This window comes from Tasmannia lanceolata, unplaced genomic scaffold (genome assembly GCF_043159265.1).
Source record: "Tasmannia lanceolata isolate RefF3 unplaced genomic scaffold, GAP_Taslan_0.1 ptg000037l, whole genome shotgun sequence".
In the NCBI taxonomy this organism is placed as follows: Eukaryota; Viridiplantae; Streptophyta; class Magnoliopsida; order Canellales; family Winteraceae; genus Tasmannia; species Tasmannia lanceolata.
The window spans coordinates 23,632,020-23,704,108 of NW_027518714.1; the positions used below are offsets into that span (position 1 = coordinate 23,632,020).

A 72,089-nucleotide genomic window follows, 5' to 3' on the forward strand; every position below is an offset into this window, starting at 1 on the left:
GCCGGTTTCCACAAAACTCTTCATCGAGTTCAAAATGACTTCAAGTGGGAAGGAATGAGAAGTTTTGTCAGAACTTTCATCCGGGAATGTGATGTTTGCCAAAGAAATAAAGCTGAAAATGTGGCTCCTGCAAGACTTCTACAACCACTACCAATACCTTCACGAATCTGGTCAGAAATATCAATGGACTTTATTGAAGGGTTGCCAGCCTCTCAAGGTAAGAACGTGCTCATGGTAGTGGTGGATAGGCTCTCCCAATATGCTCATTTTATCTGTTTAGCTCACCCATACTCAGTTGTCTCTATTGCTCAATTATTTATGGATAATATTTTCAAATTGCATGGGATGCCCACTTCAATTGTAAGTGATCGAGACCCCATCTGTTTGAGCAACTTCTGGACAGAACTTTTTAAGTTACAAGGGGTCCAATTGAACCATACTTCAGCCTACCATCTACAATCTGACGGCCAGACATCAGTTGTTAACCGATGCCTTGAAAATTACCTTCGATGTTTTACAGGGGAAAGACCTCGTGACTGGGCAAAGTGGGTTCCTTTGGCCGAGTGGTGTTACAACACCAATTCACATTCTTCTGCAGGCATGACCCCGTATGAAGCCGTTTATGGCTCCCCGCCACCACGGTTGCTTACTTATGTTAAAGGAACTACTAAGGTGCCAGCTGTGGAGGAAGTCTTGAGGTCTAGAGAACAAATTGCCAAGCTTTTAAGAGAAAACTTGCAAGCTGCCCAAGACAGAATGAAGATGTTGGCAGATAGGCATTGAACCGAGAGAGAGTTTACTATTGGAGACTGGGTTTACCTACGCCTTACACCATATCGTCAACATTCAGCAGCATTGCGAAAGGTTCTCAAACTCTCTCCCAGGTATTATGGGCCCTACAAGGTGCTACAGAGGATTGGAAATGTTGCTTATAAGTTGGAACTCCCGAAAGAGGCCAGAATACATCCTGTCTTCCATGTCTCTTGCCTTTAGAAGAAGTTGGGCCAACATATCCTCCCTCAATTGCAACTTCTGCCAGTCACTCAAGAAGGATGCGTTCAGCCAGAACCTGCAGCAATCATAGACCGACGGGTTGTCAAAAGAGGCAATAGAGCAGTATCAGAAGTGTTAGTGCAGTGGAAAGGAGCTGGTCGTGAAGACACAACTTGGGAAAGTTTTCACAACCTTAAGGAGAAGTTCCATATTGCAACCTTGAGGACAAGGTTGCTTGATGGAGGGAAGAATGATACGGCCGTATCCTTGCAAATTCTTTAGGAATTGGTTATCCCAAGATGTAGTGTTGTTAGCTTTTATTTGTTATTAGCAAGTCTTTAGATAAGAATAAACTCTTTAGATAAGAATAAACTAGAGTGATTTTAGGAGTTTGTTTTGGCATATCACGTTGTTTATTTAAGTTACTGATTTGAGAAGAAATAAAGATATCTTTGAGTCTGCAAATTTATTCTCTCTTAGGAGGTTGACTTCCCTCGAAGAAGTCATGTTTTCTCAATAAACCAGTAGGCACATATATCATCAATGTTAGGTACCTTACTGATACACCAAAAGCTCCAGAGCTGATGGAACGCGTTAGGCAAGGCTCTTTAAACTTATCCTATACCTAGGCGGGCCCCACCCAGTCCCATACCTAGGCGGGCCCCACTTAGGACTGTAACATACCACCACGCTTCCGCACCCGCCGTCCTCGGTGGCCCACTCTGTGACTGCTTTCACTCTGGCCTTTTTTCCAGGTAGCCCTTTTCACAGGTCGCCCCTTACGTGACTCAAACACGGGACGTGGTGTTTGCTCTTATACCAAATGATATGTGCCTACTGGTTTATTGAGAAAACATGACTTCTTCGAGGGAAGTCAACCTCCTAAGAGAGAACAAATTTGCAGACTTAAAGATATCTTTATTTCTCCTCAAAGCAATAACATAAATAACCAATGTGATATGCCAAAACAAACTCCTAAAATCACTCTAGTTTATTCTTATCTAAAAACTTGCTAATAACAAATAAAAGCTAACAGCACTACAACTTGGGATAACCAATTCCTAAAGAATCTGCATGGATACGCCCGTATCAAGTACACCCTACTCAATAAGATGATCCAAACTGTACATTTGTTGGGCCTCCACATAAGTAGGTTGTGCTCCAAAAATGCATTTCCTCAGGATGTTCCTATCCTCCATTAGCTTAGAAATTAAAAAAAAAAGGGAATTCTATGACCATAAATTTAAGGATAAAGCTTATTCTAGAATAAACCTTAATTTTGAGATAGCCAATTTTAGCCCGCCACACTAGTTTTGATACTGGCACGTATATGCATTTATATTTGTTAAAATGGCCTCTTTATTTTAATATGGATCTGCCCCTCAATGTTAGATATTTTTTTATGAGTAAATTAATGATAAGATGCATGTGTACGCATTGAGGGTTATGCATCATACAAGATCTTAAGTATTTAACATATTTGCATATTTTAGCAAATTAATTTTCGTACTACGGAATGCCATATAGCTATGAAAAGGGCGGGGTCATTCTGCGTCCTTAGCGTGGCACCCTAAAACCAAGAATATGGAATACCGTATAGCTATGAAAAGGGCGGGTTCATTCCGTGTCCTTAGGGCGGCACCCTTAAACCAAGAATATGGAATACCATATAGCTATGAAAAGGGCGGGAGCATTCCGCGTCCTTAGGGTGGCACCCTTAAACCAAGGATATGAGGGCCTGCGCAGAGTCCACCTAAGTCGCTTCCGGTAAATCGGTTGGACTAGGCATCCCTTTCGTACACCGGTAAATCGGATGGATTGGGTTATATTATGATGATTATGATACGGTATGACATTCTTGTATTGCATTAGGGAAAACAGAAAAGAAAAGAAAGCAAGTTCTATGGCATGCATGACTCATGGCATTCTAAGTGAAACTAATAAAAGAATATCTATTGCAAGATGTAAGGATTCCAATGTTCTATATTTTAATAAGTGGCAGCATGTGTTAAATGTAATGTTATTTTTTTAAATGCTTCTAAATGACATAAAATTTTCTTTTTCCAGCTGAGTTTCTGTGGTTCAGCGATTCCTTTCTCCGCTAATAACCCCTTCCCAACCAGCCCGCCCGATCGATCTTGGTTGATCGGCTAATTTCTCACACAAAAAAAAAAAAACAGATGTGGATGCAGGTTGCATTCAAGTGGATCATACCGAGGATGGGAATTAGCGAAGGAGCGATGCCTTAGTGATTTATGGTTTAGTTTCCTTAGTATCAATTTCTAGTTTTGTGTTACTTATATCTTAGGAATTGTCTTCTTACATATTTTTCATTAAATGTTGTTAAGACAAATTGTAATGGCGGACGTTTCTTTAATATTGGTTTTATTTTTGCTAGATTTTTTTATGTGAGTTAACAGGTCGGGTTTTGGGACCTCTAAAATCTGGGTTGTTACATTTATTCTCTAGTTCCGATTGGGAAATTTGACTATGTTTTGTCCACTTTCTCCATCAAAATGATAAAAAAAGGCAATGAAATTGCTTCTTATTCTCGTGTTCGATCTCTTCCATCTCTGCCCCGCTTCCATGTGGACAGAGACCCTTGTAGGGAATGAAGAGGGGCCAAGGGCGTGGTGAGATGATTTGATGGTGATGTATTTAGAAGATTTATTATGACTTTTGTATTTGAGATGTTATATTATTTTAATTAAGTAAATTTAGCTTCCGTACTAGTTAGTAAATGCTCTGAAAGATGTACCCTTTTGAAGTGACTCTAATAAGAGTAAATTTGTGAACTGTTAGCGCGTGTTCCTGGGGGTAACTCTACGGACATTGTGGCAGCTGTTACGGGCATAGGCCTAAGAATACGGTACGGAGCGTGACAAGAGGGAATGTATTTTTATAGCTGTTAATTGATGTACACATTATTACTCATGAATGATTTTTGTTATTCACATAGAATGGTGTATCATGGTAAATGTAATACAAGTTGTATGATATAATTCCTAAGTGATCTCTGATTCACAATCAAATTTTCATTATCATTCTACTTTAATCTAACAGATGCTTGCCAATATTGCTTGTAAAAAAACTTTATGTACCGTTTTAAGTACAAATACATCATAGCAGCTTTGTTTTGTAGTTCTTGTCATAAAAGGGATGTTGATAGATCCAATTGGGGTTGGATCCACTTGTGCCTGTCTCAGAATCTGTTATGTTTCTCATCAATCTATCAATTGGACCCTAATAAAAAAAAAAATCCTTGGATTGTATTTTCAGTGCTTTGGTCATGACCTATGTTGAATCTGACCATTCAACTAAGTATCTCTAGACACCCAATTTTGTCACGCTGGTATTAATGATAGTTTCTCACGAGGATGACTCTTATGACGAGCCCATGGCACCTCTGATCTTTTTCTCGATCTCTCTCTGGTTTATAAAACAGAAAAAAATTCCCAAAACCAAATTTGATCCAAAGTTAAAGCCAAAAGCTCGTTTTTAAACGGCACCCACGTTCTACAGCACAACCAAAAAGCCCATTTTTACACGGCATTTAATCGGAATTTAACTTTGAGTAAAAAATGTACAAAAATTACACACACACACACACACACACACACACACACACCAATTCAAAGCATGAAACTAGGTTTCTTGAATTCTACTTGTAGCAAGGAGTCCAACAGATCTGATCGTGCGCGATTTGGAGTCCGAACGAAAGAGTTATGATCCGTCGAAGTTCCAAAAACCCCCAAAAACCAAGCTTCGGACAAAATACCCCTCTCGCGATTTCCCAAAATTGCGATTTGAGATTTTTACTCCAAGTAAAAATGGTAAATCACGATTTGGTTGCCGACGTGACATTTCTGTCAGTGGCAAAACCGTAATTTACAATTTTAAATCACAAATTTGCGATTTCTTTGCCGACATGACATTTTTTCAGTCTCGGATTTCTATAAATAGGGAGGGAGTAGAAGTTAAAAAACAGATTCATAAACCATCCAAAATTAGAAATCAACCAAAAACCTCTTGTTTTTCCTAGCTTTTGCCTTCCCCAAAAACATTTTCCGTTTCTTTTTCAACTAAAGAGAGAAAGTAGAGAAAGAAATACTCTAGAAGCCTGCTATCTCTGGGCATTGGCATTATGTCGAATTTCCGAAGACTCAGAGCAACACAATCTTATAGTCGCCGTTACTCTTTGCCGAATTTCTGGAAACTATACTACCCACCTGTCAGGTATATTTACATAAAATTTCCATTTTTCTATATTTCAATTATAAAATTCGGTAGCAGGTAGCTATAGGGTTTCAGGATCCTTTTGCCTTGAACCATATAGCATAAATCCTTATCTTCTTGTAAATAGAATTTTGTTCCCTCTCCTCATCCCACCACTCTGTCTCTGGTCCTCCCATAGAATAAAGAGAGAGAGGTGAGAGCCCAGTGCTCCGACGGTGTTGGACAAACGAAGGGAACTAAAATCCCCTTTTTATTTTCACTTATCATATTATCCAGATTGAGGTAGTCACTACATGATTCGGGAGTAATCCCTTGAGGACCTAAATCATGCAGTAAACACCCCTATTTCTGGTAATACTAATCAATTACTTCATTTTTTTTCTTTTAAATTCAAAACAGGGATACGTTTAATTATAATAAAGGTTAAAAAGTAAGTTTTTGCTAATTTTTTTCAAAACTGTCAGGTAAAGTCAAGAAACCGGGTTTACCAAGGCATGAGGGGAGCCTAACACCTTCCCCGAATGTAACCATATCCCCTAATATCCCCTAGTCAAATCTTTGTCAAGACCAAGTGTAAAAACAGAGTAAATTACGGGTTTTAGGCCCTAACGTAGATGGCGACTCTGAGATTCTCTTTTCTTTGAAATTCGGATCCCGATCCCAAGTTCACAGAAAACGCATACATCCACAAATACTCCCAACACAACACACGCCAAGCCAATGCGGGACGTGAAGGCCGGGAACGGGCTACACAGTATCCTACGTCATACCCTACGGTGATCAGTGATGTAAGACAGAGACTGGGCAAGGGGAAAATAATCTATGCCTGCCAGATCAAAATTTTGAGATTATAAATTTTCAACACCATAGTCCAACAGAGACTTTTCAACAGAGTTGGGAGAGAAGTTTTCAACAGAAATCACCCCATTATCAAAACATGGTTGTGCCGATACCGATAGCCTTTTTTGTTGCTATCGGTATTAATTAATTTTTTTTAAAAACTTCTTTAGGTAAGTTGCATCATAGTATTAAAAAGAACCTCATACGAGTTGACTCGACTTGCAAGCCAAATGATTGAATATTTAAAAAGGTAAAAATTTAGGGCACCGATAAATCGACTCCCACATATCTTAAATCGACCCCTATGTGTCTTTCTCTCTCCTATGGGTTAGAGAGAGAAAGAGGAGAGAGATAGACACATAGGGGGTCAATTTAAGATATATGGGGGTCGATTTATCACTCTCCAAAATTTATTGTGGTTGATTTAAATTTATTTCTCCTACCGGCTTTCTACAAAAACCTCTGGAATGAGATCCATAATAAGTAAACCCAAACTTCAAGGCCGAGCACTTCCCTTGCTATGGATCTGGAAAGAACCCAGACAAAGACTCCCAACAACCTCATTCCTCTGAAAAATGACTATGAATCCACTCCTTTTGTGTCTTCTTTGTAAATAACTTCATTTTAAGGAAAAGACTAACGAGGGGGGGGGGGCGGGGGCGGTTAGGGAGGAGGGGAGATAACATTTCCCATGGTAATATGAAATGGGATATAGTATTCTACATCAACACTCCCACGCCCTCCTAAAAGCACATCTGATTGAAAAATTGTCCATTTATGTTGAGCTGCTATACGTAAAACAGTTCTTATAGTATTTTGCCAGGCAAGTGGAGCAAAACTTTCCTGAAAATCTATACCTGATGGATGTGAGAAGGCTTTAGCCGCCTTTCTCGTGAACATATAATGGAACTATTGCAACCGACCAACCATCTCCTCTTCACGAGGAGCACAAGGAGATCCAAAGCGTTATTACCATAGACTATCTCAAACGAACTAAAACTAGTACCTGTTAACCGACCACATTATTTTGCCAGGCAAGTAGAGATACTTTGATGCTTTCTTACTGTATATATCATGTCTGGGAAGTGATATATTTGCCCCCTTTTTCTACTGGGGACAGCCCCCTCTAATGTATCTATGACTGTGCAAGTAAAAAAAGAGGAAAATTGTATCATTTCCCATCACATTTTCTCGAGTTTGAAGTTTTCTCCGGCCATTTTGCTATGTTTTGTTTGGAACAAGTGCAATCTAAACGGCTTTCTACAATCAATTATGTCATTGCGGGCTTCTCCTTGCACCATCTTAACCGTACACGTCATATGCATGTAAGATGATCATGACCATTGATTTAGTGGGTTACCATATGGATGAATCACAGTACAAAATTTACACTGTTTGGATGATCCAAGCCTTTCATTGGAGCCCTGGCTAATTAAAAATTAGCAACAACCCAAATTCAAAGACCCAAAATCACATCAATCCAATGGTGAAGATCGTCTGATTGTTCCAATCCTAGGCCTTTCTGCAACCTAATGGGGCCCACCAGATCAATGGTCTCAATCATGCAACACGTGCCACATGGACAGTGAAGACAGCAAGCCAAGGTAGGTAAGACTTTGAAATTTGTTTATCTCCAAAATCATGCCGACAAGCCGAGTAAAGAACGGGCAAAATGAGGCCCAAATGGTCAAAGGGTATTTTCATATCAAATGAACTAAAGTAGTATCTCGGTTGGTTCTCCAACCGCATTCCTTGAACAAACATAGGCTACGGTCAATTCAATGTTTCAAATCTTGGATTATATTCCAGTACTACCCATTCATATAACCCAGATCCCTTCATTCCAACGAAGAGCACGACAAGCTGCCTCTTCATGACTTGGGGTATTTTTATCATTTAGGGCCGTTTAGGCCATTCACACGTGGAAACCCTTGCTCCCCACTCGCCACGACCATGCCGTAATTCAGCCTGCATGGCCATGTGAGAAAAATGAACTTGGTCAACACGAAACCCTAATTTCCTCCAAACACCCTAAAATCTCAATCAAAGATACAAGGGATTTTCTAAGCAATTTCGCATAGAGCTATTTCGCAGCTCAATTTACTATTAGAAAACAGCCACCTTAGATGAACTAAATGAATGAGACAAAATGTGCTACGGGGGGTTTGGTCTACTGAAAAAGTGAGCCGCAAAAATGGTTTTCTGTGAAATTGCCTAGTAAATTCCAAGAAACAGTAAGAGTTCAAATAAGTCAAACAACTCAAGCATTATAAATAGTCATCAAACCCGTCCCAACCAAACCACAAACACTTCAACAACTCTCTCTCTCACAAAGTTACCTAGCAAGACCTATCTTTCCCAAGTGACGAAGATTTTCAAAAATTCCTTAGATAGCAAAAACCAGGTTGCTAAGTTGCTGGAAATCGCGACCCTCCTATTTTTCACGAAATTTAGAAGCTTGGAAAAAAAACTCAACAACGATGATGACTTTCCGTCAAGTGTGTACCCTTTTGGTCATCTTGGTACTTGGTGTCTTCATCCTACAACAGGGCGGTGTGGAGGCAACAAGGGTGTTGACCGGAGATTTCGCTTCAGATAATCACTTGGCGACCTACCCATCGGTGTATGACAACACGAAATCTTTGATGCAATGTTGGATTGGCCGATTAGCATCTGAGCCAAGCCCCAAAGGCCCTGGACACTAGAACATATGTGATGCAAGTGCAACAAGGGTTGTCACAGAATATATTTTTGTTACATAAAAATGTAATACAGAATTGTAATTGAAAATTGAAATTCTCTTTGAATTTGATAATGGGATCAGTGTATGTCTTAACAGGTAAAAAACAAATGGCACCATAAATTCCCCCATCTATTGTACTCAGGTTTCAATTTTACCCCTAGTCCGTTCATTTATTTGAATCATAAAGGTACTAAAGAAACGTGTTTCATATCCCCGTTCCCTGGAGCAAAAAACGTATTAGGTGCTCAAATGAGAAATGTGTTTCATAAAAATACTAAAGAAACAATAATTTGTTTCCTATTTTCAAAACGCTGCTTCACAAACTTATCTCAGCATTCAAAAAAAAAAAAAAAAAGCCAGTACTTTTTGTTTGAAACAATCCTCTTCTATTTAGTATTTAGAGAAGGGCATTTTTGTCCTTGGAGTTTAATTGGCGGTTTGGGCTTCTTAAGAGTGCCTATGAATACCTCTTTTATGGAGAGGATGGCGGTACGAAACATCTCCCTTTCTCGTGTGCGCGTGCGTGCTAGCGTGCATCGAGTTCTTAACTGATTCACTCCTTCTTCCATAGGAGCCATCCTAGTAGCTGAGACGGATGCTGCATGATCTTGTGACCGGTACTGCCATGGGTGGCGGTCTCCCAACTACTACTTCGAATTCACATAAATAGTCACTCCTCTGGCCTGGCTTCCTGGCTTCCTTGTAAACTGAGCTTGATCTTGTCTATTTGTTGGTTCTAAAGTGGGGACACCAATCCGGGCATAGCTAGACCGGCATTGTGATGGAAAAACCCCACCCTAATCGTTTTTACAGCCCTAGAGTAGCCTTTTTGTGTGGGAGAAGGTGGAGAGGCCATCTTGGGGACCAGAAATTGTGATCCAAGGTAAGATCCCATTCCGAAATAGTTTTGATCTTTGAAAACCCTAAGATTTTAGTTCTATCGATGGGAATAATGTAGCTTTGGACACATATTTGTGTTTTGAAAGATCTCAATGTTTGATCTTGGATTCCTTGGGGTTCATCTTGTTCTTGGATGTCCATCAAACCCAAGATCATTCCGTTTTGGCATTGAAATTGGAATCTATGACTTTTTGACCTAGATCTAAGTTCCTCCTCCAATCACTCTTCGGAAATTTTCGACGTGATTCCAGCAGGGTTTTCGGCCTCTTTAGAAGCTCCTCGTTCGAAGCTTTCCAACGAGCCCTACCATGCCCAATTCCGACGTGAAACGAACAAGTTAGAGACATTTTAGTGCCAAAACGGGGGGAAAATCGCGTCTCGAGTGAAAAATCCAGACGGACATTCGGCAACAAAACCCCAGACTTCTACCAAAAACCAAACCCGCAGCGTCTGAATTTCAGCCGAATGTCTAGCAAAATTCCAGACGTCTGGCGAGCCAGTTTTCCTCCTAGCAACTCAAACTTCAAAAAATTATAACTTTGTTTCTCATCCATTTTCAACGCTCTTATACTCTATTGACATGACGAGAACGTGTACTTTATGTTAAAATAGTAATAAAAATATTTGGAGACTTTATAATGATTTTAATTTCAAAATACTTTAAAGGACCATAGTTTGGCTTATCATTCTTCTTTCGTTTGAACCCATTTTGCTCCGGGATTTGGGTATTTGTATTTTGGTTCATTTTCTGTGTTTCTCTCTATTTGTAATAATGGAATGAAATATGCTTTTAGGTGTTCAACTTTGAATCCGAAAGACTTTCAGAGTGAACGTTGAGGTACATAATAGCGCATCGATTTAGTGCTTTGAACCTTTGAACATCTTTGACCTTCAAACCTCGCTCAAGATTACGTGTGACCCCCTCTTAGAACTTTACGATCACTTGATTTCAGTCTATATCGGGTCAAGCATGCTTTATGGTCTCATCTCTTGTAAACCATAAATATGCCTTTGATCTTGAACACTTGTGATTAAGCTACGAACTTATTCCTTGGGAATTATACCTAAATGCTTCTTTTGATTCAGAATACTGGTGACTTTGTATAGCCCTTTTAGATATCATGATTCCCTGTGTCTTGTCTTCATGTACGATGTTTAGAACTTTGAATCTAAATAACTTTTGCTCAATGCTGTTTGATATTGACTTCGATCCTCCATGTTACACATTGTTATTCATATGATTTCTGCAAATTGAGAATATTTCTGTGAGGCTTAGATTTATTATGAATTTAGAATCACTCTCGTCAATGGGGTTACAAGGCTTTGGCCTATATGAACATAAGAACTTAGATCCTGCCAATGAGGGACATACATTCGCCCTGTCAATAGGTATATGAATAAGAACCAGGAAATAGTTCCGATATTGCGGACCTTTGACCTCCTATGTATAAGAACTTTGTACCTTTTAACCCTTTGCTGTAAGAAATTTGTACCTTTGAACCCTTTGTATAAGAACTTTGTCTCCTTGAACCCTTTGTATAAGAACTATGTTCCTTCGATCCTTTGTATGTCTTTCCCTCTAAACATCGACCTATGAAAACCTCGGTGTGGACAATTTTGATTACCCTTCCGTTTAGATATGATTCCTTTGAATTTTGTCCTCTATTAGACTATTTAAAACATGTGCAAAACTTAAGAATTTTGACTTGCTTCTCCTTTTCATTTATGGTATCTTTCTTGAACTCATTTTGGCATGCTTGACCCAAATTTAATTGATTCGTTATTATGTATTGGGCTTTGGTTGACTGTGATTAACATTTTCAGATTTTGATCATCGCGGCATTGATGAGGGAGCAAAGGCTTAGATTCTTCCACAGTCACTTTTAGTAGATTTCTTAATTTATTTGCTAGTGAGTGTTGCTTTTGGACAAATGTAATAAACCATATTTGATTGTTATTATCGATAGATGTGAGAGGGAGAGATTGACTCATTGATTCAGCATGACCTTTGTTATTGCTTTAGAACTTATTTGCCATAGATAGTTCTGATAATCATTTTGCTAGCCTTGTATACCTGTAGAGTTTACTTTGCAAGTGTACGGCGCTGTTACGTCTTGGGCTGTGAGCGGTCTGGGGCATGACATTCTTTGACCATACATCGTTCCATCTTCACCTTCTGTTAGGGGTAAAATTAGTATATCCGGCACCAAACCTCAAACCCCTTCTCCATTACTCAGCTAAATCGACACAGTCCCCGCAACAACACTCGGTAACGAACATTGATTGAACCTCCTTGATACTTCTCCCTTGAGCGGTACCGAGCTACCAAGGGAATCAAACACAATCACGGGGATCTTGCCCCAAACGAGAAATCCGGACGGCCGTTACACGTAAGGCTCGGCTTTTGAATTCAAAACATCCCGCCTAAGTCACCATCCTCGATCGTCGCCCAGAATCATCGGAAATAGTATCTCCACATGTTTATTCGCCAACTACGAAGCTCCTCATGGGTTAAATCTAGGGTATAATTGATATCTCCACGATCTTGTTCTCCCGCCATCACGCTCCACGTGGGGGAAATCAAAGGCACGATTGATATCTCCAAGATCGTGGATCACCACCCCTATAAATAGGGGGCTACGCACTCAAGCAAGGGGATTGGACCCTCCCTCTCTTCTTCTCTGGTTTGGTAACTTGACTTAGCCCTCTCCCATTCCCCGTCCATTGTCTGTGATTGCCCATCTCTAACCTGAGTGTCGAAGTGGCCGTTCGGAGCCATAACTCCGGGCCGCTGACGCTTTTTCTGTGAACGCAGGATTACAGGTTCTGCGAAGCTAGTTCGTGTAGTCAGGTTTTGGGCGTCATCAGATTGGCGCCATCCGTGGGACCGACTATGCCAAAGTCGAAAGCTACCTCCCAACTCAACGGTGGAATGGTTACGAGAAGTCAACGAAGCCAACGAGATCACGAACCACTAGAAGAGATGGAAGAGATGGTTACCTCTGGCGACACTCCGGTGACAATGACTGCCTTCAATCAACTCACACAGCAACTTGGAAGTGTTGCGGTCGCCCTCCAGCAAATGCTCCAAAGGATCTCCCTCCAACCGGCGGCGCCACCTCCGCCCGTGAATACACCAGGAGGAGGACTTCGTCCCGTCGAGATTCCAGAAGAGCAAGGATCCTCAGAAGGGTGTGGACCCCGATCCGGGACGGGCGTGAGGGGACGGGCCCCCGCGCGAGTCTCTCTAGATCGTCCACGTGAAGGAGAGCCCCACCAAGGAACTCTCGAAAGAGTGCCCCTCACAGCATGAGCGGCGATGTAAAGTGAGATACCTCTCGATTCGGGGACCAGCCCGGATTCGAGACGCACCTCGAATAAAGAAAGAGTCGCCATCCAAGGAAGTGGGCCCTAGATCCCATGCTGTGCTCTGTTGCAACGGATAACCAGAGATATAAAATAGGGTTCGTGCCTGATGACGAATGGGGAAGGGATTAGGCGCCCCCAATTCGCCCAAGTGCTAGCACCTGGTCTCTTATGCCATTTATTATTAATTTTGAAGAGTTTTTGGGCGAAAATCATGCGAAATGGGAACGAATATCTCCAAGATAACGTCTAGCTAATCATGCATGTCTCGAAGATGAATAAGAAGCACACACAAAAGAAATGAAAGATATGTCGCCTAAGAATAGCTAGGTTATGAGTGACATGCCTAATTGGTGTCTAAGTTCTGGTGGACAAGCACATGCATGTTACAGCTAAAGGTATAAGATCTGTACATAAAAATAAGAAAACACAGCAAAACACACAACACAACACGACTCGACAAGACAAATCCTAAAATTCTAATGCAGGACTTGACTCGGACCAGGATGGCCATCCATCCTAGCTGCACTACGTATCCCGGCCTCGGGAAGAATCAGAGCCAACGTAGTTCGGTGTCCTATGCTAAACTACAATGCCTAAACCTCTAGGACCGCTATCCTAGACTCGATCAACTAGACTCGACTAGTTTTTAAAGCTTTTTGTGCGATTGGTTAAATTCAAGTGGATTGTGATTTTTACGACTCTCTATATGTCCTAACTAATGCAGGTTGTTTAGCCTTAAGCTAATGCAGGTGGGCCCTACATCCTATGTGTATCTAGGCTGTGCAACATAAAGAAAACCATGGGCTGACTATATGCTTCCTAGTCTAGCCATCGGTTCGACTAAGTGTCTGACCGATCGACTCGAGGCCTCCTAACTCTAGGGACACTCACACGACATGACACACCACATCAATACAAATCAAGACCGACTCCTAACTCTAAAACACCCTAAATATCTATGACAGACTCCTAACTCTAGGGGAAGATCTTTTTGAAAAGGTTTTGAAGTTTTTTGTATTTTTGGGAGGTTTTGAAGTTATGAAAAATGGTGAAAGTTGTGAGAAATATTTACAAAAATGGTGACTGAAAATGGTGAAAGGGTGTAAAAATGGTGTCTAAAAATGGTGACTGAACTCAGGGTGCCAGCAGCACGCCTGAGCTGCCTACGTACCCCTCAGCTAGGGATCAAGCCATCCGTAGTTCGGAACAGAATTCCTAACTACTCTGCACATGACTCAAGATTTTTTGAAATTTTGATTTTTAAAATGTTTTTGGATTTTGAATTGTTTTTGAGATGTTTTTGAATTTTCAAGTGTTTTTTGGAATGTTTTTGTTGTTTTCAAGTGTTTTTGAAATGTTTTTATTGTTTTTTTGACACCAGAGAATAAAATCCTATCATCATAAGGGTAGGGAGACTTCTGGAATCCCGCAAAGGTTGGACATCATCCTATACTTTGCGGGGGAACGAACAGGAAAATAACTCGGCAAGGGTTGGACAGCATCCTATACCTTGCAGGAGCGGGTAAAGATCACAACTTGATGGGAGGATGGACAGAATCCTAACCCCTATGATGATAGGAAAAATTCCTGGACTGACTGAAGGACTGACTCCTGTGCTGAAGACTGTTATAATTACTATTTATAATTACTATACAGGATTACTATTCAAAAATACTATTCATAATTACTATTTATAGGTACTATTCAAAACTACTATTCATAATTACTATTTATAAGTACTATTCAAAACTACTATTCATAATTACTATTTATAAGTACTATTCAAAACTACTATTCATAGTAGGACCCGCTGATGTGGGACCCGCTGTTGTGGGACCCGCTGATGTGGGACCCGCTGATGTGGGACCCGCTGATGTGTGACCTGCTGTGGGACCCGCCGATGTGGGACCCACTGATGTGGGACCCGCTGTGGGACCCGCTGTTGTGGGACCCTCTGTGGGACCTACTGATGTGGGACCCGCTGTGGGACCCGCTTGGGACCCGCTGATGTGGGACCCGCTTGGGACCCGCTGATGTGGGACCCGCTGTGGGACCCGCTTGATGTGGGACCCGCTGTTGTGGGACCCGCTGCGGGACCCGCTGTTGTGGGACCCGCTGATGTGGGACCCACTGCTGTGGGACCCACTGTTGTGGGACCCGTTGTGGGACCCACTGTTGTGGGACCCGCTGGGACCCGCTGTGGGACCCGCTGTGGGACCTACTGATGTGGGACCCGCTGTGGGACCCGTGGATGTGGGACCCGCTGTGGGACCCGCTATGGGACTCGCTGATGTGGGACCCGCTGTGGGACCCGCGGATGTGGGACCCGCTGTGGGACCCGCTGATGTGGGACCCGCTGTGGGACCCACTGATATGGGACCCGCTGTAGGACCTACTGATGTGGGACCCGTGTAGTGCAAAGAATGAATAATTAAAAAAAAAATGAACTTACGCCACAAGAGATCCAGGAAGGTGTTGACAGAGTCGTGCTTGTGTGGGGCCCGCTGATGTGGGGCCCGCTGGAGGTGGGGTGGAGGAGATGTGGATGCCGGTGGAGCTCCGGTGGTTGGTTGGGAGGATGTCGGAGAAGGTGGCCGGAATCCGGTTGGGTTGCCGGAGGAGAAGACTCTCTCTCTCTCTCCCTCTCTCTCTCTACAGATCTCTCCTCTCTCTCTCTCTCTCCCCTCTGCAGATCTCTCTCTCTCTCTCCCTCTCCCTTTCTCTTTTTTCCTCTGGTTTTTCCTTTCTTTTCTTCCTCTGGTTTTTCTTTTTTTTTCTTTTTTTTTTCTCCCTTCCCCTCTGGTTTCTCCTCGCGAGAGAGAAGAAAACCATCATGAGTCATCATGAGGGGGAGAGAAAGTGAGAGTGGTTGTCCCCCTCATGTCCCCCATTTTCTTAATTTTTTTTTTAAAAAAATAAAATAAAAAATCATTACATGCATAGGATACCAAAAGAAAACAAAAAACATAATCATTGCTTACAAATTTTAAAAATCAAAAGAAAATGATGATGTCCCCTTTCTTCTTTCTTTGAATATAATCGGATCCCACATCAACGGGTCCCACACAAACGGGTCCCACACCAGCGGGCCCCACACAAGCGGGCCCCACACAAGCGGGTCCCACACAAGTGGGCCCCACACAAGCGGGTCCCACATTATATATATATATATATATATTTTTTTTTTTATTTTATAAAAACAGGGTGGTGATATTGACACTACCAATATTGATGGGCGCACTATTGGCGGAAAAATTGATGGACGCACCATCCAATCGTGTCTTATTCGAAATCTGCTCTGCACCGTTCCAGGATAATTCACCCCCCTTTTCTGGTTTACACTACGGTCCTTTCTCTGCTCGTTCGCTAGGCAAATGTACTCGGATTTTGACGAAATTTTGCGGGGACCTAGCTGGGACCCAAAGCTAGCCTAGGGTTAAGTTTGGGACCCTAGATCATTGATCTGATGGGGTTTTGCACAAAATTGGAAGGTTTAGGGCACGGTCAAAATGGGGTGTCTACAAAGGGCGAAACCCTCGGAGTCAAAGACCCCATCAACGTCAACAAGGGTCTGCTTCCATCACCAGCCCACCACCCGACCATCGCCATGATGTCCGGCATCGAAGAGGTGACAACTCAATGATGGAACCGGCGAACCTTGTCCACCGAAATGAGAATCAGATACCTCCGCAAATAAGAAGCCCAACGAAAAATATCCAAACAGAAGAAAGCCCCGCCATCATGGCTGAACTCCAGCGTCAGATAAGAGAACTTCAACAACAAATGAAGACACCGTGTGATCCGGACCTCCTGGAGGAATGGGATAGCGAGATTGCTTCCCCGTTCACTCCGAGAATCTCTAATGCCATCGTCACCACAAATTCGGACATGCCTCGGTTGGATCTCTGTGATGGGTCATCAGACCCTCTTGAGTTTCTCCGAATCTACCGCCGTGCGATGGTAATAAAAAATGCTTCCGACGCGACGATGTGCAAAGCCTTTTCCGCCTACCTGAAGAAAGACACTAGCAATTGGTTCAGTCGATTGCGGCCCAACTCCATCGAGTCATTCCATGAACTTGGAAAAAAGTTTGTCGCTTACTTCATTAACAGTTGGCCCCGAAAGAAACCGGCCGACGCTCTCTTGGCCCTGTGGCAAGGAAAGGATGAAACATTACGAAAGTTCAACGGTCGGTTCCAAGTGGAACTCCACCAAATTAACGAACCAAACTTTGATATGGTTCGCGCCGCACTCCGTCATGCCATCAGAGATAGAGACATGAAGGTCGCCTTGAATGTGAATCCCCCTCGTGACCTCCGAGAACTCATGGCTACTGCGGACAGATACATCAACAATGAGGAATCATTCGCCATGGAAAGGGAGTTAGAGAACACCCGAGGAACTGAGAAGCGAAGAGATGGCTCTAGGGCGCTACCGAATCAAAAGCATGCGAGGCATAACGATCGACAGAGTTGTCGCGCCCCAAATCCCCAATTTGACAGGGTCAACTACACTCCACTGAACAACACCATCTCAAACATCATGTACGAAATCCGTGATAGAGAACCCGTACGATGGCCCGAAAAGATGAGAAATGCGGGAAAAGGTAAAAGCTCTAACAAATATTGTCGTTTCCACCAAGATCATGGGCACACCACCGACAATTGCTATCATTTGAAGAACGAAATTGAAAGGCTTGAGGGACTAGGAAGGATTGACCGTTACCTTCAAAATCCCCCAAGGAACCAGCAGCGCCCCCGATCCGAAGTTCACCGACCGGATGAAAATCATCGCTCACCAAACCACCAAGCTAAAAGTAGTCGGCCAAGAGCCTCGGACCAGGAGGAGGCGCCAAAGATCATTAGAAATATTGACACCATCTATGGAGGCCCGGTGTCCGTAGGGCCAACAGACGAAGGGCGCGCTCTTTACGCGGGACAGGTTAACTCCATAGAAAACCCCCCTAAGAAGATAAGAGCTGACCCAAGCACCAGTGTGCCTATCACCTTCACCGAAGCAGACTATGGAAAGATAGATCGACATCATGATGACACTGTGGTAGTCCGACTCAACATCGCCAACTGTAATATGGGGCGAATCTTGATAGACACTGGGAGCTCGGTCAATGTTCTCCATCAAAACGCCTTCACATAGCAGTGATAGGTTGGAGCCCGTTGACTGGTCCATCTTCGGATTCTCCGGAGGAGAAGTCAAAGTGCGAGGGAAAATCAAACTTCCCGTAACATTTGGCACTCACCCAAACCAACGCACCATCATGCAGACTTTTGTAATAGTCTGTGTACCTTCCACTTACAATGGAATCATCGGAAGGGAATCATCGGAATGCCAGCGCTGAATGAACTGGAGGCAGTGGTTTCCACTGCCCACATGAAAATAAAGTTTCCCACCAAACTCGGTGTGGGAGAGGTTATCGGCCACCAAGAGAAGGCCTGGGAGTGCTACGCCGCCTTGTTGAAAAAGAAAAAGACCGCCAAAGAAACCTTGTCCATAGGCGGTACCGACCCTCGAGTTGAGGTAAAGCAGGGGGAACCGGTCGAAGAACTCATGAAAATTCCCCTGTTCCCCAGTGTCGAAGAACAAACCGTCCAAATTGGCTCTCTCCTCTCCGGTAAGCTTAAAATTGACCTTGTCAATTTCTTAAAGATTAACTCGGATGTCTTCGCCTGGTCCGTCTCCGACATGCAGGGAATCCCCTCTGATGTTGCGGTCCATAAACTGAACGTGGATCCAAACTCCAAACCTGGGAAGCAAAAGAAATACAACTTCACCGCCGAAAGACAAAAGCACATCAAGGAAGAAGTAGATAAGCTCCTTGATGCCAAATTCATCAGAGAGATTCGCTACCCGGAGTGGCTCGCCCACGTTGTGATGGTCAAGAAATCCAACGATAAATGGCAAATTTGCATTGATTTCACGGACCTCAACAAAGCATGTCCCAAGGATTGTTATTCGCTACCGAGGATCGATCACCTCATCGACGCCACCGCCGGGCATGAGATGTTAAGCTTCATGAATGCCTTCTCCGGATACAACCAGATTCAGATGTACGGCCCTGACATTCCAAAAACTTCCTTCGTCTCCGATCAAGGATTGTTTTGTTATGAAGTTATGCCATTTGGCCTCAAAAACGCTGGCGCCACGGACCAACGCCTCGTCAATAAGATTTTCGCCAAACAAATTGGAAAGAACACGAAAGTATATGTCGATGACATGATCGTCAAAAGCCTCGAAGCACAGAACCACATCGCCGACCACGAAGAAGCTTTCGCTGTACTCCGGCGAAACCGAATGAAACTGAACCCAGCCAAGTGTGCTTTTGGTGTTACCTCCGGGAAATTCCTAGGCTTCATGGTGAGCCAGCGAGGAACGAAGCCAATCTAAAAGATAAAAGCACTATTAGAGATGACGGCACCAAAGGAAGCCAAAGATGTACAAAGACTCACCGGTAGGATTGCAGCCCTCAGCAGGTTCATGTCAAAACCTATCGAAAGGTGCTTGCCCTTCTTTAGAACCCTCCGAAGCATGAAAGACTTTCGATGGACGGAAGAATGTCAGACGGCCTTCGACCAGCTGAAGTTATATCTCCAAGAGCTTCCCTTGCTCTCAAAGCCGGTACCGAGAGAAGACTTGTACCTTTACCTAGCCGTGGGGTCCGCGGCAGTAAGCTCCATGCTCGTTCGGCAAGAAGGGCAAATGGAGCAACCTATCTACTACGTTAGTAGAGTACTCCATGACGCCGAGACTCGATACCAGGAGATTAAAAAATTTGCATTCTCTGCGAGGAAACTTCGTCCATATTTTCAAGCTCATCATATCACCATACTCACCGACCAACCTTTCCAGAAGATATTGCAGAAGCCCGAAACTTCAGGACGTCTAATTAATTGGGCGGTTGAATTGGGCGAATTCGACATCCAAATAAAGCCCCGCCCAGCGATCAAATCCCAGGTGTTTGCGGATTTTATTGTGGACCGCACGGTACCGATAGGGGAATCCGAAGATCCGAGCATCCCAGTCGAAGAGCCGACTCTCGGCCAGCAGAGTCAAACTCCACTATGGATGTTGTACGTGGATGGTTCCTCCAACGCTGAGGGTAGAGGTGCCGGTCTAGTCATAACAGGACCAGATAATTTTATTGCCGAATACGCCTTGTGCCTTGATTTCAAAGCTTCTAACAACGAGGCAAAATACGAAGCCTTGATCGCGGGAATTGCTCTCGCCACCGAATTACGAGTTGTTCGGATCAGAGTCCACAGTGATTCCCAATTGGTAGTCAGCCAAGTAAATGGCCTCAGTGAGGCTAAAGAAGAGCGAATGATCAAATATCTGGAGAAGGTAAGGAAGGAAATCTCCACCTTCGAAGAATTCCAAATAGTACAAATCCCCCGAACCTTCCGCGCCGACGGTCTCTCCAAAATGGCCTCATCTGGAAGGTTTGAGCCAGAAAACATCTACACCGAGATCCTCCCCCAGCCCAGCATTGAAAAAGAAGAAATCCTGCAAATCAACTAGGAACCTAGCTGGATGGATCCTATAGTACAATACTTGAAAGACGGTGTCACACCCTCGGATAGAAAAGAAGCTCGCCGCCTGGTCGCCAAGGCCGCCCTTTACATTCTCGACGGACATGGGTTGTACAAGCGATCCTTTTCATGGTTTTTGTTGAAATGTCTCTGACCCCCCGCCGTGGAACTCGCCATGAGGGAAGTCCATGAAGGAATATGTGGCAATCACTTGGGCGGGAAAGTATTGGCTCATAAGATCCTTCGTCGAGGTTTTTTCTGGCCCACTCTCCAGCAAGACACATCTGATTTCGTCAGAAAATGCGAGCAATGCCAGAAGTTCGCTACCGTACCTCATCTCCCTGCAGTTCCATACAAACCCATCTCCAATCCTGTCCCGTTCGCTATGTGGGGAATGGATTTGTTAGGGCCCTTCCCTAACTCGATCAAGGGACACCGAATGATGTACGTCGCCATTGACTACTTCACCAAATGGGTCGAGGCCAAGGCGGTGAAGAAGATTACTTCCGGAGAGATAGAAAATTTCTTCTATCATGACATCATTTGCAGGTTCGGTATTCCACAGACTCTTGTGACTGACAACGGGACCCAATTTGCTAGCCGAAGGTTCAAAGATTTTTGTGGAAAACTCGATATCGACCAGCGATTCACTTCAGTCGGTCATCCACAGGCTAACGGACAAGTGGAAGTGACCAATCGAACTCTCTTACAGGGGTTGAAGAAACGCGCAAAAAATGCTCGAGGATTATGGGTCGACGAATTACCGATTCTCCTCTGGGCCTACCGAACTACCCCTAGAACCGCAACAGGAGAATCACCATTCAGCCTCGTCTTTGGAGTAGATGAAGTCATACCCGTTGAAATTGGAGCCCACTCTCCGAGGCTTGAAGCGTACAGTGAAAGGGCCAATCCCAACCACCTCAAAAGCAGTCTTGACCTTATCGAAGAAACTAGAGAAAAAGCCCGAGTCAGGATGGCCACGTATCAACACAAAGTCGCCCAATACTACAACTCTGGGATGAAGGAGAGAGCAGTAAGGATGGGCGACTTGGTGTTACGACGATCCGAAGTCTCCAACCCTCGCAACTGGAAAAATTGGCTCCCACCTGGGAGGGACCCTACCGCGTATCTCGTACTCTCCAGCCTGGGTCATATCAACTGGAAGACTTAGAGGGCAACCCCATTCCCCGCACTTGGCACATATCGAATCTGAAGAAATTCTACCAGTAGGCAAGAGTGTAATTCGTTTTGATTTTCTTATTTCCAATAAATCTATGTGTTTGTTCTTTGTCTTTGTGATATTGCAGACATGTAATCATTCTCCCCAATTAATAAAATCCCCTCTTTGATTCTCCATTCGCAAGAACGATTACTCCCCAACAACGACAAATCTCAAATCTCCAAACGAAACAAGCTACGAACGAAGAATGAAAGATATGACCCGAAAATCGATGCCCCAAGAGGCTCAGTAGAGCATTTATCTACTTAAAAGATATGACCCATAAATCAATGCCCAAAGATACTCGGTAGAACGTCTATCTACTTAAAAGATACGACCCATAAACCGACGCCCCAAGAGACTCGGTAGAGCGTCTATCTACTTGAAAGATACGACCCATAAACCGATGCCCCAAGAGGCTCAGTAGAGCGTCTATCTACTTCAAAGATACGACCCATAAACCGATGCCCCAAGAGGCTCGGTAGAGCGTCTATCTACTTGAAAGATACGACCCATAAACCGATGCCCTAAGAGGCTCGGTAGAGCGTCTATCTACTTGAAAGATATGACCCACAAACCAGTGCCCGAAGAGGCCCGGTAGAGAGTCTGTCTACTTGAAGGATGCGACCCATGAACCGATACCCAAAGAGGCTCGGTGAAGAGTCTATCCATAAAATACTTTGAAAAACAAATCAATGTATCGCCAGAATCAGAGGAAAATTTACTATCGCCAGCAAAAAAGTAAAAGTGTTTCAAAAGCACCACCATAAGTAGGGATTGCCTCGAAGGACAAACCCCTCCAACCACACACCAAAATAAAATTATATTTTTACAGACCAGTTCATGAAAATGATAATAAAAGGAGAATTGCAAGGGCCCTGCCCCTAGACATCCTTCTCCGAACCCTTTCCAGTAGAAGGCACAATGACAGGCGGCGCAGAGGATTCCACTTCCGGAGAGGCAACCACTGTATCCGCCACGTTCGTTTCAGTCTCCTCGGAGTCCTCTCCCTCGGAAAGTTCGATCCCCAGCGGACCTTCCAACCTCTCGATCGGAAAATTGGGATCTATGGCCTTAACCTGGTTTCGACAGTCAACAAACTCCTTTGCCTCGAATTCCAGAACATGAAGCGCCATATCCGTCTGATATTCTTAAGACTGCCGAAGCTCAGAAATTGTCTGGGGCCGAATCTCCACCTCTCTTTGCTCGGCCTTATTCCGTGCCTCCTCAAGTTCAGCACGAATCTTCTTTTCACGGACAAGTTCGTCCTTGACCTTTTGGAGCTCAGCCTCGGCATTCGCCTGAACGTTCGCCGGGGAATCCTCAAACACTTTCTTATCATTTGCCGAGCATCCGATTGATTCTTCACCTCCTTGGATGCATGAGCATAGAGAGAGTGGTACTTGTCTATGCGCCGCGAGGCGTGAACACAAATATCTGACAACTACAGGCTAAAAGAGAAAAGGTAAAAGTTTGCAGGAACCAAAGGATATTCGGAAAAATAAAAATAAAATACGCACCTTCTTCGCCAAAGCGACCATGTCCCGGCCAAAGGCGGAGTGCGAACTTCTCTCCAAATCCGCCGAGTCTCTCGGTAAGACGCTCGTCATCGCCATCTCAACAGCCACCCTCGGGTTGCGAAGGCAAAATCTTCAATACCCACCTTCCAGTTAGGGTCGAAATAAGACCCATGTTGGGTCGCCTGATCCCTTGGAAGAGCTCCCGGCTTAAAATAAGCCTGAGTCCCCTCTCAACCCTCGACGGGCAAAATCTCCTGGCTCATAACCTGGCCTTTACCCTTACCCTCCTCCTCTGCCGACTTACCCTTTTTATTGGGACTCTTCTCCAACATTTTCGCCTGTCGCTTGCTATGTACGGAGTTCTCCGGAGAAACGGCACCCTTAGTCCCACAGTCAAGGCCGACCCTTTGCCGGCCTTAACTGCCTGGTGCTTCATGGCTCTATTCTGTTTTTGCCGAGCCGCTTCCTCGGCCTTCAACCTCCTCGCCTTCTCCATGGCCGAAGCAGAAATATTAGCGCCCGACCCTTGTGCTGCCATTTCTACAATAAATTCAGGAAGCAAATTACAACACAATAAAAAGGAAACATGCAAAGAGTACGGAAAAGAAAGTCAGAAAAGAGAATCACCAGACTGACTCTCGTCAGCACTTGTTCCGTATTCCTCCACCCTTTCCTCACCTTCGCTCCGAGCCTCGTCCTCCGAGTCTAACACGACATTGCTCAAACCAAACTTCACCAGTACTTGTTCAGATTTGAAATCCCAAACATCGAACCTCTCCTTTCCCACGTCTGCACCCCTACCTAAAACATCATTGAAAACTAATTGACTCAAGATCCCTAGAGAAAACTTCAACCCCATCTTCTCCTCGTTGGGCTCTCTCCAATCAAAGGGGAATCGCCACCTGGCTATTTGAGGTGGTTTCACAAAGAAGAACCCATTCTTCCACCATTTAATGGAAAAAGGAGCCCCGCCCATGATCATCAATGTCCGCCGCTGGGCCACATCTACCCAGTCCCCTTTCATCTTCATGAGGAAACATTTCCGAATAATATCCAAAGATAGGGTGATTTCACCATTTTACTTTTAACTATGTACGCCAAAAGACCCTTCCACCCATTTAGAAAAATCTGGGACGGTGCCAGACCAAAAAAATCAAAAAAGTCTATCAGAATTGGATGAAGAGGGAAGCGGACACCCGCCTCAATAACTTCTTTGTAGAAGGCTATCTCTCCCTCTGCGCTACTGCTACACGCCCGTTCGTTGAAAGTTGGGAGCGGAACTTCGTATTCATCCGGAATATGATATTTCTTCCGCAACCTTCTAAGATCTAAAGGCTGAAGAATTCCTGTTGAGCTCATGGTGACTTTAGGACGATATGCCTCGCCAGGAGGCACGTATGGCTTCCGAAGCTCCCCAAGTCTCTGGCAACACACCTAACCTGGACATCCATCGGTGCCGAATGTGAATCGTTCCTATCCTCAACTAACGCAACAATCACGGGAGCATCACTCGGAACCGACTCTGCCGCGCCCGTGGGTTCAACTGGGAGGATGGGATCTACCTCCTTTCTTAGTCGTGGCGCTATCCTCTTCATGGACCCTCGGCTCCTTGCGACCGTCGTGCCACCGCCAACTTTCTTGGCCCTAATTTTAGGCGTTATCTCCGACGGCCGCCCCAAAGCGCTCTCCGCTTCCGTTTCCGGCGAGACTTGGGGAGAAGGAGATGATTCTTCCATCCCCACGGGTTCAATCGACCAATTTTGTGAATCTGTATTCTCCGACAAGACTACTTTAAAGAAATGAAATGAAAAGTTCGGGTTGAGAAATGCACCAGTGAGATTGGAGAAAAAAGACCGTGAAGCTCGCCGGAGAAGACGAACCAGCACCTTGAAAAAAAGGGAAAATCTATCCGAGAAAAAAACTTCGAATCTTCAAAATCTCCAACTAAAGCAAAGGAGCGAAGCAAAATGGGAGATTCCAGCAGAAAGAGCTAAATGATCCACAGGAAAACCCATGACTATCTCGCCGGAATGAGGGAAGAAAAGAAAGAAAGAGAAAATGGAAGAAAAAAGAAAAATGGGTGGGCTTTTATAGGTCCACGCGCAGGAAGACTCAAAAGTCACGTCACTCTGATGTTATACGACACGTGGCGCCCCGTAATACGCACACAGGTATCGAGACCATTAATACGCCGTTTCACCATTATTGTTTAAAGCACCAAACCGCCATTTCCCAAGAGTCGCGACCTTTACACGTGTCTCCTTGAAATACTCCTCGGGACGCTTCAACCATCGCTTACGAAGTAAAACGTCACTCAGCACCGAACATCGTTTGATGAAGTTGGGCGTGCGACACACTCAAACTATGTTACGTCCGTGACAAGGTCAGAATACGCCCGGGGCCGAATGTGCTCATTTGCGCCATGAGCATAACTCCAACTGAAACAACGGTCCTTCGCATGGTGATGCGTAAGTCGTGATGATCGATTCCGACTATTATTAATACTAAGTTCACGTTATATCTACAAGCTACTTGCGACATTGAATACAAACATGACAAGGAAACATAGAAAATGACAAAAATCCTTTTATTCATAAGTAAAAGAACCTTTACAAAAGGTGGGCTTCTAGGCCAGATACAAGAAAAAGAAAATACATTCGGGGCCGTTCTAAACTACTGCTAGCTAAAAAAGATAGAGGGGAATTGTGAAGAGTCGATGCCCGGAGCTTCAGTATCATATGTCTGGTGAACCACCAAGAGCTACCGGACAATGGACCACAGTATCGCCGCGACACCCACTTGTCATGCCACGGCACCCACTTGGCACGATCTTCTTTGCCCCGGAAGGAGGCTTCAAAGCCGACTGTGCCAAGGTCGTGACCGAAGGTCCCATCATTCGCCCGGGTCTTCCTCCGGATCTTCTTCAGGGTCCTCCTCCGGCGAATTCGCCTCCAGATGAGGCTCGAGACCGGGTGACGCAGAGCCGCCCTCGTCCCACCTTCGGTCATTCCTCGCAGCATCACCTTCAGGGCCTCATTCTCCATCTCCAACTTCTCAACTTTGGCCCTCAGCCGGAGAACCTCCAAGCCTTGCTGGAGAAGTTGGTCCGCCACCCCGTGTCCCCTCTCCATGGTATGCTTCAGGGACCGCTTATAATTGGCAATGAAGGGGGCAACGTCACCAGGAGCAAGGAAATCTTTGGGAGCGGTGGTACCCGAACGTTCTGGGGTCTCCGCCTTTCGTTTCTTCTTACTTTGGGGCCGCGATTCACCCCCTCAACTCCAGCCGACGAAGAAGCCGCCGCCACCGGAGTTACAGTTTCTGGTGGGCTATGCTCCACTGCCGACGACCCTTTCGGCCTCTGCGACCTCCTCGTTCTATGAGCCACCGGTTCCCTAGCGACAGGAGGGTTTCCACCATCCCCGTCCGAAAGCGACTCCACTTCGACCACCGAGGCTATTGCTCCTGGTTGATCGTCGCCGGCGAGCTATTGAGACATTTTCGACAAGAAAAAACTCAGAAAAAGGAGGGAAAAAGGAAGAATATATAACGGATAATCCTTCCCCTCACCCCCTTTTTATAAGGGTCACTGGGCGAAACAATCGAGCGGGATTTAATTCCCTCCGATTTTCAAAATTTCCCATAAAGCGGGAAATAATATCCTAACCCGTTTTTCGAAAAAACATGTGAAAAATAGGTGGGAATTAAGTGTTTTCGCCATTTCCCGAAAAACCCTAAGGATAAAATGATGCGCCTGTTAAATGACGCGACATTGAATCCGCCCGCCGATTCCCTAGAAAGACGCTTCGACTCCATCAGCTCCAGAAGGTCGGTACCAGCCCACCACTTGAAAATTTAGCTACTTCCTTGACCCTTACAAAGGGACAAGAAAGTAGGGGGCAGTATGTTGGGGGTAAAATCGATATATCCGGCACCGAACCTCAAACCCCTTCTCCATTACTCAGCTGAATCGACACAGTCCCCACAGCAACACTCAGTAACAAACATTGATTGAACCTCCTTGATACTTCTTCCTTGAGCGGTACCGAGCTACCAAGGAAATCAAATACAATCACGAGGATCTCGCCCCCAAACGGAAAATTAGGACGGCCGTTACATGTAAGGCGCGGCTTTTGAATTCAAAACATTCCGCCTAAGTCACCATCCGCGATCGTCGCCCATAATCATTGGAAATTGTATCTCCACGTGTTTATTCACCAACTACGAAGCTCCACGTGGGTTAAATCTAGGGTATAATTGATATCTCCATGATCTTGTTCTCCCGCCATCACACTCCACGTGGGCGAAATCAAAGGCACGATTGATATCTCCAAGATCGTGGATCACCACCCCTATAAATAGGGGGCTACGCACTCAAGCAAGGGGATTGGACCCTCCCTCTCTTCTTCTCTGGTATGGTAACTTGACTTACCCCTCTCCCATTCCCCGTCCATGGTCTGTGATTTCCCGTCTCTGACTTGAGTGTCGAAGTGGCCGTCCGGAGCTATAACTCCGGGCATGCTGACGCTTTTTCTGTGAGCGCAGGATTACAAGTTCTGCGAAGCTAGTTCGTGTAGTCAGATTTTGGGCGTCATCACCTTCTTATTTATATGTTTTCATTGAAATTTGTGCCACTAAAAAAGACTAAAAGAACAATTGTTTTAATAAAATTAAGAAATATAGCAATAATTATAGAGTATATTCAACAGCCTTTCCACGGGCCTAAAACCGAATTGGGAACCTGACTATGGGACGATAGCCTCCAAACACGTTGGCAAAACTACGGTTTCAAACATAGGCTACGGTCAATTCAACGTTTCAAATCTTGGAGTACATTAAAGTACTACCCTTTTATATATTCACCCAGATACCCTTCATTCCAACTAAGAGCACGACAAGCTACCTCTGCATGATTTGGGGTATTTTTGTCATTTAGAGCTGTTTTGGCAATTCATACCTGGAAACCCGCTCTCCAAAAACATGCTCTAATTCAGCCTGCATGGCCATGTGAGGAAAAAGAACTTGGTCAACGCGAAACCCTAATTTCCTCCAAACAACCTAAAAACTCATTCAAAGTTACATGGGATTTTCTAAGCAATTTCGCAGCTAAATTTATTATTAGACAACAGCCACCTTAGATGAATTAAGTGACTGAGACAAAATGTGCTAAGAGGGGGGTTGGTCTCTACTGAAAAAGTGAGCCCCGAAATGGCTTTCTGTGAAATTGCCTAGCAAATTCCAATAAACAGTAAGAGTTCAAATAAGTCAAACAACTCAAACAATATAAATACTCATCAAACACATCCCAACCAAACCACAAACACTTCAACAACTCTATCTTCAAACCCATCCCAACCAAACCACAAACACTTCAACAACTCTCTCTCTCTCTCTCTCTCTCTCTCTCTCTCTCCACAAAGTTCCCTAGCACGACCTTTCTTTCCCAGTTCCAGTGACGAAGATTTTCAAAAATTCCTTAGATAGCCTCCTCGAACTTTCAAATAAGAAAATTAAAAACCAGGTTACTAAGTTGCTGGAAATCACGACCCCCCTATTTTTCACGAAATTTAGAAGCTTAGAAAAAAACTCAACAAAGATGGCTTTCCGGGAAGTGTGTACCCTTTTGGTCATCTTGGTACTATGTGTCCTCATCCTACAACAGGGCGGTGTGGAGGCAACAAGGGTGTTGACCGGAGATTTCGCTTTAGATAATCACTTGGCGACGTACCCTTCGGTGTATGACAACTCGAAATCTTTGATGCAGTGTTGGATCGGCCGACTAGCATCTGGGCCGAGCCCCAAAGGCCCTGGACACTAGAACATGTGTGATGCAAGTGCAACAAGGGTTGCCACAAAAAAATATTTTTGTTACATAAAAATGTAATGCAGATTTGTGAATGAAAATTGAAATTCTTTGAATTTGATAATGGGATAACCACATTTCATGGATAGAGATTTGATAGTGGCTCAAGAATCCATCATAAATTTTCTTTAACAGTTCTATGGCGCGTTTAGATTGAGGGAATCAGGAATCAGGAATCAGAATCAGGATCCCCATTCTGATTTCTCTGGAAATCAGTGTACGTCTTATCGGGTGGGAAACAACTGGCACCATAAATTCCCCCATCGATCTATTGTTCTCCAGTTTCAATTTTACCCCCACTCCGTTCATTTATTTGAACCAAATGCCCGAATCATAAAGGTACTAAACAAACTCGTGCCTCATATCCCCATTCCATGGAGTAAAAAGCGTACTAGGTGCTAAATTGAGAATTGTGTTCCATAAAAATACTAGAAAAACAATAATCTGATACCTATTTTCAAAACGCTGCTTTATAAACTTATCTCAGCATTCAAATAAAAAAAAGACAGTACTTACACTTTCTTTGAAACACCCCAATATAACCCTTTAGCAAATTCATCCCTCTTCTATTTAGAGAAGGGCATTTTTGTCCTTGGAGTTTAATTGGTGGTTAGGGCTTCTTAAGAGTGCCTATAAATACCTCTTTTATAGGATTTGTGATGGCAAAACCTAGCCCTAATGGTTTTTACAGCCCTAGAGAAGAATTTCCGTGTGGGAGAAGGTGGAGAGGCCATCTTGGAGCCGAATATTGTGATCCAAGGCATGGTTTCAAATTTCGGTTTCGGAATGCATTTCTGTCCTCACCGAAACTGAAATTTCGGCCTAAATCTGACGAAACCCAAAAAATTAGTATTTTATTCCATACCAAATTTCTGCTGAAATTTCAAGTAAATATTAATTAATTAGCGAAAAATCAAGATTTTTGGTGAATTTTTTCTGAAAAAGCGAAATTTTGGGTCAAAATAATGTAATGTTTCGATCTAAATTCCTCTTGTGATTGGAACTCTGGAAAAGTTCTGGTGTGATTCCGGTGGGGTTTTCAGCCTCTTTGGAAGCTCCTCATTCTAAGTTTTCTAATGAGCCCGACCACACCAATTTTGATGTGAAATGAACAAGTTAGAGACATTTTAGTGCCAAAACAGAGGAAAAATCGCGCACTGGATGAAAAACCCTGGCAGATATCCAATAAAATTCTAGACGTCTACGTGCCAGTTTTCCTCCCGACAGCTCAAACTTCGAAAAATCATAACTTCTTCGTTTTTTCGTCCATTTTTTACGCGATACTCTACAAACATGCCAAGAACGTGTACTTTATATTAAAAATAGTTTCAAAAATGTTTGGAGACTATTAATTTCAAAATACATAGAAGGACCCTAGCTTGGCTTACCATTCTTCTACCGTTTGATCCTATTTTGCTACGGAATTTGGGTAATTGTGTTTTGGTTCATCTTGTGTGATTCCTTATTAGTAATAATGGAATGAAACATACGTTTAGGTGATCGACTTTGAATCTAGAATACTTTCGGAATGAACCTTTAGATACGTAATAACGCACTGATTTAGTGTTTGAACCTTCGAACATCTTTGACCTTCAAACCCCACTCAAGATTACATGTGACCTTCTCTTAGAACTTTACTTGATTTCAGTCTATATCGGGTTTAGCATGCCTTGTTCTATGGTCTCGTCTCTTGTGAACCATACATATGCCTTTGTTCTTGAACACTTGTGATTGTGCTATGAACTTATTCCTTAGGAATTATGCCTAGATGTTTCTTTTGATTTAGAATACTGGTGACTTTGTATTATCATGATTCCCTGTAAGTTGTCTTCATGTACGATGATTAAAACATTGAATCTGAATAACTTTTGCTCAATGCTATTTGATATTGACTTCGATACTCCATGTTACATATTGTTATTCATATGATTCTTGCAAATTGTGAACACTTTTGTGAGGCTTAGATTTATGATGAATTTAGAATCATCCTCGCCAGTGGGGTGATAAGGATTTAGCCTATATGAACATAAGAACTTAAATCCCTCCAATGAGGGACATACGCTGCCTGTCGACTAGTATATATATGAATAAAAACCAGGAACTAGTTCCGACATCGTAGACAGTTGGTGCAAAATAATTTGTCATTGAAACTGCTCTATAATATGGGGTATATTATTATTATTATTATTATTATTATATAACTAAGTCGATGACCTAGAACTGTATAAGAACTTTGACCTTTGACCTCCTATGTATAAGAACTCTGATCTTTGACCCGCTGTGTATAAGAACTTTGACCCTTGACCTTATGCGTTTAAGATCTTTGTACCTTTGAACCCTTTGCTACAAGAACTTTGTACCTTTGAACCCCTTGTATAAGAACTTTGTTCCTTCGATTCTTTGTAGTCTTCCCTTCTGAACATCGACCTATAAAAACTTCGGCGTGTACACTTTTGACTACCCTTCCTTTGAATTTTATCATCTATTAGACTATTTAGAACATGTGCAAAACTTTAGAATTTTGACTTGCTTCACCTTTTCATTTATGGCATCCTTATTGAACTCATTTGGCATGTTTGACCCTAACTGAATTGATTCGTTATTATGTACTGAGCTTTGGTTGACTGTGGATTAACATTTTCAAATTTTGATCTTACAACGTCGATGAGGGAGCAGAGGCTTAGATTTTGCCACGATCACTTTTAGTAGATTTCTCGATTTATTTGCGAGTGAGTAATGCTTTTGGACAAATGTAATAAACCATGTTTGATTGTTATTATGGGTAGATGAGAGAGTGAGAGATTGACTAATTGATTCAGGTTTGACCTTTGTTATTGCTTTAGAACTTAATTGCCATTGATAGTTTTGATAATTGTTTTGCATGCCATGTATACTTGTAGAGTTTACTTTGCAGGTGTATGACGTTGTTACGTCCTGGGCTGTGAGTGCGGTTTGGGGCGTAACATTCTGTGACCATTTATCTTTTTGTCTTCACCTTTTTAATTATATGTTTTCATTGAAATTTTTACTAAAAAAAAGACCTTAATAATATTTTTTTATTAAACTATATAGAAAATATAGCAATAATTATAGGGTATATTCAACAGCCTTTCCATGGACCTAAAACCGAATTGGGAACCTGACTATGGGCCGATAGCCTCCAAACACGTCTGCAGCTACTGGTTTCAAACAAAGGCTGCGGTCAATTCAATGTTTCAAGTCTTGGGGTATATTACAGTACTACCCTTTTATAAATTGACCCAGATACCCTTCGTTCCAACTAAGAGCACGACAAGCTACCCCTGCATGACTTGGGGTATTTTTGTCATTTTGAGCCGTTTAGGCCATTCATACCTGGTAATCCTTTTCCTCGCTCGCCAAAACCATGCTCTAATTCAGCGTGCAAGGCCGTGTGAGAAAAATGAACTTGGTCAACACGAAACCCTAATTTACTACAAACACACTAAAAACTCAATAAAAAATAATTGGAATTTGGCAGAGAGCTATTTCGCAGCTCAATGTTTTAGTAGAGCACACCCACCTCAGATGAATTAAATGAATGAGACAAAATCTGCTAAGAAGGGCTTGGTCTCTCCTGAAAAAGTGAGCCTCGAAATGGCTTTCTGTGAAATTGCCCAGCAAATTCCAAGAAACAGTGAGAGCTCAAATAAGTCAAAGAGACTTACACAACTCAAAAGACTATAAATATTCATCAAACCTATCTCAACCAAACCACAAACACTTCAACAACAACAACTCTCTCTCTCTCTCTCTCTCTCTCTCTCTCTCTCTCTCTCAAAGTTCCCTAGAAAGACCTTGCCTTCCCAGCTCCGGCAATTGCGATGACTTTCCGGCAAGTGTGTACCCTTTTGCTCATCTTGGAACTTAGTATCCTCATCCTACAACAAGGTGGTGTGGATGCGACAAGGGTCTTGTCCGGGGATTTTGCTTCTGATAATCACTTGGCGACATACCCTTCGGTGTATGACAACGCAAAATCTTTGATGCAGTGTTGGATCGGCCGATTAGCGTCTGGGCCAAGCCCCAAAGGCCCTGGACACTAGAACATATGTGTGATGCAAGTGCAACAAGGGTTGTCACAAAAAAATAGTTTTGTTACATAAAAATGTAATACACAATTGTAAATGAAAATTGAAATTCTTTGAATTTGCTAATGGGATAGCCACGTGTCATGCATAGAAGATTTGTCAATGGCTCAAGAATCCTTCATAAATTTTCTTTAATAGCATTATTGCGTTTTTGGATTGAAAGAATCGGAATCCCCATTCTGATTTCTCTGGAATCAGTATTTGTCTTCTTAGCATGGTAAATTCCCCTGTACAATCTACTCCGGCTTCAATCTTATCCCCTATTCCATTCATTTATTTGAACCAAATTCCGGAATTAGGCAGAATCGAAATTGGATGCCGATTCTGAATCTTGATTATGGCAATCCGAACGAGGGTCTGCAAAGAGTAGTTTGGATGCCACAAAACTAATACACCCTTTTGTTACTTACTCACTCCTTAATTTAAACTTGTACATCTTTTAGTAGTTGTCAGTTGGTACAACTGCTCCTTGGGAAATTATTACTAACTTATAAAAGCCAATAAAGAATGTTTAAATTAAGAATGAAAAAGAAAAAAAGAGTCTACACCTTGTTCTAGGATTGTCTAATGTTGCCATGTACTAAATAAGGTGCATGATTGTCATTTTATCAGAGAAAATTAACGAGTCTTATGGTCTTAAAAAACAGTAATTAATATGGTAGTGGACTTGTGGTGCAAAAGGGAGGGGCATTCATGAGAGAGAGAGAGAGAGAGAGAGAGAGAGAGAGAGAGAGAGAGGGTGGGGATGGCTTTCGTGAGTGGATGGGAGAGATGGAAAGAGACAGAAAAGAGAAGAAAAGAAGAAAAGAAGAAAAGAAGAAAAGAAACAAGGTGGGCTTAAATATTATTAAGGGGAGGATATTTTGTTCAAATATTTATGAGGGAGTTGAGCCAAGTCCATGGGTGCGCCAATGAGAAATGTTTTACATAAAAGCAACAAGGAAATGTGTTACATAAGGCCACATTTGGCTGCCATGAAAATTTTTCCATGGAATTTAGGTTTATCAAGTGGTGGGGCCTAGGGAGGGTGGGAGAAGGAGAGAGTAGAGGGGCAAGAGTGAGAAGAGGGAGAGAAAAAACGGAAAAACAAGGAAAAGAAAAACTCTAATCAAAATACAATTTATTTTGGAAAATGATATACATCAGCGCAACCATGTTTTAATAATTGCACAAACTATGCTCGTCTTTTCTTTTTCAATTGGCTTGGTAGAGTTTTTGGGAAGTGTAATAACCTTTGGCAGCGCTCCTTAAATAATAAAAGACAATATATGTTAGTGAAATTATTAAAACATAGGGTTGTACTGATATCATTTCCATTTATTTATTCCCCAACTTTTTAGCCACTTCTTCCCCTCTCAGTAATGCGATCTCAAGTTTATTCGTCTCAGCCCTCCATATCCCTCTCACCACTTGATAAACTAATATTTCATAGAAAAAAAATAATGATTGCCAACACATGGCCTAAAAATACTAAAGAAACATCATGTTTCATATGTTTCATATGTTTCATGTGCTCAAATGAGAATTGTGTTTCATAAAAATTCTAAAGAAACAATAATATATATGTTTCGTATTTTCAAATACTGCTTCATGAACCTATCCTTTTATCTTTCTGCCTTCACCTTCTTAATTATATAGTTCATTGAATTTTATTTTTTTTCTAGCTACTTAAAAAAGACCATAATAACATATCTTCTTATATAACTATGTATAGATAGAGCAATAATGATACGAAAACCTAATTGGGAAACCTCAGTATGGGACCAGCAATAGCCTTTTAACACATTGACAACTGTTGGCATTTATCTTACGCCCTGTTTGGATTGGAGGAATTTTCTTGAAAAGTTTACAAAAGAGACTTTATAAAAATTTCTTAATTTTTGGTTCTTTTCTTATGCATGAAAAATGCAGCTTAAATCACCGCAGTTCAATTTTTATCTAGGGAAACTTTCAATTTATAATAATCACACTAAAAAGTCATAACTGTCATTTACCTCTAAAATGTAGGATACAAAAAAATATTTCCCGAGAAAAAATTACAAGAAATGTTTTTCTTGAATCCAAAACAGGACCTAAGTTTTTTTTTCTTTTTTTAAAATGGCAAAACTACCCTTCCCTCTTCCATATGGGATTTAGTGATTTTTGCAAAGCCAGAAGCGCGAAGAACAAGTCGAGGGTTGATAACGGTTTACCTCCGATCGATAAATCATTCAAAACTACAAAGAGCGATTCTTTGAATCCACAAAAAATAAATAACACCATCACTTTCTCTAAAAGAAGAAAGAAGAAATCGTGCAAATATCCCTTGCACATAGGTATTTATAAAACCACGGAGTTACTCTTTTAACTAGGGCTCAATCTTAACTATTGATCTAACGGTTGTTGCAGCTCTTAATAAACAACAAGTACTCGGCAACAGGTGTTAGGATTCAACATGTTAAACCGAAATCTAGAACATTTCTAGTTTCGTTTGGACTCACATAACCCGCCCCCCCCCCCCCCCCCCCCCCCCCCCCCCAACACACACACACACACCCCCTAAACTCCTAACACATAGCATTAAAGAATCAAAACCTAACTGGACTCATCCTCAAAACGAATTTGTAGTAACAAAAACGTGTTGCAACAAATTTAAACTACTTTCCCTTTGCATATAGGACATGTGGCTACGTCATTCCCCTCCACTTGAAGAGAACTCAACTCCAGTTCATTTGTAAACTCACCATAGCACCTCCAAATTTAAAGACCTTGACATGTTGCTTCTTTTTAATGCCTTTGTGTATCTACTTCTTCCTAGATTTGACAATGGATTCTTTTAATGCCAAACATAATTGCCCCTCCACTTGAAAGGCTTTGGGATCCTCCTCTACTTTTGATGTGCACATGACATGATACCAAGGATTTCTCATAAACACAAATGGTATGGATGATGTCTTCTTCTGTTTTTTGATCCTCTTTATTAGGGGTGGCCAGAACCGAACCAGACCCGAAGAACCGAACCAGACCAGAATAAAAAACCCGAACCGAACTGTTTAGAAAATACTTTGGGTATGGGTCGGTTCCACTGATGAAGAACCGAACTTATTTGGTTCGGTTCCGGGTCTATTGTTCTTGGTTCGGTTCTAGAACCGAACTTTTTGAATATATATATAATATTTTTTATATTTCTATTAGACATATACTTATTAATATAAATTACTTATAATATTAATAAGTAATAGTTAATACTATTCTTATAATAAGAAAGTAACTTATATTATAACTTTAATTAAAAGTTTTTATAAATTATAATTAGTAATTAGTAATTAGCCATTAGAACCGGAGAACCTGACCGGACCGAACCGATTATGTTCGGTCCGGTTCAGTTCGGTCCTACTATGTACTACGGTTCGGTTCGGTCTTACAGTTCATGGAACCGGGAATCGAACAAAAAAGTAACCAAGGACCGAGAACCGAACCGGTTGGCCACTCCTACTCGTTATGCTCCTCTTCATCACACTATCTTCATGTGCATCACCAATGGCTAGATTTATAATATACCGACCACCTTGGGAACACTGGTTGGATTTGTGACTCAACTGGTTATACTTGTAGCACAGGACTTGTTGCTCAAACTGTGACTCATTGGATCCCGAAGTGGAACTAGAGTTGTTGCCGAAGTAGATGGAATATCTCTGTGCCCACTTCCATGTGTCAGGAATACCTAGGCCAGTTTGATTATCCCAACAGGAAGATCCAAAACCACCTTCTCTTTCATCGTCGAAATCATCATCTGTGATATCTCTACCACAGCTTGACTTATGTAAAAAGTCCTCTGAGCCGAACGATCGAGCATTAACTCCACTCGCTCTGCCATCTTCACGGCTTCAGATAATGTCCAAACCGGGTGAAGAGTTACTTGATCATAGATTTCCTAATGAAGACCATCGATGTAGCGTGCTAGGCATTGTATTTTGGTCTCTGCAATATCGTTCCCAGACGATAGTATGTAGAACTCCTCTGTATATTCCCGCACTAATCTACTTGTTGGCAATTTTGATACTGCTGGAAGAAAATCTGGTCATAAACAATGGGTAGAAAACTCTCATGAAGACTTGATATATTTGTGCCCATGTTTAGATTAGTCGCTTTCCTATCCTTTTATGAGTAAGTTGAAGTTGTTCCCACCATGTTGAATCTCCTCCTTTAAGCTTGATAGACATGAGTTTTGTCTTTCTTGACCGCTAAAAGCCAATAAAGAAAATCTTCGATGTGGAGTTGGCCATTAAATTCAGGCAAATTCACCTTAATATGATAATCACGATGACGAGCCGCAGCTTGCGGAGCGTGACCACGGGCATACCTCGGATGGATGATATCTTCGAATTCATCTTTGCTAGAGTAATCATCGTCGAAAAATATAAAAATCTAGGGTTGGGGGTTGCTCTCGCTGCCAATTGCTCTGCTACTTTGATTAACGGTAGTATGTTGAGAATTGAACATGTCCTCCGTTACGATTGCTTGATTTTCTCATTCTCCGTGGGAATCCATGGAACATAGCAGAGCTCTGATACCACATGGCGATAACCGGAAGCTCAAAGAACAAGTTGGAGGTGGAAGACTCGGCAATCAGGTGAGCCGCCCGATGGTGTGGTACGTAGTGGGTTTAGTACGCCGATCAATAAGGCCTTCGAATCCATGATGGGTGCTCGTCAAATCCATAAAGAGCAATTCTTCGAACCCACGAAAGGCAAATAACAGGACCACTTTCTCTAAAGGAAGAAAGAAGAAGCTTTTCTTAAATTTCAAAATAAGTGTATATCGTGCAAACATCCCTTGCACATAGATATTTATAAAACCACTAACTTACTCCTTTAACTAGGACTTAATCTTAACTATTGATATAACGGTTGTTGCAACTTTTAGTAAACAAGTACTAGGCAACAAGTGTTAGGACTCAACATGTTAAACAGAAGTCTAAAGGACTTCTAGTTTTGTTAGGACTCAAGTACCCTCCTAAACTCCTAACACAACATTAAAGAAACCAAATCTAACTAGACTCATCCTCGAAATGAATTTGTAGCAACAGAAACGTGTTGCAACAAATTTAAACCCGTATCACTTGGCAGAGAAGAGATGTGACTACTTCAGATTTGCTTGGTTTCGCGCTCGCTTAGGGCTAATTGTAAATGATTTTAGATTAATGGAAATCAATTCTTTCACATCCCCATATCTTCTCTCGCTCTTCCCTCTCACCTTCTCCTCCTCTCTATCGCCATCTCGCCTTCTTGCTCTTCCCTCTCCCCACCTCGTTCATCCCTCTTCCCATTTTGCCCTTGCCACTTTTCCCACCGTTCTTTCCGTCTTTACGAAATCTTGTTTGCAGGAGAAGAGATACCTAAAACCTCCAAACGAAGCTTCTTCTATAGTCTATTCCTTAATGAAGCTTGGTTACCCTCTTTTCTTTGTACTTTGATGATAATGAATTTTTTTTCCAGAAAAGTCAAACAAAAGGGGTGGAAATGCAATCAGTTTCAAGGAAAAACAAACAAAATGGGGTGGAAATATCATTTCTTATATATACTCAGTAATTTTATATAAGAAATGATATATATTCAAAAAGGGAAAGGTGTGCGTACTCGGTCGAGTAGATAAGCTTATCTACTCGGTCGGGTTAAAAACAGTGGGGGCCCACATTTTTGGGGTGATCCAAACCATTCATTTGAATGGCCCTTACCTAGATAGGGTGTCCACAAAAAATCAGCCCCATAGGATCATCCTAACCCATGCAACAGTGGAGGGAAAAATGGGGAAAAATGGACAAACACAGCTTGTCCACAAATCTGCCCATTTTTCCCTCTCCACTGTTGCATGGGTTAGGATGATCCTATGGGGCTGATTTTTTGTGGACACCCTATCTAGATAAGGGCCTTTCAAATGAATGGTTTGGATCACCCCAAAAATGTGGGCCCCCACTGTTTTTAACCCGACCGAGTAGATAAGCTTATCTACTCGACCGAGTACGCACACCTTTCCCATTCAAAAATTTATTTAAGAAATGATATATATTACGAGAAATTATATGATGCCCGACCGTGAGAATGTAAACGACGGATAGAGACAAAACCTGCTGCCTTGGTTTTTGAACTAAGGAAAAGTCAGAAAAGGGCTTTCTCTTGGATTAAAAATCAAGGGAGAGATGGTTTTCTCTCTCCGCCCTTTATAACCTGACGGTCGGGCATCATATAAGTTATCATATATTACTGTGTGTGTATATACCTAGTAATATATAAATACACATGTGTGTGTGGGTGTATAAAGGGCGGCCCAGTGCATGAGGCTCCTGCCATGGCGTGGTCTGGGGAGGGCTAGATGTACACTGCCTTACCCCTGCTTTGCAAAGAGACGAGCCTTGGCGCGACGGTATGGTTGCTCCATTGTGACCTGGTGGTTATGTGTGTGTGTGTGTGTGTGTGTGTGTGTGTGTATAGATAAGAAGTGATATTTCTGCATCACTTTGTATAAGAGTCAGGAATTTTATATAAGAAATATAAGAAATGATTCATATTATTGAATACACACATAACTGAATACACACATCCTATATATATAAGTAAAGCGGAATCCCACAAACTGTGGTGGTGCCACGTGGCACCCTCCTATACCCGTTCTTCTATACCCAATCAATTCTAGCCTATCCGTTACGATTTCCATTTATTTCAATAATTACTCAGACGTCATAACGTTTCTTTCCAAATAAGTGCCCATTAGTATAATGTAAAATGATACTTGATAACGGTGGCAGCCCTTCCTCTAAGACGTATGCTAGCAAATCCCATAAATTCAGCCGTTTTAACATAGGAATATTTAGCAAATCCCATAAATTCAGTCGTTTCAAAGTGTTCTTTTCCTAAAAGAGGTTTCATATGCAAATTGTCCTTTTGTAGGGATAAAAACGTATATTAGCAAATCCCATAAGTTCAGCCACTTCTCTATGTTTCTTCTGATCCCCAAATCCGAGAGCCCAAGAAACACACACCAAACCTACAAGAAGTTAGATTTCTTTCTTACGTAAAAAATGGTGAATTCAGAGGTTTTGAAGGGTGAAGAATACATTCTTAGTTTGTCAATCTTTAGCCGACAAAATGGTATTATTCCTTCTTCAATCTCTTCATATTTCCTCTTCTCTATTCCTCTTTTTGGCACACGAGTGAAGTGTACATGCTTCGTCAATTTCCATTTTTGTTAGATTTCGATGCAATACCACAAATTTGTGCTCTTCTTAATATAAAATTGATGAACTATTTGGTTGTGAGATTTTACATTTGTTCTTTTGCTGTTCTTAGTATAAATTTGAAGACCTAGATTTCTTTCCATGAAACTTAATAGAATTTCTTGACATATTTCGATATTTGTTTTTGTGATTCCATCTAGCTAAAGATGGAGAGAGATAGAGAGCGATAGCAAATGGGCTCCGATCTTGATCTCTATCATTTCATATTCCCATGATGAGATATATCTTTTCGTATCTTTATCTCTACAGACACCTTCCTCAAACAAAACTCTACCAAAACTGCTCTCTGACATTTTTTATTCCTCAAATCTCTCTCTTAACGATCCACTTTCTTTTCTTTTCTTTTTTTGCAGGATTTTTTGTTGCACACGTCATGAGTTTGGTAAAAGGAAATGGTCTCTTATTTAAATAATGAAGTTTTTATATGCTAAGAAAAAAAAGTGAACAGTGGGGCAACATACTTGGATTAGGGAAGTGGAGGGTTTATATGGTGTAAGCCTGTGAAGTCCAGTTTTTGTTTTTAATTACAGTACGGCTTACACTATAGGACGATCCAAACTGTCCTTTTTATGTGCCATCCAATGATCCTACCCTTCTGATCTATAGAGTAATTGCATATTTTGTAAAACTCTATAGATCCGAGGGTTGGGAGCATCTTATGGAAAAGTGATTGTTTTTATGATAAATTAAATGGTGGACGCCGTGCATGCACGTGTGGCCCAAAAAACATTGCTGCACACATTTTTTTGGATGATCGAAACAATTTATTTGTAGGGCCTTGATGTAAAAAAGGGTGTGCCCAAAATTTCTTCTCCATAGAAGGATACTAACTGTTTGATTTATGGAGGTTTAAAATGGACGGTTTAGATTACCCGTATTTGTGGTGGGTTTTAAGTTACTCAACGGCTCTACCATTATTTGAGAGTAATATAATATCCCTTTTTCCTCCACTTTTGGTTTGAAAATTTTTGCAATAAGCCCTCTAAATCCCGTTTTCCTCTCCTTTTGTTTCCAAAATTTTTGCAAATTCCTCCCCGACAAAAATGGGAAAAAAAGATGCAAAAAAATAAAAAAAAGGGTCAAAATAAAAAAGTTTCATTTAATTTTTCATTTGTCCCGCTGTGCATCGCACGGGTCTGCAACTAGTATACTAGTATTCTGTTCCCATACTATGCATGGGTGTAAAATGATGGGCCCCGCACCATCCAAACATGATGCGTAAAATGATGGCGCCCAGCCTAATGCATAGGTTTGGATAGAGATGGTGGACCCCACTTCATCAATAACATTAGGGTGGGCTGCACCCTATGCATAGGTTTGGTTAGAGATGGTGGACCCCAGCCACCAAAGCACGAGGCATAAAATGGCAGGCCCCATCCCATAAAACATGAGGTGTAAAAAGTTGGCCATCAGTAAAATGGTAGGCCGGCCCAACCCTATGCATTGGTTTGGGTGCAAATGGTGGGCCCACCACATCAAAACATGAGGTGTAGATTGCTGGGCCCCATCCATGCTAGGCATGGTTATAAAATGATGGGCCCCACCCATCATGACATGAGGTGTAAAATAGTGGGCCTACAAAATCAAGTGGAAAATGGTGGCCCCCACCCATGCTATGCTTAGGTCTAAAGTGTTAGGCACCACCCTATGAGAACAAAACTTGAGTATATAGAAAAGGTTTTGCAGCATTTTTTTTTTGGGAAATAAAGCCAATGAGACAACCGAAAGAAACGTACCATCAATGTAAGAACTCTTTTATTTCACAATACATCAATAGTAGTAAGCAGAGAGAGTACATTCTAGCAAGTGAGATTTTCACCAGGTGCCACTCCAAATTGGCTACAGTAGCTAGTGTAATATCCGACAAGTTCACGAACAGTAGCCGGATTCCGGCCATCGCATTCATGCGCACCGTTGATGGCTCGGATCGTCGGTCCAAACCCTTGGCCGGAAGTTATGATTGAGTGGCAATTGTTCATCCAATACCACAGACCTTTCTTGAATGGCACGACTGGGTCTGTGGCCACGATAGTTGGAGAGTCGAGGCCATCTATCTCTTTCATATAACAAAAGTCTGTGCATCAAGTAAGGGCAAACCAATTTAGCTAGAGAAGTTTTTATATGGCGTTTCAGTGTATAATAGCTTACAATATCATCATTTGCCTATTACTCCACAGTAGAATACTTTTTTAAATTTGGTACCATACCAATTTAGAGTAGAAAACTGATATCTAATCATCTAATAGGGGATGTGGTCACTAGGGAAATGATATCAGCACAATAATATATTGATATTTTCACTAACCCATGCATTTTGTATTTTAGTATTTAGAGAGCTGTCAGAACATTATTACATTTCCCAAAAAGATCTCACCAGCCAATTACAGCAGAAAAGACAGCTGGGTTTATGCAAATATCAAAATATGGTTGTGCTGATTAAATTTCCCTGTCAGCAATAATTTATAAATAATAAACTTTGCCTAATACTTCACCAAATTTCATTGAAATAAATACTGTTCAATCAATTCTAAAATTATGTTTTTTGCCTAAAAAGAATTACTCTTAGGCCCTGTTCCTTTTGGATTTTAGAATTGATTTAAAGTCCAAAAATATTTTCCAAGTTAATCCTGCTAGTGCATATAATTCAGGATAATATGTGAGTGATTCGTACTCGGAACGTCTTTTTTTTACTAAGGACGTGTTCGGAAAGGCTTCACATTCTCTCCAGAAAATCCGATCAGAAACAGATTAATGAGAATCTCAGACGTGACTCCGAGTCACTCAGATGAATCTTATTATATAGATGCAAAAAAAAAAAAAAAGGGGGGGGGGGGGGGGGGGGGGGATGAGGCTTTCTGCGGGTCATGGTTACCGAATTACTTTTTTGAGATTTTAGGATTTTTGGCATTCTCTTCGCCTAAAAATGTAAGAAGCACTTTTAATTAGCCTCGCCGAACATGCCAAGCGTCCAATCAATTAATATCTGTCTCTACAAATAATTCAAATTCAATTTCTTGATCATTGTTTTCATTTTTTGGAAACTTATGAGATTACAAAAACCAAAAAAAAAGGCAAAAAATATAGCAGGCAATTTTTTGGGCCTATTTCACCTCCAAGTAAGTGTGTCTCCCAGAAGACATTTCATATGTTGATATCATTTCCCTTCTTTTATTCCCAAGAGCATTTTTTAGGGAAATGATATCAGCATAGCAATGTTTTGATATTGTGCGAAAGCTTCTTGTCTTTAAGTGTTTAAAGGGCTGCGAAAAGGTTATTACTTCTCAAAAAGCTCTGACAAAGCCAATTAAAAACAAAATGACAAACTAGGAGCACAAAATATCAATACATTGCCGTGCTGATATCATTTCTTTTTTTATTGGAAAACCATTTCCTCTAGAAATTAGGATCTCTCTCTCTCTCTCTCTCTCTCTCTCTCTCTCTCTCTTGTTAGTAAAAAAATTATGTGTAATTTATGAAAGTACAAGCAGTAGCAAACTTACGTCCGGTCTGGTGAGTAGCATGTGCAAAGAAGGCGGCGATCTCACGCTTGGAATCATCTAAACTACCCACCTGCCCAAATCGAGGGTAAGAATTGAGAGCGTCAAGAAATCGATCACGCGCGTAAAAGCTCTTTCCTAGGCAACCGGCATCGGCCTGATTAATTATCCCGTTAAAGAACTCCGGCGTAACTATGTCGGCCACGGAGACTCCGTAATTGGTTGGGGGTCTTGGGGGGTAGGTCAAATTAGTCCAACATGACCCTTGTTGGCATCCTCCACCACAGTACCTATTGATAGCAATCATAAAGAGTGAAAAAAAAAATTAACAATATATATAGGGCCATGATATTTTCACCCCCCCCCCCCCCCAGCAGTACCATTCGCACACCTTTTAACGTGATTTGACGTAAAAAGCGTTAAAGTTGCCCACTGTACATGTTATAAGGGAGATGATATTCCCACCCCCTCTGCAGTACGCATTCAAATGACTCAAATCACATTAAAAGGGGGCAAATGCGTACTGCAGGGGGTGATATGGAAATGATTTTCGGGGCACAAACTACTTACGTTGTAGCCCATCTAATGGATGGTTTGTATCATCCTATAGTGTGGGCTGTACGGAATTTTAAAAAATAATGGACCCAAAGGCCTTTCAGCATATTAAAACTCATATATAGAAAACCATGCATGAAGAATGTCAAAGACATGGGATTTGCTATAGACCATCATCACAGAAGGCATTTCACGGTTGGGATGTTGCATGTGAGAGCAGCCACAAAGGCTCAAATTTTGTCTTATTCATTCAATTCATCTAAGGTGGCTGCTCTCATATGCAACTGCCCAGCCATGAAATGCCTTCTCCGATTGTCCCTACCAAATCCCTAAATGCACATATAGATAGAACACTATGCATGAGGAATGTTTAATTACCTATCATCCGTGCCGCACCACCCCCAGCGGCTACAGCAAAAACCCGGCTTACATCCGCAGTACTGACCCTGGACAGAATCCGGCAGGAGTCTGGCAAGGATTAAGGCCAAAATGATGACTAGTAAGTTCTTCAAAGATAGGGATATCATTTTTGGTGGAGTGCTGAGAGGGAAAAAGAGTGGTATTGGAAAAAAATGTGTGAGACTTTGAGAGGCGTGGAGTAGTATTTTACTATTTTATAATAGAGGAATGGATTTATCTCATCTTTAATGAAGGAGAAAAAAAAGGAAAGAGGACATTTAAAATGAAAAATGTGTTACATGCGAAAATATCTGCTCATTACTCCGGTGGATTGATTTGCTAGGATATTACGGGATCCTTTGAGCAAGATTTCTGCCAAGATTGGCCATGATTTATTTCCATCTCTGGACATTTTTGGTGTGATTACTTTTATCTTTAGCCAAGATTTCTTTATAATTTATAGGGCAAATGACCTAAAAAAAGCTGTTTTTGGACTATTGACGCTAAAGCAGTGGAGAGTTAAAATGACCAAAGTAAATTGCTTTCACTGTTCACAGTTTTTTTCAGACCCTTTTGCCCTTCTCCAAATTTGAATAAAACAAATGAGCGCCTTTTCAATTTTTAAACTTTTTTACTTTGAGAAAATACTTATCTCCTTCTCCTCCTTCCAACCGAAGGATAGCAAAACCCCATTGAAATTCCACTTAGCAACCCAAGAGGGGGTGAATTGGGTTTCTTTTCAAATTTTAAGGATTTTGAAAACTTAGATTGCACTAGTTTTAGATTGAATAAGAAATCAAAAATAGTATTTAAAGCAATAGTAAAAAGCTTACCACAAGAGAAGAGGTGAAGAGACAAAGAAGCTTTGACACAATGATTTTTATAGTGGTTCGGTCTTAGCTCAAGACCTACTCCACTCTTCTCAAGTTACTCTCCCTGAGGATTCCACTATCTTCTCCAAGGAACTTAAATACGGCGTTCCTTCCGCCTTGTACAAATCGAGCTTCAAGCTCCAAGGGTATTCTACGGCGCCCTTCGTGCCAAATACAAAGAAGATGAAAGGTTTTAGCTTGCTTGCCTCTAGATAGGCTAATTTACAAGTAAAGCTCACTCACTCTCACAAGAACAAGATGAACAAATGAAAGTTCTAAAGTCTCTCAAGAATAATCTAAGATAAATGGCACAAGAGAGAGATTGAGAGTGAAGATCTTGAGGAGAAGGAGAATGAATGCCTTTTAGTGCTCTTAAAATATTTGTAAACTCCTTAGATAGTTCCCCAAGAGTCCCAAGGTTCATATATATAGAGGGGAGAAAAATACACAATTTTTAAGCTCCCCAACGGTCTTCTCGGACTTCGGGCTCGGAGCTCCGAGACCTTATTTTTTTTAACCTGGAACAATTCTCGGAGCTCCGAGAATTTTCTCAGAGTTTCGAGAGAATTGTTCCAGGTTCAAAAAAATAAGGTCTCGGAGCTCAGCAGGATTTTCTGTTTTTATTGCTAATTTTATTTGGGCTTTTGGAACTCAATCTAAACATGATAAATGGAATGTTATGTGGGTCCAAATATGTTGGGACACCACCATGAACATTCACTAACTAATTAAATTCTATGTAGGTTGATTTTAACTCTCCTTTGTGCCAGAGACCTAGACTATACATAAATGACCATTTACATTCTAAATTTACTTGGTCTTCAATCTTATTGGCACCTTGTAGAGGCTTTGACATGTCTTTACTCAACTCCACTGATGCTTGAGCCAAGCTTGAACTTTTGAGTTGATTGCCATTCTTGTTAGGCTAGAGTTCAACCTTGTCTTTGAATACCTTTGAGATGGTGATGCCTTCTTCATGCATTTGATATCACTTTGAGCTTGAATGATTTTCCGTTTGTCATGCACTCTTGAGGATGCTACGCTGTGAACATCATAACTTTGCCAATGGAAATCATTAGTGTATAAAACCTTTATTTTATAACAAATTGAGTTTGTTAATCATTAAAACATTTCAATGGGAGTACTTGTTGAACCCTTGGGCTAACAATCTCCCCCTTTTTGATGATGACAAACATAATTTGTTTTAGGGTAGGAGCTCCCCCTTTAGGGATGAATAAAACAATTTGTGCTCCCCCTAAGAGTTTGATTTAATTGAACATTTAAGGCATTACTTTTAATGATTAAAATTTGATTGCAAAATTATAAGCATAGAGCTTTGCTCCCCCTTAATATATGCATATTATTATGACTTGGGAGCTCAAATATTTTCCCCCTTTTGTCATCACCAAAAAGGTGGAACAAAAGGAAAGATGGTAGGTGTGAGCCAATGAGACAAGTGAATTGCAATGCAATAGAGAAAGCAGGAATAAGACAAGGTATGCGAGAAAAAAAATAGAACAGAGAAGCACACCGCACAGTAAACCAAAGAGATATAGATATATATAGATGATGTGAAATGGCATACATAAAAGTGCATACAACCAGTCAAAGGACATAACATCCACGACACATCAGAACAGTGAAAGAATTAGATAAACCGAATACATCCCAAAAAGATCCAACTGACTATAGAAGCATCTAGCTAAATAGGATCCATACAACCAACTTATAATCCAAAGACGACCGATGCAAATAGAAACATATAGATAAGCCTAATAGAAATAGAAGTCTGAGCAAAACAGGATCCATCATCAGATAACGAGAGCCATCTACTGCTCCGGAGGAGGCGGTGGCTGATGAGAAGAACTGCACGGCGCCTGACCCCACTGGCCACTTGAGATGTAGCGATAATAGGCGGCCCACTGGTCATTAACGTGGGTAGTCATGGTCTGGAAGCGAGTAGAAATCTCAGAGTCGACATGGGTAGACAGCCGCTCAAACTGTGAGGCCATGGATCGCTCAATAGCCTCCTGCATGTGACCCAAATCCTGGCGAGTGCAGAACTGAGATGTATCCTGTGACGGCTGGAGTGCCGGTGCAGCCTGGTCCTCAGCTTCGTAGCCGCCTCCATCGTCAGAATCATGTCAATCGCTGCTTGATTAAGAGCCATGCGGTTAAAGGTCTGAACATCAAACGGGGCAGTAGGAGTCATGGTCATCTCTCCATCCAAGATGATGCCAAAGTGGCGGAAGACACGGGTGAGAATCATGTCGTATGGCAAGGAAGAACGGTAGCGGCCAGGGGTCTGAAACATGTATCGAAGCATGATATAAGGCAGACAAAACTGGCGGCCCTCTAGGATGCTGTAGATATTATAGGCCTCTAAGGGTCTTAGGGCTTCATGCATCCCAGCACGAGGTATGAAGATGTGATACATGAAGTTATGGAGCATGCGCGCAACCGGAATGAGGTCGGCAGATTGTACGGGCATATTAGGGTGGTAGCGCCGTGTTATCCGACCATAGACAGTGTCATGATCAAGATCATCAAGTGAATGTGTCCCATCTTCCGGCAAAAAATAGTGTAAGAGGCCCTCATGGCTAATCCCAAGAAGTGTGGCAAAAGTGTGATAGTTGAGTTTGATGACAGTTTTCTTGATCTTAGATTCGATTTTGAAGAAGAAAGGGGAAATGATGAGATTGGCATAGAAGAGACGAACCAATCGAGGGTAAACAGGTTCGTTGAGGTGAAGGATGGGTGTCCAATGAAGGGCATCAAATTTGGCCTTTAAATCAAAATTTTGAAGGACAGGGGGATCAATGTACCTACCAGTGAGGATGCCCCTAGTGCCGACGTCGGCCCAGAGTTTCTTGGCCTTATCCCCAGTGAAATAGGAGTTGGACACAACCTCGGCCGCCACAGCCTTGGCCTTGGCCTTCTTCATCGGGAACGTCTTCAGGAACGTATTCGGGGTCTGCAACTTGGGAGGAGCCTCCAATGTTGGGATTTTTGGTTTTAGGAGGCATGGTGAGAGGAAATGTGGGTGGAGAGAAAAATAATGTGTTAAAAAAAGAAATAGCCCTAAAATGGAGGAAAAACAGGAGAAATAGAGAGACGAAGAAAGAGAAAATGAAAAAGGGGTGAAATCCTAGGGTTTTAATGGAAAAGACTAGGGTGTGAGGAAGAAGAGAGGGATTTTGAAGGGAGGAGAGGGTTTTGGAGCAAGATGTAGGGGGGAAATGAAGTAAAAAAAGGAAAATAGAGTTAGGGTTTGAAGAGAAGTGGAAGGAAGAGGGAAAGAAGAGAAGAAAAATAAAAAAAAATGAACCGGGTCCAGGTTTATAACGCTCCTGGCCCGATTCTCGGAGCTCCGCGAAAAAATCTCAGAGTTCCGAGAACACACGGATTTTTTTTATATTTTCTACTGGCTCGAATCTCGAAGTTCCGAGAATTTTTATTTTTATTTTTTATTTTTTTGAATGTAAGGAGTACATAGTTACATATGCATAAGGTGATATTTCAAATTGCAAGTGAAACCATGATCTAATACATGTATCACACATATGACTTACGGAAGGTTTAGATGATGGCACATGGCCAAAGTTTTAGGTATCTTAATTAAGGGTGATGGTACCGACTCCCCCTTGAAATGAAGTGGGCTATGAGTACCAATTGAGTGAGTTTTAGAGTTAGGGTTGGATCATCTAAAACCATGTAGTCACTATCAAAACAAGAGATATATATATAGATATATACAAGGAGAATTGTGTCTTCTATTCATGCCTCATGTGCAAACTCTTTGACTTGATCCAAACTCCAAATGTTGAGTCCACTCTTAAGGTCACAAAATTGATCCTCATTAAGGGGTTTTGTGAAGATATCCGCCAATTGTTCATTGGTGTGGATATACTTAATTTCAATATCCCTTTTTTGAGAATGATCTCTTAAGAAATGATGCCTTACTTCTATGTGCTTAGTTCTAGAATGTTGAATTGGATTTTTTGTCAAGTTGATGGCACTTGTATTATCACAATGGATTGGAACATTACTAAATGCGAGATTGTAGTCCATGAGAGTATTCTTCATTCATAGGATTTGTGCACAACAAGAGCCGGCCGCAATGTATTTTGCTTCAGTCGTAGAAAAGGCTACCAAGTTTTATTTTTTGCTAAACCAAGACACTAGAGACCTTCCTAGAAATTGACAAGTGCCACTTGTGCTTTTTCTATCAATTCTACAACCGCCAAAGTCGGCATCCGAAAATCCTACTAGGTTGAATTCATTCGATCGTTCGTACCATAAACCTAAAGAAGGAGTTCCTTTGAGATATTTGAATATCCTCTTAACGCACTCAAATGAGACTCTTTAGGACCCGATTGAAACCTAGCGCAAATACACACGCTAAACATTATATCCGGCCGACTAGCGGTCAAATATAATAGACTACCTATCATTCCTCTAAACTTCTTCTCATCAACCGGTTTGCCACTTTCATGATTTTCTAATTTGGTGGAAGTGCTCATAGGAGTTGGCTTGATTTGTGAGCTATCCATGCCAAATTTCTTAAGGAGTTCCCTAGTATACTTCTCTTGGTTGATGAAAATTCCATTTTTACATTGTTTGATTTGAAGTCCTAGGAAATAGGTAAGTTCTCCCATCATACTCATCTCAAACTCTTTTTGCATGGATTGTGCGAATTCTTCACACATCTTATCATTGGTAGCACCAAATATTGTATCATCTACATAGACTTGAACAATAAGCATATATTTTCCTTTTCTTTTAATGAACAAGGTTTTGTCAACTGTGCCCATTTGAAAGCCACTCTCTAATAGGAAGGAGCTAAGCCTCTCATACCAAGCTCTAGGAGCTTGCTTTAGACCATACAAGGCTTTGTCCAACCTATATACTTGATTAGGGTATTTGAAATCCTAAAAACCGGGAGCTTGTTCAGCATAAACTTCCTCCATAATATACCCATTTAGGAATGCACTCTTCACATCCATTTGATACAACTTAAAGTTTTTATGGGATGCAAATGCAAGTAGCATCCTTATGGCTTCCAATCTAGCAACCGGAGCAAAGGTCTCATCATGATCGATTTTGGACAACCCTTAGGCAGTGTGGGAAGAGTTTGAACAACTCCTGACACACATCAACAACTACTCCCAGTTTTACAACCACTATTCATACCCTTTCGACCACTAATGACACATCTTCAACCACTAGTCAAGTAGACGAAATGCAATCCAATGACTCCTTATAAACCAGATGGAATCCAATCAAATGAACAACATTTGGACAACCCTTAAGCAGTGTCGGAAAAGTTTGAACAACTCCTGACACACATCAACAACTACTCCCAGTTTTGCAACCACTATTCATACCCTTTCAGTCACTAATGACACAGCTTCAACCACTAGTGAAGTAGATGAAATGCAATCCAATGGCTCATTATGAACCAGATGGAATTTGGACAACCCTTAAGCCGTGTGGGAAGAGTATGAACAACTCCTGACATACATCAACAATTTGAACTTTCAATAATAGACACTTTCAGTAACTAAAAAGACACTTTCAACAACTTAAACAGATTTCAACCAAGTTCAACACAATTTCAACCAAAATTTCAAACGCATTTCAAACAATAACTACAGATTTCAAACACTATTTTATCTCATTTCAACCAGTAAAACAGATTACACCAATTTCAACAACTAAAACAGCTTTCAACCACTATATCAACCAGTACATCAAACAAAACAGATTTCACCTACTGTTTCAACACATTTCATACACTTCAACCACTACTGAAGGAGATGAAATGCAATCCACATACAATAAGGTTTACCTCAATGTTTCAACAACTGGGAATAGTTTCACATAGAATAAGGTTTACCTGCATAGATCTACGAATCCATAGAATAAGGTTTACCTCCATAGATCTATAAATCCACATGCAATTTTTCACAACCATTAAATAAGGTTTACCTCAAAGCAACTTATTTACATCTACCACTACATAGGTGAAATGAAAAATGGAGAGAAAGAAAGAGTAGAAGTTGAAGGAAAGAGAGTAGAGGTTACAATTACTACATACAACACTCTCCAACCAACGCCTTTAATGTGAGAAAAAAAAAAGAGACTACAGGTTGAAGAAGATGGTATCTTTGTTGTAGGTGGAAATGAAAGTACGTGGGAAAGAAGGCAAGGGATTAAAAAATTGCTTTTTGGTGCTGATATGACCACTGTCAGTGGCAATGGGCGGGAGGGGTAAAAGGGTCTTAAAATTTTAATGAACAGTGAAAAGCACTTCAAGTTGGTCGTTTTGAACTCTCAACTTTTTAGGTGTCAATAGTCCAAAAAAGACCTTTTTTAGGTCATTTGCCCTAATTTATACCCAAGATTTTTGCTGTAATGTATGAGCAGAGATCTTGGCCAAAATAGAAATCTTTGCCAAGAATCTCGTTAGAAAATGTATTATAGGCTATGTCTGCCATGAAAAATTATTCCATATGCAGTGGTGGGAAAGGGCCTAAGAGGGTCGGAGAGGGAGATGGAAAAGATTGAGAGGGCATGTGAGCATTGGCTGAAAAATTAAAAGGAGAAGAAAAACTTCAATCAAAATAGATCATTTGTTTCCTTTATTTTTCACCCGCTTTGGACTAGAGGTACAACTCGGGTCGGGTTGAGGCCAACCCGAACCCGACCCGAGCAACCATTTGCTCAACCCGAACCCGACCCGAGTTCCAACCCGACGAGGTTCAACTCGACCCGATCCGAAGAACCCTTTTTGCCAACCCGACCCGACCCGACCCGAGCTCAACCCGTCCCGAGATTTTAAGCTTAAAAATAAAAAAATATATTAAAAATGACGGGTTCACTCGGGTCGGCTTGCCCATGCCCTCAACCCGAACCTGACCCGAACTCAATCTAACCCACTTTTTTCCCAGTTGAACCCGTCGGGTTCGGGTTTAGCCCACCCAAGTTGCACCCCTACTTTGGACCCTCTCAATTCTTTCCCTCCCCCATTGTGAAACAACTAGTTACTCCAAAAGCTTAAGCCGTTGAAGAAGGCATTATTTAATCTTTGTAAAAGACTTCGAAAATGGGATTCCATTTGAAAAGTAAAAAGAGGACTAAAATGACACTTGATTTGACCCTTTTAAATGTGTATTTATTGCTTTTATGGGGATTACGTTTGTCTTTAAGTGGACGTGGCTCAAATTTTTGAAGCCCCTTTTTTTCCCAACACAGAATCCGGTTTTCCTAGCAGTGCTCTTAATCTTTTATACTACACTCCCCCCTACGTGTGGTCCCTCTTTTTTAGGGCTGGCCTACACGTGGCACATGTGGCCTCCTTTTGGGTTTAGCCATTGCAATGGCACATGTGGCCTCCTTTTGGGTTTAGCCATTGCAATAGGGTTTTCCTATGAAGGATGTTTGAACCCAGGCAGTTGCTCTGATACCATGTGAAACAACCAGTTACTCCAAAAGCTTAAGCAATGGTTTGGACGTGGAAGAAGTCTTCGGCTAGGGCTAGGTGTTGTAGATTGCACTTGGCATTAGCTCTTCTAAAGTTTAGTACCTTTTTATATTAGCATCCCGTATAGCCCAGTATTTTTCAAAATGCACTGTACGGGTCTACACTATAGGATGAACCAAACCATCCATTTGATGGACCACAACGTAAAAGGGTTAAACCCAAAAAATCATCTCCATAGGATGATCCCAACACTCTGATCTATAGAGGAACGTCATATTATGGAAACATCTATTGATCGGAGGGTTGGGATCATCTTGATGACTTTTCAACACCTATTTACATTGTGGCCCATCAAATGGACGGTTTGGACAATCCTATGGGGTTGCCTGTACAGTACTTTTTGAAAAATACTAGACTATCTCCTTATACATATCATGGTGGGGACACACAAAAGTATTGGAATTTTTAGCGATTGACGTCAAAACATTTACTATTGCTTATTGTAATGGAGCTATGATGTTTGTTATACAACCACCTTATTTATTTTTGGCTATGTTTGGTTGCACGGGGATGGGTTGGAGAGTAGTAGAATGAGACATGCATTTGATCTGTCTAGAATAATTGTAGTGTTTGGTTGGGTGGCAGCTTTCTTGGAGAGTAGTGGAAAAAGTAGGGGTCTCGTTACCAAAAAAAGAAGATCGAGTGAAGAGATAGATACAGAAGAGAGAGAAAGATAGAAAAGACAAGACCTTTTCTACTGTTCTTCTACCAAAAAATTAACATTCGGTAGAATTTGATTGGAAGATGAGTACATGCGACATTAGTGCCACACGAGCGCCACGCCGCCACATGTGAGGAAAAAGCAATAACGATGGTTTGGAACATGCTGGGGAGTCAAATAAGTAATCATTACTCAATGACATTTGAAATTTCAATGAATGCCAAACAAGTGTGCAACCAAGAAATTTCAATGAATGAGCTGCAAAACTTTTGACTACTTTTATACAATGAATCTCGTACCATCATGATAAAATATTTTTACTTTTTACTCCCTTTGTAGGAAAAAAAAGTTACAGAAGTTTGTCCACCCGGTTTCTTTGTCCTTTCCTGTTAATGACTTTCTTTGAAAACTCTTATTTATTATAGAGGAAATGCATTTCTATTGACTTTTGAAAAAGAACAGGACAATGAAAATTTGAGGTGTATTATGGGATTCTTGGCCAAGATCTCTGCTAATATTACAAATGGATATCTCCTTGGATGTTACGAGATCCTTTGACCAAGGTTTCTACCAATATTAACCATCTTTTATTTCCATCTTTGGCCAAAGATTTATTTATGGCAAATTTCTGTTGTGATTACTTTTATCTTTAGCCAAGATTTCTGCTATAATTTATAGCCAAGATTTTCTGCTGTAATTTATTTTATTTTTTTCTTTCAGACTTTCTCTAGTCAAAGCATAAATAGCCGGAAAAGGGAGCTTGATTGGATCCACGTGATTAAGTGCAACAGATTTTCTAAAAGGATTTTTTGGTTCTTGGGACTTTTGTGGAATTTCCGCAGGAAACCCACGTTTGGTTGCTAGTTAAACGGTCGGTCTCTCTCTCTATCTCTCCCTCCCTTGGTGGGGCTCAATAGATCTCTCTCTCAGGACCCTTGGTTGGTGGGGCCAGCATCACTTTCTCTACACCTTTGGTGGGGCCGAACAATTGAATGATGCAATCTCATTGTATTTTTTTTTAAATACATACACCTAAGTACAAACACTGTATAAAGTGTATTTAAAAAAAAGACTCACTTGGGCCACCTTGTTAAAATATCCAAACTGTTCTGTTGGCCTCAGCATTAATAGGCTTGCCCATAAAATCTTCTACATAGGATGATCCTAACCCTCCAATCTATAGATAGTCAACACCGTATATAAACCTCTGCAGATCAAAGAATTAGGATCATCCGATAGAGTTTATTTTTGGGGAAATGCTTATTTACATTGGGACTCATCAAATTAACGGTTTGGATCTTCAAAAAGGTGGGCTCCCATGAATTTTCTAATAAATAGATGTTATGTGAGGTAGGGGTGCAACCAGTGGCGGAGCCAGGATTTATGCACAAGGGGGGCAAGGTTATGTAGGCTTATACATAAGGGGAGCAGGCCTTCAAATTTTAAAGGGGCTGGGCCAAATTAAGTTGGGCCTATTAAAGATTCAACCCAACTCAACAGAGGCAACTGCCCCCCTTATGCTACTTGTAGCTCCGCCCCTGGGTGCAACTCGGGTCGGGTGTCGGGTTGAGGCCAACTTGAACCCAACCCGAGGAAACATTTACTCAACCCGAACCCGAATAGAGTTCCAACCCGATGACGTTCAACCCGATCCGGGAACCCCTTTTTCCCAACCCGACCTGAGTTCCAAACCGACCCAACCCGAATTTTTAAGCTTTAAAAACTAGAAAATGTCAGGTTTCACTCTGATTGGGTTGTCCGAGCCCTCAACCCGAACTCAACTGGGTTAGGAAAACCAAACCCTCAACCCCAACCAGACCCCATTTTTTTTTTTTTCGGGTTGAACCCGACCCAAGTTGCACCCTAAAGAGGCATGCACTTAGGTGAATGTAGTTTTCTTTAAAAAAAGTGGGGCCATGTTCTTCAAACATCTGAATAATCAGTTGGCTGTACCAATAAAATCATCTCCGTAGGATGATCCTGACCTTCCCATCGGTAGAGATTTCAATGTGGTGTAGTTGGTTACGAACGTCCAATAGAGATGACTTTTGGGGCAAGACTACTCACACTGGGGCCGAACATATGAATGGATTGGATCTCCGAATAAGGTGGGGTCCACTATATTTTTAAAAAAGAATATGCACCTAACTGTGGATGCAAATGCCATGTACAGTGGGGCCTACCTATTATATGTAACAAAAGAAAAGATACTGATTTTTGGGGCTGACCTATTTACATTGAGCCACACCAACTAAATGGTTTAGATCTTTGAACAAAGTAGGTCCCATTCTATTTTGTAAAAAAGTATGTGCACCGTACAGACACCATATAACATGTATTTATTATATAAGAAATTCACTGGGGCCCTGGTTCGAAGATCCAAACCGTTCATTTATTTGGTCTCAATGTAAATTAGTCATTTCCCCAAAAATAATCTCATATTTATCGGGGTATAGTGCCGTCCGTCTACAGATTGGAGGATTACATAGGATCACCCTTTATATTACCCTCACCGAGATTTATGTACAGTTTTGTCTGTATACAAATCGAAGGGTTAGGATCATCCTATGGAAATCATTTTTGGGGAACAACCTATTTACGTTGTGGCCTAACAGAAGAACAGTTCTGATCTCCAAACAAAGTGATTCCCGCCAACTAAATGGTTTAGATCTTTGAACAATGTGGGCCCCACTTTATTTTTAAAAAAAAATACATGCACCTACGTACAGGCGTCTCATAAGTCATAACACATATTTGTTAGAAAATTTATTGGGCCCCCCCTTTTTTAAAGATCCAAACCGTTCATTTGTTGAGATCCAATGTAAATAAGCATTTCCTAAAAAATAAACGCCATTGGATGATCCTAACTCTTCGATCTGCATAGGTTTATTTATGGTGTTGCCCGTCTATAGATTGGAGGGTCAGGATCTTAATATGGAGAAGATTTTAAGGGCAAGTCTATTTATGTTGAGGCCAACAAATGAACAGTTTGGATTTTTTAACAAGGTGGCCCGAGTTTTTTTTTAAGTACACTTTGTAGGTGTATGTATTTTTTTTTTATAAATACAATGAGGCTTCAAAGATTTACACCATTCAATTGTTCGGCCCCACCAAAGGTGTAGAGAGAGTGTGCTGTTGGGCCCTGCCAAGGGTGTGGAAAGAGGTGCTATTGAGCCCCACCAGAGGAGAGAGAGCACTACAAGAAACTCTACATTCACTGACGACCGACAAAAATACCGTCGCTGTTATAGACTAATTTCCGATGTTTATTTAATAAACGTTAGTGATTCTAAATTTCGATCGTTCCCGTCGGAAAACATATGCTATCATCGGGAATCACGAACATGCTATGTATTTCTCTTCAGCGACATTCACAAAACGTCGGAAATATAAATACACCGGCGTATTATACGGAGCGTCGTTGTATACGAGACCCAAAAGCGAAAATGAAAAAAGATCCCGCCCGAAAAATCATGAAAGATATCCATCGGCGTTTTTTTAATGTCGGTGAATACATCATATAAAAGCCATGTCCCCCTACCCCCTCCTCAGCGCCAAGCTATTTTCTTTGTCTCTTCCCTCGTCGAAACCCTAGCCCCAAGCGAGAGGTCTGCTATTGCGACTCTAACGCTAACATTCAGCGACTTCATCTTCGGCGACTTCATCGCCGGCAACTCCATCACTTAATCCGATTAGGGTATGTCTCTCATAAGATTTTCACTTCTCTTCTCTCAACTAGGGTTTGTTTTTTTCCATTTCAACAATAGATTATTGTATTTTTTTAATTTGATTCGATTAGGGTTTTGGTTTATTTTTTAATTTTAGTTTATTTTCCTTTTTATCTTGCAGATCCTTCTACATAAATCTCTAGTGTTTTTCTTTGTGTTTTTCTCTTTCTAGGGTTAGTTTTCTCCATCTCTTGACCAAATAATAATATTTCTCTTGCTATTATCTTGTTTTCGTTTGCTATAATCTTTGTTTTGCTATAATATCTGTTTTGAATCCATTTTGGTCTTGGTTTAGTTCTCTTGCTTTGCTATAATCCCTGTTTTGTTGAATCTTGGCCGGTCTTTTTGTTCTTTTTTTGTTCTTTTTTTTTTTTTTTTTGCAGTTAGCTGTGGAATCTTTTATCTAATCTCTAAATGGCTGAGAGGGAGGATTGAGAGCTTACCAAAGGGAGGATTCGAACCTCTAACTTGTAGTTTTCTTCATAAGAGATCATGTCTTATTTTGTTTATTCAGCTGTATCTTGGATAATGAGCAGAGTGTCATGATATTTTTGGCCATTATTTTGGTTAAAAGAAGGGGGGGGGGGGGGGGGGGGGGGGGTCAGAATCAACATATTGGTTAAAAGGGGGCGAATGCTTTCTGCAGAGTTAGTGAAAGCATTTTATGGAAAGGATAGAAGAAGAAATTTCTTCAAGGGTGGCCTCTGCTTGTATATCCTCATGAAAAGCTCAATAATTTACCGTCCTAACATCTGGTTGTATATCCTCATCATGTTATTGCACATGCATCATTTGAAAGTACTTATAGTTGTGTCCTAAGTGCATATCATTGTAAACTAGACAACAATGTTTCAAACAAATTGTACATGAAAATAAATTTGGAGCATGTACACCAATATTTCCCATACTTTTTTCATTTTCTTGTGAATATATAAATCCAGCACATCTATTTGATGACATATAGTTGTAGCTTACCAAACTAAAAGAATATTGACACTACAAGAAAAACATCCTTCACCGACATTCAACTAGCTGCGTTCAAGAAGAGTGCCACTAATATTATACATACACCGACGTTTGTTAAGTTAGACGTTGGTAATAAGTGGATGGGATTCACCCACGGTCATGAGCATGGCAGATTAAAATAACCAGCAACGTTATTTTGGGACCGTGGGTGATACATATATGGGTCAAAAGACTCGAAACGTGAAAAACATCCACTTCCCGCTACCCTTTTCTGCTTCCCGCCGCTCTCCCTCTCTCCTCTCTCTTTTTTCTTTGATTTACTTTGGTTTGGGTTTTTGGTTTTGAGATTTCTCTTCAGCTTTGTTCGGTGGGGATTTGGGTCTGGGTTTGAGTTTGGGTTAGGGTTTGGTTTTGTTTCGTCCAGATTTTCGCTCAGGTAAATCCATCTCTTCCTTTCTTTGTGCCATTTAAGGGTTTCTTAACTCCATTCAGCTCTTTTTCCCCCTTTAATCTTTCAATTTCATTCTTGTGTTTCCTCTCTGAACAGATCAACGCCATTTTCGTCCTTTTAGATTGCCTAGGGTTTTCCTCCTTTGTGTTTTTCTTCTTCTCTGTTTTATATATTTTTTTTTAAATCTCTTTTTTTTTCTTGCTGTTTTTTATCATTGTCATGGAAGAAGAAATTCAAGCTATGATAGGCAGATATGTTTTGGGATTTTCCCCTCTTTTTGAGTCTATGAAGAGAAGGAATTCAGTCAACGTGCAAAACATGACCTTATAGATTTTGAAGTTTTCTCTGTTAATTGCTTTTCCTTTCTGTTTCGAGTGATTCACAATAATTCAGCAGAAAAAATCTGGAAAGTTTATTGCATTTTAATTGAATATTTTATTTTATTTTTTCTTCGGAGATGTTTTACTTGCAATCCAAACAGGGCCTAAAAGTAAACCATTTGCAATTCTACCACAACTCAAGTCTCTATCATCTTTCCAATTTAGGGGGAAATGATATGATTACGGTTAATTTAGAGAAATATTATCATCTGGTCGGTCTCTATCATCTGGTCAGTCTTCGAGGTGTTGTGAAAAAGGCAGTGGGACTTGGCGGTTGGCACTGGCTGGTAGAGTCCCTGTTTTTGTGATGCATGATCTCTTCGTGATTTTGGGGAATTCTTTTGGTTCTGAATGTGTGTCTTTCTGTAATGAATTTTTAGGTGCTAACGAATGGCGATGAGGTGAAACTTCAGAGAAATGCACTTAGTGTCATTGAAGTGCCAAGAGAGGAAGAAATTTATGACTGTGGGGATGTCTCATTCAGTGGCTCAGATTTAGGGTCAAGGAACACTCCTAGAAGGGCACTGGTATATAGTCTTTATTTATTTCAGATAGTTATTGTTCATGGCTGTTTCCTTTTTTGCCTGTTACTGTTTTATATCTTTCGTTTATTTTGTATTTAAAAATAAATTTCCATGGATTGTGCTTAAATGGTTGCAACTAAATGGAAATGCATTTCAGACGGTGGATTTAAGGAAATAGAACCTTAAATTTCCATGGATTGTGCTTAAATGGTTGCAACTTTTTTTTTTCAGTTTTTTATTTTATTTTCACAATTGAAGTGGGCTAAATGAACTATCCTCGCAACAGTGATCTGAGCAATTTAGTTAAGAAAAAGAGAATAACTTTTATACACTCTTATATCAGACGGATGTTGTGTTATATTTAACTGATTCCTTGTGAAATTGTAATAAGGTTCTATTTAACTGTTTCCTTGTGAATTTGTAATAAGGATGACATGAGCTTCCATCCTTCAAAGGAGCAGCTGGTGGAAGCTGTTGAAAGGCATTTTCTATCTCAGGTATCTATTAACCGCTTTAATGCTTATCTTCCACATTACATGTTGAATTGGGAATGCTTAAAACTGAAGTTTGTATTGGTGCTTTTTACCATGGATTGCTCCTTTACTAGTCATTTTGTATTTTCAATTTCTTATTTGGAATCCCAAGCCTTTCTCCTCAGTTCGGCTTTGTCCAATTTTATGCGTTATTTGATACCTACTTCCCACCATTCACATTTCATGTTGTTCTCTGCAACGAAGCTTCCTTCATCCTTATTGGATTCCAATAAGTTTCTCCATTTATCTTTTATCCTACTTCTATCCCTTTCCAAACATTTGAAACACTTCCAATGCCCTTATGCAAACTACGTAGAAAGCAATAAAACCTTCCCAATACATTCCCAATGCAGAGGTAATTATTAGATAAAGTCGTGTTCTTAGGATCAAGCTTTCTGTGTAGCATTCAAATATCCAGTACTGGACTGTGCTTACCCAACCTCACATCTTCCTTCTTTTTCATCCCTTTCCATTTCTAGAGTTGGTTTCTTGAATATATTGTCCCAAGCTCGTTATAGTTTCGTTGTGGATTTTACATTGCCAAACTATTCATGAATTCTAAGTTTCATAGATAGTTAGAAGAGTACAACTGCAGCTCGTTGCCACCTAGGGCTGCAACTTGGGTGGGGTCGGGTTGAGCTTTTTGCTAAAAAATGATTTGGAATCAACCTGAACCCGACCCAATTAAAAGGTTAAGCTAAATCTGAATTCCCAAAAATTGACCCGGGTTGCACCCCTGTTACCACCCACTGGATTTTTTGTTTGTGTAGAAAGCAGAATGGCGATAAAATAGAATTGCAAAGTAGTGTTCTAGTTTTTTTTATTTTCCATTCCATCTATTTGCATCTTGTTGAATGCAATATTTAGAGCTGATTTCACTCAGTTCTTCGTATGTTTCTGGAGCTCTTGCATCTCTTCTGTTGAGCCAAGCTTCAATTCAATAAAGAATCCAAAAACAAGTTCAAGAGATTTTAGATCTGTTCGTGCTTGTCATCTTGCTGGAAATCGGCTGATTTTCAAGGGGAATTCTTGCTGAATTTCTGCTTCCGGAACCCCACCTGCATCATGTGGTAATAGAGTTTCCGCGTTACTTCATCTGCATCAAATTGGTATCAGGAAACTTTCTCGACTTTGCAGATCTTGGTGAAAAAGATTGGGTTTAAGGTAGACAATTTCATGTTGGCTGATTGACATTGTTTCCACACTTCATTAGTGACAAGAACCGTCAAAATTTGTGCTATTGGCTGAAATTGATTGAAAGATATCATAACATGGCCCGTCCCTATTGCAAGCAATTTTTTTGAATTGCTTATGCAAATTCAGAGAAGACAAGAAGAAATGATGGTTGAAATCCGAGGCACGAGACATAAATGGTATCTAATTGATTCACAACATCACCAGTCCCTTCCCAAGCATAAGCCAATTTTTCAAGAACAGGAATGGGATGGATATGTGCCAGATGATTATGAGCTGAAATTTTCACAGAGATCACTCCCTACCCTAGACATCATTTGCAGGTCATATGGTGATAGAAGATAGGAAATCCCTGAATTTTGTTTGGAAATGATAGCCGAGGAGATCATTGATTGGTTGAACATTGTTGATGAGGTGTTCAGCATCAAGAAGGTCTCTCAAGAGAGACCTTTAGCGACGTCAAGGTTTAGAGGCGAGGCCCGTGATTGATGGGGTAGCAAATACATCGAAAGAACAGGAAGATTGACATTCCCCCGATTAAGACGTGGAATGAGATGAAAAGGATACTTGGACAGGAGTTACTTCCATTTCACTACCACCATATGATATGTCAGAGGCCGAGGGATTATACGATTGTTTCACCATTTCCACAACCAGCTAGACCCGTTGCTATTTCTTCTACTCCTACCATACTCCTACCAGAGTATCAGTGAGATGTCTTTGGTGTGGAACTCTTGGCCATGACATGATAGGCTGTCCGATTCGACAACCGGCATCTATTGACATGATGGACAACTAGAGTGCCATGGTGAAATAAAGAAGACCATATCTTGCAGGCACATAGTGATGGTGATGAGCTTGATAATAGTGCCACTAGTAATGCTAGGGAGGTAGATGATGTTGAGGATATGATAGAGCATGTAGAGGTGGAGAAAATAGCACTTGTGAGCATGGAAATTGAAGAAAAAGATGAAAAGCAGAAAGACGAAGATGTTGCAGATGACATTGAATTTGCCTTGGTAGCAAAGAAACCGTTATAGTTGATATGGTGCTACCTAGGTTTACTACACCATCCACAGATGAGCTCTATAGTGAGATTTCTACTGATTTGCATATTGGACTGGCATCCTTATGCAAAGTTATTCATTTGAGGCTAGGAGATACTTCACAACACTTGTCGCGAATCTAGAGGACAGAAGCGAATAAAACTGCCAGCGATAAAGATCGAACAACTCATTACCAATCCAACGGCTTTGAATTGATCACAACGTTCCTCTTCCCCGCCAAAATGTAAGCGTTTTATCTTTACGCCCTGTCTCTTATTTTTTTCTTTCTAGGGTTTCTTCCTTCTTTGTTCAAAATAAATTTTTTTATCTATATTTACCGACGGTCAAGACCGTCGGTGATTTCAACAATAATAGTGCAGCCATATCCTATTCAACGACGTTTTCTGAGTGTCAGTCTGATCACCGACGCTCCAAAAACGTCGCTGAATAGCAAATTCACCAATGGTCAGTAACCGTCGGTGTATTTACCAACGCTCCAAAAACGATGGTAAATAAACGTATCCAAAGGCTCACTTGGGATTTAACGACGGTCGTGACCGTCGGTGTAATATTATATACACCGACGGTTTCTTAAAGCGTCGGCGATTACCTTAACAGCAACGTTTGATTTTTATTTATAACGACATTCATAAACGCCGGTATAAATGGTATCACCAACGTTTTTAAATAAACGTCGGTATATACATTTAGGCACGATAGCATCAGTGACGTTCACTAAAAGTGTCGGTGTAAGTTACACCGACATTCATCGGTATATACACCGACGATCATGATCGTCGGTGAATTTCCTTTTTCTTGTAGTGGAGAGAGAGAGAGAGAGAGAGAGAGAGAGAGAGAGAGAGAGAGAGAGAGAGAGAGAGAGAATCTATAAGACTTTAAGGACTCGAACCTATAGCTGGCCGACACCTGTCCTGGGATAATAACTCCCCAACTACCTCAGGTTTCCCTCTATAAAAGGGCTTCCAAAGCTCATAAAAAAGGGTAATAACTTCTCACCTACCACTCTTAAACACGCTCTGCACTTCTGCTCATACTGACTTGAGTGTCGAAGGGCCTGTCCGGAGTAACACTCCGGATTGGTCTTCTGACCTCGTTCGCTCCTTATGCAGGACTCAGCTCCTTCACTTATGTTCCTCAAGATTCAACTCATCCACTTCGGCTCCTCGGGTCCTCCAGCTCGGCTCTTACGTCACTGTCGTATCTGTTACCGATTTTAGGCCTAACAGGCAATATGTATTTAAGACCATGTTTGGCGGCCATGAAAATTTTGTCCAGTTAAATTTTAGTATATGGAGTGGTCGGAAAGGGAGAGAATTAAGAGGGCATGAGTGATCATCGGGTGAGTAGAGTCTGAAAAAACACGAAAAGAAAATGATGTAGGTGCATTCCTGCCACAATGTTTCTGCCCAATTTTTAAGCCTGTTTTTTTACTACTAGCTGGAAGAATTTGGAAAAGTCATAAACTAGGGAGATGTAGCTCATTTGACAGCTGTTTTCTATGAGTATTGACACACACAATTTAGCCAAGTGTTTAGTGAGTTATAGTTATTTTAGTAGATTGTGCATGTTAGCTCTTTGACTAGTCAATGTGTTTGAGTTCCTAAGCTATTTATGAGTTCGTAAGTCCCTAAACTTATTAGTGGGCTAGCTTGAACGTCATTTCTCTTGTATTCTCTATAAAAGTCCAAACATATGTAAATAGAGTTTTTACTTGAAGAAGAAAAGGTTTTCTAAGTATTTGGCAAGAATTTTACTTCTTGTTCTTCCTCCACAACCCGAAGGGTTGAGTTCGTCGATCCTAACCGTATCAGAAAAACTTTAATCAAAATAGATTTTTTTGGTTTCTTTATTTTTCAACCTTGGGACCATTTCCTCACTCTTGCCCTCTCATCGTTAGGTAACGGTTTTGGACATGGAAGAAGTCTTCGGATTGTGCGGCGTGTAGTAGATGGCACTTGGCATAATTAGCTCCTCTAAAGTTTCGTACTTTTTGATATTAGCACTCCTCGTCTCCTCCTAGTCTTATATTTATCACGGCACCTGGCATTAGCTCTTCTAAAGTTTCCTACATTTTTATATTTGCACTCCTCCTTGCTTATATTTACCATGGTGGAGACACGCAAAAGTATTAGAATTTTGAGTAACTGACGTTGTCATGCCCAGAACCGAGATCACGGCCAGCCACGTGGCAGCACCACACACCCAATGAAATCCAATTCACAAGCATGCAAGGCCATCCAATCAACCATCACCTCTAAGAAGAACAACTAAAGTTTTTCCTTAATTTAAGGAAATAATAAATTTGCAAAACAACTTTCTATGAAACCACCATTTTCAATATCAATACCAATCTCTGTACGTTACTCCAAATGGAATAAATGTATTTGACGACTCCTCGCTCGCTCCGGAATTTCATGACGCAATCTAAGATAATCTTCGTATCTAAAATTGGTAAATCACATAATGAGCACAACGGCCCAGTAGATAAACTAAAACCAATCAGCTAATAAGAAATCCATAACTTGATTTCAGTGTTTGGTAGAACAGAGGTTGATCTATGGTCCGCGCAGACCACTGTACTCTTATTTCCTCATTTTTCTTCTCAAATCAAAGTTGCTTTGTTTTGCAAGTTGAGTTTCAGAGAGAGATCAGCTTTCTAGACATTATGACAACCAGGTTCATCATAGGGTCTCTGGTCCTAGACTCTAGAATTGAATATTTTGTCAGATTTGTTGATTGCTGAGAATAAGCTATTTGGAGGATGGTGGGAAGAAACATATAAGAAGTTTCAGGCATGGCCTCGCACAGTTGGACCTCCGGTTGTACTGAACCCCATCAGCCGCCAAAATTTTTTTAGTAAAGACTCGCAGTGAATCTTGAAAATATATTTTTACTGGCCAATAAGGTGTGAAGTTGAATTTGATGTATTTGATCATCTTTAAGCTTTTTAAATACTCTTTTGGTTGCTCCCAAAAAAAAACAGACATCAGGTTTGTAATCTAATTAAATATAAATTCAATCTATATGTGCATTGGTTTTCATCATAAATGTTTTTCTCAAGATATTTATACCATTGATGGAACCCATACAATATGATCAACACTAATCCTTGATGAATTTCTATTGCCATGAAAATTTTCGAAAACTAAGTCAATTGCCACTTGGTAGTCTAATACTATCAGATAGTTGAAAACTCCAAAGACATGTATTTGCTATCAGATAAATATTAGTCTACAGAAGTATCCAAATATGTGTACAAAATAAATATATATATGATTTATTTTGTACATATCAGATAAATAAATATTAGTCTATCATATATATATGATTTATTTTGTACACGTATTTGGATACTTCTGTAGACTAAGATTTATCTGATAGCAAACACATGCTTTTGGAGTGAAAACTGTATGTTTTTAATATACATGGAAATTATTATTACTGTAATCCTTAAGGTGGGTACATTTACATATGAGAATTTAGTTAATGTAATAAATAATTTATTATATGCTTGGTGTGGGACCCTCGAGGTGACAGCGGGGATGAGACCCACTACCTCGATCTCCACATGATATGGAGAGCTCCGTGTGGCTCTCGTTGTCGCCCTCACAGTATGAGTAAATGGCGTACGATACCACTTGATTTGGGATCAAAGGACCCGAAACCAAGTCGTACCTCAATAATGTCCCCGCACAGATCCAAAGATCTGATGGGAAACTAAAGATTAGAGTCGCCATCCAGGATGAAGGCCTGAAACCCATAAATGATCTCTGTATATGAATAAAGCAAGTTCTAAAAGGATAGGTATGTGCCTGGTTACGAATGGGGAAGGTGTTAGGCTCCCCATTCGCCCGAGAAAACTCGGTCTCTAATGACATTTTAATTTTAAAGAATTTTGGGCGAAAAGGTGCAAAATGAGAACTAGCATCCCCGAATAGATGACCTATCTACAACATATATAGCTCGGGGATGAGCAATCACATCCACAAAGAAAAGAAAAAAATGTCCACAACCTAAGGATGGTTGATATTAGCATCACAAAACCCTGGAAGAAACACTAGAGTCCACCGTATCCGCCTCTCAAATATACAGAACAGATATACAAATATCAATAAACATTACATCTCTCATGGGGTGGCGGGAAAGACTAGTGCAACTTCCAACGTTGCATGATACCTGTCTTCACCGGTGTGGATCATCAAAAGTGTGGACAAGGACAAAATACACGATGGAAACATCAGAAAATGGCGGTCCCACATTCCACGGCTCTTGTTGGCATCCTCCACCACAGTACTCGTCAGCGGTACCCAAATCTACTACAGCAAAGGTCAGGTGCACATCCGCAATTCTGACCCAAGACAGTTTCCGATAGGATTCCGGAGAGAATTCCGGCCAAAACTATGACTAGTAAGCTCTTCATAGATAGGGCCACCATTATTAGTGGTACTAAGTATTTGATAGAAATGTGTGTGATACTGAGAAATGTAAAGAAGTATTTATAATAGAGGAAATGGATTTAGATTTACTATTGAGAAAGGAAGAGGGTAAAGGTGACTTTGAAAAGTGGAGATGTATTTAAGCGTGTGTAATTTGAATATGAGTAGAAGAAACAAAAGCAACGGTTTTGGACGTGGCTGCATAGCCTGCATGTTGTACACATGGCACTTTTGAGGAAGATTCCATCAACTACGCCTTATTCAAGCTTCATACCGACTTTGAATAGTAGATAGCACCAATAAAACTTCAGATCCGAAGTGAATGAAAGGCCTACCCATACACGTTCCATCAATTTTAGGAGTTTTAGTGTATTTGTTGGATAGCTACTATTTGGTATAAGAGCCAATGCTACAACTCATTTTCGAAGTCTTGATTCAAGACCATAGAACAAGCAGGATGAAAGAGACATCTTTCAAATCTCTTTAAGCCGTTGATTTTAGCACAACCCAATCATACGAACGAAAACTCCATTTGCCATCGGGCCTAGTCTCGCCAAATCTTGCAAACTCCATTTTCTTCTATCCAAGGTCATGTTCCCTGTTATGTTCCCAGCCATCAAGTCTTTCCTCACTGTTTCTACCCAAGTTGTTTTCGGTCTGCCTCTTCCTCTTTTTACTCCATCAACTTGGCACAAGTCACTTCTTCTCATTGGAGCATCCAAAGGCCTACGTAGGATATGCCCAAACCATCTTAAACAGTGCTCTCTCATCTTCTCCACAATTCCGTACCATAATGCCCAAACCATCAACCTGACAGTGCTGATATCATTTCCCTAAAATTTTGGTGAATTTTATAAGTTGAATTCCTATCATAATGATTAAAATGGATTTGCTAGCATCCATTGTCCATTGCAGAAGACATTTTGCGGATGGGCTGTTGCTTATGAGAGCAGCCACCTCATGAATGAAGACAAAATCTGCTGAATAGTGAGCCGGTGTGGCTGCTCTCACACATGCCACAGCCATCCGCGAAATATCTTTACTCGCTTGATCGTAGTCACCTGGATTAAAAACTTAAAAACTATAGAACTTTGTTCACTCTCTTTCCTTTGTCCTTCCATGTTGATGATTTGGTTTTCAGGAAAAGTCAAACAAAAGGGGGTCATAATGTCATTTCTTATATAATCAATAATTTCATAAAATACCACAAGAACATGGCCGAGTGGATCTGTTAGAAACATACAGAGATCCTCAACGTAAACTTCAACAGATGTTGCTTCCATCAAGACTCTTTTATTTCAATACGTTATTTTTAACTTATAAATAGTTCCATACATCAATCATAGTAAAACAAAAAATATATGTGATAGTGTTCTAGCAAGTGAGATTGTCACCAGGTGCCACTCCAAGTTGGCTACAGTAGCTAGTGTAATATCCGACGCGGGCACGAACAGTATCAGGATTCCGGCCATCACATTCAAGTGCACCATTGATGGCTCGGATCGTGGGTCCGAACCCTTGGCCCGAAGTTATGATTGAGTGGCAATTGTTCATCCAATACCACAGGCCTGTTTTGAATGACACTAAGGGGTCTGTGGCGACGGTTTCGGGCGAGCCGAGGCCATCGAATCCGATGCTATTTCCGGCGGGCCCGTAGTTGAAATTCCATGACAATTGGATCGGACCCCGGCCATAGTAACCCTTACCGGCAGCACATGGGTATTGAGTATTGGTCTCATCGCAGTAGTCTTTAGATGGGCCATCTATCTCTTCAATGTAGCAAAAATCTGTGCATCAAGTAAGGACGAAATTTCAGTCTCTTTCACAGTTTTAGGGGCCTCTAGAAACCCCCTAAAAATTGTTTGTATATAGTCTTATACATGTATGGGAATTGATACTTCCTACCCCTTTTGCTTATCTTTTCCTAATGTTTGGATTCCAAGAACCAACATTTCTTATGGAAATTTTTTTTCTTGGGAAAATTATTTCTTTCCATAATTTAGATGGAAATAATATTATTACAGTAGATTTTAAGGGAAATTATCATAAATTGAAGGACTCTCTAAGTAAGAATTGAATAGGGTTGGTTCAAGTAATCTTTTCTCACGCGTATAAAAAAGTAGGAACTTTTCCAAGAATTTCTTGCAATCCAAACAGGGCCAGTAGTAGAGTTGTTTATATACCAAATTTCAGTGTATATAGCATATACAATATCATTCACCTATTACTCCACGTCTCCACATATAGTAGAATACTTAAGCTGGTACCAAACCAGTTTAAAGTAAAAAACTGATATGTAATCATGTAATATGATTTGGAGTTCTTAATACTTTATAAATAAAGAACTTTGCTATTAATCCCTAATTTAAAAAGTATTTCCCTATTAGTCATTGAAAATTATGAAATGGTAAAAAAGCTCTCTTTTTTAAAGTTATTTCCAAAAGGTCCCCTTAATAAAAACTATTGAATGTGAATAATATGCTAAAAACTATTGCTACTAAAAAATACATAAATAAAGTATATGTAGTGGAAAACTTACGTCCTGTCTCGTGAGTGAAATGCGCAAATAAGGCCGCTATCTCGCGCTTGGAATCATCTGAGGTACCCACAGTCCCAAACTGAGGGTAAGAATTGGTAGCCTCTAGAAATCGATCACGCGAGTAGAAGCTCTTCCCTGCGCAACTGGCATCGGCCTGATTAATTATCCCGTTAAAGAACTCCGGTGTAACTATGTCGGCCACGGAGCCACCATTGGTGGGTGGTCCAGTATTACATGGCCCTTGTTGGCATCCTCCACCACAGTACTCATCACTGGTGCCGCAGTATCCAAACCGGCTACAACAAAGGTCCGGTGCACATCCGCAATTCTGACCCAGGACAGATTCCGGCAGGATTCCGGCGAGAATTCCGGCCAAAACTATGACCGTAAGCTCTTCATAGACATGGTTACCATTATCAGTGGTACCAAGTATTCGAAAGAAATGTGTGTGATATTGAGAAATGTAGAGGAGTATTTATAATAGAGGAATTGCATTTGGCATGACTTTTGAGAAAGGAAAAAGGGAAAGGAGACTTTGAAAAGTAGAGATGTATTTATGTGTGTGGAATTTGAATATGAACAGAAGAAACAAAAGCAACGGTTTTGGAAGTGGAAGAAGTCTTTGGACGCGGCTGCGTGTTGTACATGGCACTTTTGGGGAAGATTTCATCTAATACGCCTTATTTATGATTCATACCGACTTTGAATAGTAGATAGCACTTAGTATTAAAGTTCCACACCTTTAAAAAAAAAATCCACACCTTTTGATATTAGCACTCCTCCATTTCTAATATCTATGGTGAAAAAGTAATGGAATTTTCAGTGGCTGATGTCAAACCTTGTTCTATTATTGCTCATTGCATTGGAACTCTGACTTAGATTACAAATCCTCATCTTTATTTTACAAGAAATTTTTTTGTGAAAATGTTTTCATTAGTAAAAAGAATTCATGGAAAATCCATCATGGAATGGACAGACACACTGCCATGCGTATATTGATGGGTCTATGAATATTGATGGGTCTATGAATGGTGGTAGAATGTTGGGACTTGGAGTGATTTAAGGGCCTAGCTTTACACATTCCATCAATCTTAGGGCTAAAAGTGTATTGGTTATGTACTTAACATTTGGTATAAGAGCTAATGCTAATGCCATCTATCCGAATTAATCAAAGAAGAAATCATAGAGTGGGTCACAAGATAGAAAGGTGACACTTGTAAAAAGGACTACCTAGAACAACCAAAGTGCGAGCCACCACAAGTAGGCCAATGACGGAAGGACCAACCTGTGAAACTAACTCCCCGAAGAACAACCAGAGTGAAAGCCTGTCACAAGTAGACCACCAAAAACATCGGCTGCAATGTGGTGAAATGTTACAATCCTAAGGCCCTGTTCGTTTCAGCTTATGACAACCAATTGTAAGCCCAAAACCAATTATTGGACTTGAAAATTACATTTAAATTTGAGTCCAATAATAGGTTTCGGTCTCACAATTGGCTGTCATAATCTGAAACAAACAGGTCCTAAGTATTTTATGGGCCCATTAGTCCCTAGGCTTTTGGCGTATTGCTTTGGTACCTAACATCATCTCAAGTCTGGTCTCTTGACCTTGCTCCAACTCTCATCAAATAATTCTAGACGTTTGAACAAGCGTGATGAAAGAGACATCTTTCCACAACCCAATCCTACATGGTCAACCTTTTTCATTTGCAAGAGGAACTGAAAATATGATCTTTAGAATAACCTGTTTCTATCCAGATTAGGTAATAGTTAATTTCTCCTTGGATAGACTTGCTATCCTCCGTTGCCCTCATAATGGGTAGGGTAAAGTCGCCAATGCTAGGGATTTATATAAGACAAAATTTCCCAAAAAAGATACCCAACCCCAAGAACAGTGTATCCAAGGATGTCTATCCCGACATGGAACAGCTAATGGATATAGCTAGCCGGTGTTTATTTTATCATTCGTTAGATTTGCTATCCTCACTCCCATCAAATTTTCCTGGATAAAATATCAGTAGAAAAAAATTTGGTGAACAGACAAGATAATTTAAAGATATGCTTACAAAGCAGGATAGACAATCCTAGGGACAGCCTATCCAAGGATTTTTATGCCCCTTGGTGAACAGTCC

The 72,089-nt window shown here is 41.0% G+C and overlaps 4 protein-coding genes and 1 pseudogene across 10 annotated transcripts; 3 read left to right on the top strand and 2 right to left on the bottom strand.

Moving 5' to 3' along the window:
- Positions 1-16,822: 16,822 nt before the first annotated feature.
- LOC143861326 (uncharacterized) lies at positions 16,823-18,235 on the top strand. Its single transcript, XM_077372264.1, has one exon. The coding sequence runs from the start codon at positions 16,823-16,825 to the stop codon at positions 18,233-18,235; it is 1,413 nt and encodes a 470-aa protein (XP_077228379.1).
- A 1,269-nt stretch (positions 18,236-19,504) lies between these two features.
- On the top strand, positions 19,505-20,614 carry LOC143861327 (uncharacterized). Its single transcript, XM_077372265.1, has one exon. It carries the CDS (start codon positions 19,505-19,507, stop codon positions 20,612-20,614), a length of 1,110 nt encoding a protein of 369 aa, XP_077228380.1.
- A 21,794-nt stretch (positions 20,615-42,408) lies between these two features.
- LOC143862715 (endochitinase PR4-like) lies at positions 42,409-68,380 on the bottom strand. The gene is made up of 4 exons (XM_077373794.1): positions 67,343-68,380; positions 45,040-45,107; positions 44,110-44,396; positions 42,409-42,683 (listed from the first exon to the last, which is right to left on the bottom strand). Exons 1-4 carry the CDS (start codon positions 67,415-67,417, stop codon positions 42,409-42,411), a joined length of 705 nt encoding a protein of 234 aa, XP_077229909.1. The 5' UTR covers positions 67,418-68,380.
- LOC143862716 (uncharacterized) lies at positions 57,454-65,885 on the top strand. Of its 6 annotated transcripts, none has more exons than XR_013240443.1 (5): positions 57,454-57,836; positions 57,989-58,040; positions 60,045-60,191; positions 60,617-60,685; positions 61,625-65,885. XR_013240443.1 is itself a non-coding variant. In XM_077373795.1 (4 exons), exons 1-4 carry the CDS (start codon positions 59,742-59,744, stop codon positions 61,755-61,757), a joined length of 579 nt encoding a protein of 192 aa, XP_077229910.1. In that variant the 5' UTR covers positions 58,474-59,741; the 3' UTR covers positions 61,758-65,885. The 6 variants fall into 6 exon arrangements, 3 of the variants coding, with proteins under 3 accessions (XP_077229910.1, XP_077229912.1, XP_077229911.1); XR_013240442.1 differs by lacking the exons at positions 57,454-57,836; positions 57,989-58,040 and adding an exon at positions 58,474-59,951 and having other exon boundaries at positions 61,605-63,205; positions 64,092-65,885; XR_013240444.1 differs by lacking the exon at positions 57,989-58,040.
- A 315-nt stretch (positions 68,381-68,695) lies between the features above and the next one.
- Positions 68,696-70,386, bottom strand: LOC143862714 (endochitinase EP3-like; annotated as a pseudogene). Its single transcript, XR_013240441.1, has 2 exons — positions 69,958-70,386; positions 68,696-69,205 (listed from the first exon to the last, which is right to left on the bottom strand). The product of XR_013240441.1 is annotated as an endochitinase EP3-like (transcript).
- Between the last annotated feature and the right edge of the window lie 1,703 nt (positions 70,387-72,089).

Bases quoted from the DNA above. Each gene is read 5' to 3' on its own strand.
- LOC143861326 (XM_077372264.1), top strand. From the start codon at position 16,823: ATGGCTGAACTCCAGCGTCAGATAAGAGAACTTCAACAACAAATGAAG.
- LOC143861327 (XM_077372265.1), top strand. From the start codon at position 19,505: ATGACGGCACCAAAGGAAGCCAAAGATGTACAAAGACTCACCGGTAGG.
- LOC143862716 (XM_077373795.1), top strand. From the start codon at position 59,742: ATGTTTTACTTGCAATCCAAACAGGGCCTAAAAGTAAACCATTTGCAA. The intron at 59,952-60,044 runs GTAGAGTCCCTG...ATGAATTTTTAG, and splicing joins TTGGCGGTTGGCACTGGCTG to GTGCTAACGAATGGCGATGA. The intron at 60,192-60,616 runs GTATATAGTCTT...ATTTGTAATAAG, and splicing joins ACACTCCTAGAAGGGCACTG to GATGACATGAGCTTCCATCC.
- LOC143862715 (XM_077373794.1), bottom strand. From the start codon at position 67,417: ATGGTGGCCCTATCTATGAAGAGCTTACTAGTCATAGTTTTGGCCGGA. The intron at 45,108-67,342 runs GTCTTGGGTCAG...GATTCTGTCCAG, and splicing joins CCGGAATCCTATCGGAAACT to GGTCAGTACTGCGGATGTAA. The intron at 44,397-45,039 runs GTAATTAAACAT...TGCTATCAATAG, and splicing joins TGGTGCGGCACGGATGATAG to GTACTGTGGTGGAGGATGCC.